The following is a 72,089-nucleotide window of genomic DNA, read 5'->3' as shown; positions in this document are numbered from 1 at the left end:
TCACTAGTTATAGATTCCGATGCTTCACTTCTGGTTAACTGTATCCATGTGACCTTCTTATTGACGACGAAACACAGAAATTGCATCGGAATTAAATAGAAAAGGCACTATGCCGATTTAAGTACAAGAAAACAGACTCTTCTTAATATCTATGTTTTGAACCATTCCTGTGACACTAGTTATAGATTCCGATGCTTCACTTCAGGTTTACTGTATCCCTCTGACCTTCTTATTGACGATGATACACTGAAATAGCATCGGAATTATATATAAAAGGCACAATGCCCACTTAAGTACAAGAAGACTGACTCCTCTTACTGTCTATGTTTTGAACCATTCCTGTGACACTAGTTATAGATTCCGATGCTTCACTTCAGGTTTACTGTATCCCTCTGACCGTCGTACTGACGATGAAACACAGAAATTGCATCGGAATTAAATACACAAGGCACAATGCTGCCTTAAGTACAAGAAGACTGGCTCTTCTTACTGTCTATGTTTTGAACCATTTCTGTGACACTCGTTATAGTTTCCGATGCTTCACTACAGGTTTACTGTATCCCTCTGAGCTTCTTATAGACGAAGAAACACAGAAATTGCATCGGAATTATATACAAAAGGCACAATGCCGACTTAAGTACAAGAAGACTGACTCTTCTTACTGTCTATGTTTTGAACCATTCCTGTGACACTAGTTATAGATTCCGATGCTTCACTTCAGGTTTACTGTATAGCTCTGAGCTTCTTATTGACGATGAAACACAGATATGGCTTCGGAATTATTTACAAAAGGCACAATGCCGACTTAAGTACAAGAAGACTGACTCTTCTTACTGTCTATGTTTTGAACCATTCCTGTGACACTAGTAATAGAATCCGATGCTTCGCTTCAGGGTTAATGTATTACTTTGACCTTCTTATTGACGATGAAACACAGAAATTGCATCTTAATTAAATCCAAAGGCACAATCCGACTTAACTACAAGAAGACTGGCTCTTCTTACTGTCTATGTTTTGAACCATTCCTGTGACACTAGTTATAGATTCCGATGCTTCACTTCAGGTTTACTGTATCCCTCTGACCTTCTTATTGACGATGATACACTGAAATAGCATCGGAATTATATATAAAAGGGACAATGCCCACTTAAGTACAAGAAGACTGACTCCTCTTACTGTCTATGTTTTGAACCATTCCTGTGACACTAGTTATAGATTCCGATGCTTCACTTCAGGTTTACTGTATCCCTCTGACCGTCGTACTGACGATGAAACACAGAAATTGCATCGGAATTAAATACAAAAGGCACAATGCTGCCTTAAGTACAAGAAGACTGGCTCTTCTTACTGTCTATGTTTTGACCCATTTCTGTGACACTCGTTATAGTTTCTGATGCTTCATAACAGGTTTACTGTATCCCTCTGACCTTCTTATAGACGAAGAAACACAGAAATTGCATCGGAATTATATACAAAAGGCACAATGCCGACTTAAGTACAAGAAGACTGACTCTTCTTACGGTCTATGTTTTGAACCATTCCTGTGACACTAGTTATAGATTCCGATGCTTCACTTCAGGTTTACTGTATCCCTCTGAGCTTCTTATTGACGATGAAACACAGAAATGGCTTCGGAATTATTTACAAAAGGCACAATGCCGACTTAAGTACAAGAAGACTGACTCTTCTTACTGTCTATGCTTTGAACCATTCCTGTGACACTAGTAATAGAATCCGATGCTTCACTTCAGGGTTAATGTATTACTTTGACCTTCTTATTGACGATGAAACACAGAAATTGCATCTTAATTAAATACAAAAGGCACAATGCCGACTTAACTACAAGAAGACTGGCTCTTCTTACTGTCTATGTTATGAACCTTTCGTGTGACACTAGTTATCGATTCCGATGCTTTACTTCAGGTTTACTGTATCCCTCTGACCTTATTGACGATGTAACACCGACATTGCATCGGAATTAAATACAAAAGGCACAATGCCGACTTAAGTACAAGAAAACTGACCCTTCTTACTGTCTATGTTTTGAACCATTCATGTGACACTACTTACAGATTCCGATGCTTCACCTTAGGTTAACTGTATCCCTCAGACCTTCTTATTGACGATGAAACACAGAAATTGCATCGGAATTAAATACAAAAGACACAATGCCGACTTAAGTATAAGAAAACATACTCTTCTTATTGTCTATGTTTTGAACTATTCCTGTGACACTAGTTATAGATTCCGATGCTTGACTTCTGGTTTACTGTATCCCTCTGACCTTCTTAGTGACGAAGAAACACAGAAATTGCATCGGAATCAAATACTAAAGGCAAATGCCGACTCAAGTACAAGAAGACTGGCTCTTCTTACTGTCTATGTTTTGAACCATTTCTGTGACAATAGTTATAGATTCCGATGCTTCACTTCAGGTTTACTGTATCCCTGTGACCTTCTTATTGACGATGAAACACAGAAATTGCATCGGAATTATATACAAAATGCACAATGCCGACTTAAGTACAAGAAGACTGACTCTTCTTACTGTTTATGTTTTGAACCATTCCATTGAGACTAGTTATAGATTCCGATGCTTCACTTCAGGTTTACTGTATCCCTTTGAGCTTCTTATTGACGATGAAACACAGAAATGGCATCGGAATAATATACAAAAGGCACAATGCCGACTTAAGTACAAGAAGACTGACTTTTCTTACTGTCTATGATTTGAACCATTCCTGTGACACTAGTTATCGATTCCGATGCTTCACTTCAGGTTTACTGTATCCCTCTGACCTTATTGACGATGAAACACCGACATTGCATCGGAATTAAATACAAAAGGCACAATGCCGACTTAAGTACAAGAAACTGACCCTTCTTACTGTCTATATTTTGAACCATTCCTGTAACACTAGTTATAGATTCCGATGCTTCACTTCAGGTTTACTGTATCCCTCTGAGCTTCTTATTGACGATGAAACACAGAAATTGCAACGGAATTATATACAAAAGGCACAATGCCGACTTAAGTACAAGAAGACTGACTCTTCTTACTGTCTATGATTTGAACCATTCCTGTGACACTAGTTATAGATTCCGATGCTTAACTTCAGGTTTACTGTATCCCTCTGACCGTCGCACTGACGATGAAACACAGAAATAGCATCGGAACTAAATACAAAAGGCACAGTGCCGGCTCAAGTACAAGAAGACTGGCTCTTCTTACTGTCTATGTTTTGAACCTTCCCTGTGTGACCGGTTTTAGATTCCGATCCTTCACTTCAGGTTTACTGTATCCCTTGGACCTTCTTATTGACGACGAAACACAGAAATTGCCTCGGAATTAAATAGAAAAAGCACAATGCCGACTTAAGTACAAGAAAACAGACTCTCCTTAATATCTATGTTTTGAACCATTCCTGTGACACTAGTTATAGATTCCGATTCTTCACTTCAGGTTTGCTGTATCCCTCTGACCTTCTTAATGACGATGAAACGCATAAATTGCATCGGAATTAAATGCAAAAGGCACAATGCCGACCTAAGTACAAGAAAACTGACTCTTCTTACTGTTTATGTTTTGAACCATTCCTGTGTCACTAGTTATAGATTCCGATGCTTCACTTCTGGTTAACTGTATCCATGTGACCTTCTTATTGACGATGAAACACAGAAATTGCATCGGAATTAAATACAAAAGGCACAATGCCGACTTAAGTACAAGAAAAATTGTTTCTTCTTACTGTCTATGATTTGAACCATTCCTGTGACACTAGTTATAGATTCCGATGCATCACTTCAGGTTTACTGTATCCCTCTGACCTTCTTATTGACGATGAAACACGTAAATTGCATCGGAATTAAATACAAAAGGCACAATGCCGACTTAAGTACAAGAAGACCGACTCTTCTTACTGTCTATGTTTTGAACCATTCCTGTGACACTAGTTATATATTCCGATGCTTCACTTCAGGTTTTCTGAATCCCTCTGACGTTCTTATTGTCGATGAAACACAGAAATAGCATCGGAATTAAATACAAAAGGCACAATGCTGACTTAAGTACAAGAAGACTGGCTCTTCTTACTGTCTATGTTTTGAACCATTTCTGTGACACTCGTTATAGTTTCCGATGCTTCACTACAGGTTTACTGTATCCCTCTGACCTTCTTATAGACGAAGAAACACAGAAATTGCATCGGAATTATATACAAAAGGCACAATGCCGACTTAAGTACAAGAAGACTGACTCTTCTTACTGTCTATGTTTTGAACCATTCCTGTGACACTAGTTATCGATTCCGATGCTTCACTTCAGGTTTACTGTATCCCTTTGACCTTATTGACGATGTAACACCGACATTGCATCGGAATTAAATACAAAAGGCACAATGCCGACTTAAGTACAAGAAAACTGACTCTTCTTACTGTCCATGTTTTGAACTATTCCTGTGACACTAGTTATAGATTCCGATGCTTCACTTCTGGTTTACTGTATCCCTCTGACATTCTTAGTGACGAAGAAACACAGAAATTGCATCGGAATCAAATACAAAAGGCAAATGCCGACTCAAGTACAAGAAGACTGGCTCTTCTTACTGTCTATGGTTTGAACCATTTCTGTGACAATAGTTATAGATTCCGATGCTTCACTTCAGGTTTCCTGTATCCCTCTGACCATCTTATTGACGATGAAACACAGAAATTGCATCGGAATTATATACAAAAGGCACAATGCCGACTTAAGTACAAGAAGACTGACTCTTCTTACTGTCTATGTTTTGAACCATTCCATTGACACTAGTTATAGATTCCGATGCTTCACTTCAGGTTTACTGTATCCCTCTGAGCTTCTTATTGACGATGAAACACAGAAATGGCATCGGAATTATATACAAAAGGCACAATGCCGAATTAAGTACAAGAAGACTGACTTTACTTACTGTCTATGTTTTGAACCATTCCTGTGACACTAGTTATAGACTCCGATGCTTCACTTCAGGGTTAATGTATTACTTTGACATTCTTATTGTCGATGAAACACAGAAATTGTATCTTAATTAAATACAAAAGGCACAATGCCGACTTAACTACAAGAAAACTGACCCTTCTTACTGTCTATGTTTTGAACCATTCCTGTAACACTAGTTATAGATTCCGATGCTTCACTTCAGGTTTACTGTATCCCTCTGAGCTTCTTATTGACGATGAAACACAGAAATTGCATCGGAATTATATACAAAAGGCACAATGCCGACTTAAGTACAAGAAGACTGACTCTTCTTACTGTCTATGTTTTGAACCATTCTTGTGACACTAGTTATAGATTCCGATGCTTAACTTCTGGTTTACTGTATCCCTCTGACCGTCGCCCTGACGATGAAACACAGAAATAGCATCGGAATTAAATACAAACGGCACAGTGCCGACTCAAGTACAAGAAGACTGGCTCTTCTTACTGTCTATGTTTTCAACCTTCCCTGTGTGACCGGTTTTAGATTCCGATGCTTCACTTCAGGTTTACTGTATGCCTTGGCCCATCTTATTGACGACGAAACACAGAAATTGTATCGGAATTAAATAGAAAAAGCACAATGCCGACTTAAGTACAAGAAAACAGACTCTTCTTATCATCTATGTTTTGAACCATTCCTGTGACACTAGTTATAGATTCCGATGCTTCACTTCAGGTTTACTGTATCCCTCTGACCTTCTTATTGACGATGATACACTGAAATAGCATCGGAATTATATACAAAAGGCACAATGCCGACTTATGTACAAGATGACTGACTCTTCTTACTGTCTATGTTTTGAACCATTTCTGTGACACTAGTTATAGATTCCGATGCTTCACTTCAGGTTTACTGTACCCCTCTGACCGTCGTACTGACTATGAAACACAGAAATTGCATCGGAATTAAATACAAAAGGCACAGTGCCGACTCAAGTACAAGAAGACTGGCTCTCCTTACTGTCTATGTTTTGAATCTTTCCTGTGGGACCGGTTTTAGATTCCGATGCTTCACTTCAGGTTTACTGTATCCCTTGGACTTTCTTATTGTCGACGAAACACAGTAATTGCATCGGAATTAAATAGAAAAGGCACAATGCCTACTTAAGTACAAGAAAACAGACTCTTCTTAATATCTATGTTTTGAAACACTCCTGGGACACTAGTTATAGTTTCCGATTCTTCAATTCAGGTTTGCTGTATCCCTCTGACCTTCTTATTGACGATGAAACACATAAATTGCAACGGAATTAAATTCAAAAGGCACAATGCCGACCTAAGTACAAGAAAACTGACTCTTCTTACTGTTTATGTTTTGAACCATTCCTGTGTCACTAGTTATAGATTCCGATGCTTCACTACAGGTTTACTGTATCCATGTGACCTTCTTATTGACGATGAAACACAGAAATTGCATCGGAATTAAATACAAAAGGCACAATGCCGACTTAAGTACAAGAAAATTTGTTACTTCTTTTTGTCTATGATTTGAACCATTCCTGTGACACTAGTTATAGATTCCGATGCTTCACCTCAGGTTTACTGTATCCCTCTGACCTTCTTATTGACGATGAAACACAGAAATTGCATTGGAATTAAATACAAAAGGCACAATGCCGACTTAAGTACAAGAAAACTGACTCTTCTTACTGTCTATGTTTTGAACCATTCCTGTGACACTAGTTATAGATTCCGATGCTTCACTTCAGATTTACTGTATCCCTCTGACATTCTAATTGACGATGAAAAACAGAAATTGCATCGGAATTAATACAAAAGGCACAATGCCGACTTAAGTACAAGAAGACTGACTCTACTTACTGTCTATGTTTTGAACCATTAATGTGACACTAGTTATAGATTTCGATGCTTCACTTCAGGTTTACTGTGTACCGCTGACCTTCTTATTGACGATGAAACACAGAAATTGCATCGGAATTACATACAAATGGCACAATTCCGACTTAAGTGCAAAAAGACTGACTCTTCCTACTGTCTATGATTTGAACCATTCCTGTGACACTAGTTATAGATTCTGATGCTTCACTTCAGGTTTCCTGTATCCCTCTGTCCTTCTTATTGACGATGAAACACAGAAATTGCATCCGAATTAAATACAAAAGGCTCAATGCCGACTCAAATACAAGAAGACTGGCTCTTCTTACTGTCTATGTTTTGAATCAATCCTGCGACACTAGTTATAGATTCCAATGCTTCACTTCAGGTTTACTGTATCCCTCTGACCTTCTTATTGACGAAGAAACACAGAAATTGCACCGGAATTAAATACAAAAGGCACAATGCCAACTCAAGTACAAGAAGACTGGCTCTTCTTACTGTCTATGTTTTGAACCATTCCTACGACACTAGTTATAGATTCCGATGCTTCACTTCAGGTTTACTGTATCCCTCTGACCTTCTTATTGACGAAGAAACACAGAAATTGCATCGGAATTAAATACAAAAAGCAAATGCCGACTCAAGTTCAAGAAGACTGGCTCTTCTTACTGTCTATGTTTTGAACCATTTCTGTGACAGTAGTTGTAGATTCTGATGCTTCACTTCAGATTTACTGTATCCCTCTGACCTTCTAATTGACGATGAAACACAGAAATTGCATCGGAATTAATACAAAAGGCACAATGCCGACTCAAGTACAAGGAGACTGGCTCTTCTTACTGTCTATGTTTTGAACCATTCCTGTGACACTAGTTATAGATTCCGATGCTTGACTTCAGGTTTACTGTATCCCTCTGACCTTCTTATTGACGAAGAAACACAGTTATTGCATCGGAATTAAATACTAAAGGCACAATGCCGACTTAAGTACAAGAAGACTGACCCTTCTTACTGTCTATGTTTTGAACCATTCCTGTGGTACTAGTTATAGATTCCGATGCTTCACTTCAGGTTTACTATATCCCTCTGACCTTCGTATTGACGATGAAAGACAGAAATTGCATCGGAAATTAAATACAAAAGGCACAATGGCGACTTAAGTACAAAGAGACTGACTCTTCTTACTGTCTACGTTTTAACCATTCCTGTGACACTAGTTATAGATTCCGATGCTTCACTTCGGGTTTACTGTATCCCTGTGATCTTCTTATTGACGATAAAACACAGAAATTGCATCGGAATTATATACAAAAGGCACAATGCCGACTTAAGTACAAGAGGACTTACTCTTCTTACTGTCTATGTTTTGAACCATTCCTGTGACACTAGTTATAGATTCCAATACTTCACTTTAGGTTTACAGTATCCGGCTGACCTTCTTATTGACGATGAAACACAGAAATTGCATCGGAATTATATACAAAAGGCACAATGCCGACTTAAGTACAAGAAGTCTGACTCTTCTTACTGACTATGTTTTGAACCATTCCTATGACACTAGTTATAGATTCCGATACTTCACTTAAGGTTTACTGTATCCCTCCGACCTTCTTATTGACGATGAAACACAGAAATTGCATCTTAATTAAATACAAAAGGCACAATGCCGACTTCAGTACAAGAACACTGACTCTTCTTACTGTCGATGGTTTGACCATTCCTGTGACACTAGTTATAGATTCTGATGCTTCACTTCACGTTTACTGTATCCCTCTGACCTTCTTATTGACGATCAAACACAGAAAATTCATCGGAATTAAATACAAAAGGCACAATGCCGACTCAAGTACAAGATGACTGGCTCTTCTTACTGTCTATATTTTGAACTACTCCTGTGACACTAGTTATTGATTCCGATGCTTCACTTCAGGTTTACTGTATCCAGCTGACTTTCTTATTGCCGATGAAGCACATAAATTGCATCGGAATTAAATACAAAAGGCACAATGCCGACTTAAGTACAAGAAGACTGACTCTACTTACTGTTTATGTTCTGAACCATTCCTGTAACACTAGTTATAGATTCCGATGCTTCACTTCAGGTTTACTGTATTCATCTGACCTTCATATTGACGATGAAACACAGAAATTGCATCAGAATTAAATAAATAAGGCACAATGCCGACTTAAGTAAAAGAAAACTGACTCTTCTTACTGTCTATGCTTTGAACCATTCCTGTGACACTAGTTACAGATTCCGATGCTTCACTTCAGGTTTACTGTATCCCTCTGACCTTCTTATTGACGATGAAACACAGAAATAGAATCCGAATTAAATACAAAAGGCGCAATGCAAACTCAGGTACAAGAAGACTGGCCCTTCTTACTGTCTTTGATTTGAACCATTCCTGCGACACTAGTTATAGATTCCGATGCTTCACTTCAGGTTTACTATATCCCTCTGACCTTCGTATTGACGATGAAACACAGAAATTGCATCGGAAATTAAATACAAAAGGCACAATGCCGACTTAAGTACAAAGAGACTGACTCCTCTTACTGTCTGTGTTTTGAACCATTCCTGTGGCACTAGTTATAGATTCCGATGCTTCACTTCGGGTTTACTGTATCCCTGTGAGCTTCTTATTGACGATAAAACACAGAAATTGCATCGGAATTATATACAAAAGGCACAATGCCGACTTAAGTCCAAGAGGACTTACTCTTGATACTGTCTATGTTTTGAACCATTCCTGTGACACTAGTTATAGATTCCAATACTTCACTTTAGGTTTACAGTATCCGGCTGACCTTCTTATTGACGATGAAACACAGAAATTGCATCGGAATTTTATACAAAAGGCACAATGCCGACTTAAGTACAAGAAGTCTGACTCTTCTTACTGACTATGTTTTGAACCATTCCTATGACACTAGTTATAGATTCCGATGCTTCACTTAAGGTTTACTGTACCCCTCCGACCTTCTTATTGACGATGAAACACAGAAATTGCATCTTAATTAAATACAAAAGGCACAATGCCGACTTCAGTACAAGAACACTGACTCTTCTTACTGCCGATGGTTTGACCATTCCTGTGACACTAGTTATAGATTCTGATGCTTCACTTCACGTTTACTGTATCCCTCTGACCTTCTTATTGACGATCAAACACAGAAAATTCATCGGAATTAAATACAAAAGGCACAATGCCGACTCAAGTACAAGATGACTGGCTCTTCTTACTGTCTATATTTTGAACTACTCCTGTGACACTAGTTATAGATTCCGATGCTTCAATTCAGGTTTCCTGTATCCCTCTGTACTTCTTATTGACGATGAAACACAGAAATTGCATCCGAATTAAATACAAAAGGCTCAATGCCGACTCAAATACAAGAAGACTGGCTCTTCTTACTGTCTATGTTTTGAATCATTCCTGCGACACTAGTTATAGATTCCAATGCTTCACTTCAGGTTTACTGTATCCCTCTGACCTTCTTATTGACGAAGAAACACAGAAATTGCACCGGAATTAAACACAAAAGGCACAATGCCAACTCAAGTACAAGAAGACTGGCTCTTCTTACTGTCTATGTTTTGAACCATTCCTACGACACTAGTTATAGATTCCGATGCTTCACTTCAGGTTTACTGTATCCCTCTGACCTTCTTATTGACGAAGAAACACAGAAATTGCATCGGAATTAAATACAAAAAGCAAATGCCGACTCAAGTTCAAGAAGACTGGCTCTTCTTACTGTCTATGTTTTGAACCATTTCTGTGACAGTAGTTGTAGATTCCGATGCTTCACTTCAGATTTACTGTATCCCTCTGACCTTCTAATTGACGATGAAACACAGAAATTGCATCGGAATTAATACAAAAGGCACAATGCCGACTCAAGTACAAGGAGACTGGCTCTTCTTACTGTCTATGTTTTGAGCCATTCCTGTGACACTAGTTATAGATTCCGATGCTTGACTTCAGGTTTACTGTATCCCTCTGACCTTCTTATTGACGAAGAAACACAGTTATTGCATCGGAATTAAATACTAAAGGCACAATGCCGACTTAAGTACAAGAAGACTGACCCATCTTACTGTCTATGTTTTGAACCATTCCTGTGATACTAGTTATAGATTCCGATGCTTCACTTCAGGTTTACTATATCCCTCTGACCTTCGTATTGACGATGAAAGACAGAAATTGCATCGGAAATTAAATACAAAAGGCACAATGGCGACTTAAGTACAAAGAGACTGACTCTTCTTACTGTCTGTGTTTTGAACCATTCCTGTGACACTAGTTATAGATTCCGATGCTTCACTTCAGGTTTACTGTATCCCTCTGGCCTTCTTATTGATGATGAAACACAGAAATTGAATCGGAATTAAATACAAAAGGCACAATACCGACTTAAGTACAAGAAAACTGACTCTTCTTACTGTCTATGCTTTGAACCATTCCTGTGGCACTAGTTATAGATTCCGATGCTTCACTTCGGGTTTACTGTATCCCTGTGAGCTTCTTATTGACGATAAAACACAGAAATTGCATCGGAATTATATACAAAAGGCACAATGCCGACTTAAGTCCAAGAGGACTTACTCTTGATACTGTCTATGTTTTGAACCATTCCTGTGACACTAGTTATAGATTCCAATACTTCACTTTATGTTTACAGTATCCGGCTGACCTTCTTATTGACGATGAAACACAGAAATTGCATCGGAATTTTATACAAAAGGCACAATGCCGACTTAAGTACAAGAAGTCTGACTCTTCTTACTGACTATGTTTTGAACCATTCCTATGACACTAGTTATAGATTCCGATGCTTCACTTAAGGTTTACTGTACCCCTCCGACCTTCTTATTGACGATGAAACACAGATATTGCATCTTAATTAAATACAAAAGGCACAATGCCGACTTCAGTACAAGAACACTGACTCTTCTTACTGTCGATGGTTTGACCATTCCTGTGACACTAGTTATAGATTATGATGCTTCACTTCACGTTTACTGTATCCCTCTGACCTTCTTATTGACGATCAAACACAGAAAATTCATCGGAATTAAATACAAAAGGCACAATGCCGACTCAAGTACAAGATGACTGGCTCTTCTTACTGTCTATATTTTGAACTACTCCTGTGACACTAGTTATAGATTCCGATGCTTCACTTCAGGTTTACTGTATCCAGCTGACTTTCTTATTGACGATGAAGCACATAAATTGCATCGGAATTAAATACAAAAGGCACAATGCCGACTTAAGTACAAGAAGACTGACTCTACTTACTGTTTATGTTTTGAACCATTCCTGTAACACTAGTTATAGATTCCGATGCTTCACTTCAGGTTTACTGTATTCATCTGTCCTTCATATTGACGATGAAACACAGAAATTGCATCAGAATTAAATAAATAAGGCACAATGCCGACTTAAGTAAAAGAAAACTGACTCTTCTAACTGTCTATGCTTTGAACCATTCCTGTGACACTAGTTATAGATTCCGATGCTTCACTTCAGGTTTACTGTATCCCTCTGACCTTCTTATTGACGATGAAACACAGAAATAGAATCCGAATTAAATACAAAAGGCGCAATGCAAACTCAGGTACAAGAAGACTGGCTCTTCTTACTGTCTTTGATTTGAACCATTCCTGCGACACTAGTTATAGACTCCGATGCTTCACTTCAGGTTTACTATATCCCTCTGACCTTCGTATTGACGATGAAACACAGAAATTGCATCGGAAATTAAATACAAAAGGCACAATGCCGACTTAAGTACAAAGAGACTGACTCCTCTTACTGTCTGTGTTTTGAACCATTCCTGTGACACTAGTTATAGATTCCGATGCTTCACTTCAGGTTTCCTGTATCCCTCTGGCCTTCTTATTGATGATGAAACACAGAAATTGCATCGGAATTAAATACAAAAGGCACAATACCGACTTAAGTACAAGAAAACTGACTCTTCTTACTGTCTATGCTTTGAACCATTCCTGTGGCACTAGTTATAGATTCCGATGCTTCACGTCGGGTTTACTGTATCCCTGTGAGCTTCTTATTGACGATAAAACACAGAAATTGCATCGAAATTATATACAAAAGGCACAATGCCGACTTAAGTCGAAGAGGACTTACTCTTGATACTGTCTATGTTTTGAACCATTCCTGTGACACTAGTTATAGATTCCAATACTTCACTTTAGGTTTACAGTATCCGGCTGACCTTCTTATTGACGATGAAACACAGAAATTGCATCGGAATTTTATACAAAAGGCACAATGCCGACTTAAGTACAAGAAGTCTGACTCTTCTTACTGTCTATGTTTTGAACCATTCCTGCGACACTACTTATAGATTCCGATGCTTCACTTCAGGTTTACTGTATCTATCTGACCTTCATATTGACGATAAAACACTGAAATTGCATCGGAATTAAATACAAAAGGCACAATGCCGACTTAAGTACAAGAAGACTGACTCTTCCTACTCTCTATGTTTTGAACCATTCCTGTGACACTAGTTATAGATTCCGATGCTTCACTTCAGGTATACTGTATCGCTCTGACCTTATTATTGACGATGAAACACCGAAATAGAATCCGAATTAAATACAAAGGGCGCAATGCCGACTCAGGTACAAGAAGACTGGCTCTTCTTACTGTCTATGATTTGAACCACTCCTGCGACACTAGTTATACATTCCGATGCTTCACTTCAGGTTTACTGTATCCCTCTGACCTTCTTATTGACGATGAAACACTGAAATTGCATCGGAATTAAATACAAAAGGCACAATGCCGACTTAAGTACAAGAAGACTGACCCTTCCAACTCTCTATGTTTTGAACCATTTCTGCGACACTAGTTATAGATTAAGATGCTTCACATCAGGTATACTGTATCCCTCTGACCTTCTTATTGACGAAGAAACACAGAAACTGCATCGGAATTAAATACAAAAGGCAAATGCCCCTCAAGTACAAGAAGACTGGCTCTTCTTACTGTCTATGTTTTGAATCATTCCTGCGACACTAGTTATACATTCCGATGCTTCACTTCAGGTTTACTGTATCCCTCTGACCTTCTTATTGACGAAGAAACACAGAAATTGCATCGGAATTAAATAGAAAAGGCAAATGCCGACTCAAGTACAAGAAGACTGGTTCTTCTTACTGTTTATGCTTTGAACCATTTCTGTGACACTAGTTATAGATTCCGATGCTTCACTTCAGGCTTACTGTATCCCTCTGACCTTCTTATTGACGATGAAACACAGAAATTGCATCGGAATTAATACAAAAGGCACAATGCCGACATAAGTACAAGAAGACTGACTCTTCTTACTGTCTATGTTTTCAACCATTCCTTTGACACTAGTTATAGATTCCGATGCTTCACTTCAGGTTTACTGTATCTCGCTGACCTTCTTATTGACGATGAAACACAGAAATTGCATCGGAATTATATACAAAAGGCTCAATGCCGACTCAAGTACAAGAAGACTGGCTCTTCTTACTGTCTATGTTTTGAATCATTCCTGCGACACTAGTTATAGATTCCAAAGCTTCACTTTAGGTTTACTGTATCCCTCTGACCTTCTTAGTGACGAAGAAACACAGAAATTGCATCGGAATTAAATACAAAAGGCAAATGCCGACTCAAGTTCAAGAAGACTGGCTCTTCTTACTGTCTATGTTTTGAACCATTTCTGTGACACTATTTATAGATTCCGATGCTTCACTTCAGGTTTACTGTATCCCGCTGACCTTCTAATTGACGATCAAACACAGAAATTGCATCGGAATTAATACAAAAGCCGCAATGCCGACATAAGTACAAGAAGACTGACTCTTCTTACTGTCTATGTTTTGAACCATTCCTGTGACACTAGTTATAGATTCCGATGCTACACTTCAGTTTTACTGAATCCCTCTGACCTTCTTATTGACGATGAAACACAGGAATAACATCGGAATTAAATACAAAAGGCACAATGCCGACTCAAGTACAAGGAGACTGGCTCTTCTTACTGTCTATGTTTTGAACCATTCCTGTGACACTAGTTATAGATTCCGATGCTTGACTTCAGGTTTATTGTATCCCTCTGACCTTCTTATTGACGACGAAACACAGAAATTGCATCGGAAATTAAATACAAAAGGCACAATGCCGACTTAAGTAAAAGAAAACTGACTCTTCTTACTGTCTATGTTTTGAACCATTCCTGTGACACTAGTTATAGATTCCGATACTTCACTTCAGGTTTACTGTATCCATCTGACCTTCATATTGACGGTGAAACACTGAAATTGCATCGGAATTAAATACCAAAGGGAAAATGCCGACTTAAGTACAAGAAGACTGACTCTTCCTACTCTCTATGTTTTGAACCATTCCTGTGACACTAGTTATAGATTCCGATGCTTCACTTCATGTATACTGTATCCCTCTGACCTTCTTACTGACGATGAAACACTGAAGTAGAATCCGAATTAAATACAAAAGGCGCAATGCCGACTCAGGTACAAGAGGACTGGCTCTTCTTACTGTCTATGTTTTGAACCATTCCTGCGACACTAGTTATACATTCCGATGCTTCACTTCGGGTTTACTGTATCCCTCTGACCTTCTTATTGACGAAGAAACACAGATATTGCATCGGAATAAATACAAAAGGCAAATGCCGACTCAAGTACAAGATGACTGGCTCTTCTTACTGTCTATGTTTTGAACCATTTCTATGACACTAGTTATAGATTCCGATGCTTCACTTCAGGCTTACTGTATCCCTCTGACCTTCTTATTGACGATGAAACACAGAAATTGCATCGGAATTAATACAAAAGGCACAATGCCGACATAAGTACAAGAAGACTGACTCTTCTTACTGTCTATGTTTTGAACCATTCCTGTGACACTAGTTATAGATTCCGATGCTTCACTTCAGTTTTACTGAATCCCTCTGACCTTCTTATTGACGATGAAACACAGGAATAACATCGGAATTAAATACAAAAGGCACAATGCCGACTCAAGTACAAGAAGACTGGCTCTTCTTAATGTCTATGTTTTGAACCATTCCTGTGACACTAGTTATAGATTCCGATGCTTGACTTCAGGTTTACTGTATCCCTCTGACCTTTTTATTGACGATCAAACACAGAAAATTCATCGGAATTAAATACAAAAGGCACAATGCCGACATAAGTACAAGAAGACTGACTCTTCTTACTGTCTATGTTTTGAACCATTCCTGTGACACTAGTTATAGATTCCGATGCTTCACTTCAGTTTTACTGAATCCCTCTGACCTTCTTATTGACGATAAAACACAGAAATTGCATCGGAATTATATACAAAAGGCACAATGCCGATTTAAGTACAAGTAGTCTGACTCTCCTTCCTGACTATATTTTGAACCATTCCTATGACACTAGTTATAGATTCCGATACTTCACTTAAGGTTTACTGTATCCCTCTGACTTTCTTATTGACGATGAAACACAGAAATTGCATCTTAATTAAATACAAATGGCACAATGCCGACTTAAGTACAAGACCACTGACTCTTCTTACTGTCGATGGTTTGACCATTCCTGTGATACTAGTTATAGATTCCGATGCTTCACTTCAGGTTTACTGTATCCCTCTGACCTTTTTATTGACGATCAAACACAGAAAATTCATCGGAATTAAATACAAAAGGCACAATGCCGACTCAAGTACAAGATGACTGGCTCTTCTTACTGTCTATATTTTGAACCATTCCTGTGACACTAGTTATAGATTCCGATGCTTCACTTCAGGTTTACTGTGTCCCTCTGACCTTCTTATTGATGAAGAAACACAGAAATTGCATCGGAATTAAATACAAAAGGCAAATGCCGACTCAAGTACAAGATGACTGGCTCTTCTTACTGTCTATGTTTTGAACCATTTCTGTGACACTAGTTATAGATTCCGATGCTTCACTTCATGCTTACTGTATCCCTCTGACCTTCTTATTGACGATGAAACACAGAAATTGCATCGGAATTAATACAAAAGGCACAATGCCGACATAAGTACAAGAAGACTGACTCTTCTTACTGTCTATGTTTTGAACCATTCCTGTGACACTAGTTATAGATTCCGATGCTTCACTTCAGGTTTACTGTATCCCGCTGACCTTCTTATTGACGATGAAACACAGAAATTGCATCGAAATTACATACAAATGGCACAATGCCGAATTAAGTGCAAGAAGACTGACTCTTCCTACTGTCTATGATTTGAACCATTCCTGTGACACTAGTTATAGATTCTGATGCTTCACTTCAGGTTTCCTGTATCCCTCTGTCCTTCTTATTGACGATGAAACACAATAATTGCACCCGTATTAAATACAAAAGGCTCAATGCCGACTCAAGTACAAGAAGACTGGCTCTTCTTACTGCCTATGATTTGAATCATTCCTGCGACACTAGTTATAGATTCCAATGCTTCACTTCAGGTTTACTGTATCCCTCTGACCTTCTTATTGACGAAGAAACACAGAAATTGCTTCGGAATTAAATACAAAAGGCACAATGCCGACTCAAGTACAAGAAGACTGGCTCTTCTTACTGTCTATGTTTTGAACCATTCCTGCGACACTAGTTATAGATTTCGATGCTTCACTTCGGGTTTACTGTATCCCTCTGACCTTCTTATTGACGAAGAAACATAGAAATTGCATCAGAATTAAATACAAAAGGCAAATGCCGACTCAAATTCAAGAAGACTGGCTCTTCTTACTGTCTATGTTTTGAACCATTTCTGTGACACTATTTATAGATTCCGATGCTTCACTTCAGGTTTACTGTATCCCGCTGACCTTCTAATTGACGATGAAACACAGAAATTGCATCGGAATTAATACAAAAGGCGCAATGCCGACATAAGTACAAGAAGACTGACTCTTCTTACTGTCTATGTATTGAACCATTCCTGTAACACTAGTTATACATTCCGATGCTACACTTCAGTTTTACTGAATCCCTCTGACCTTCTTATTGACGATGAAACACAGGAATAACATCGGATTTAAATACAAAAGGCACAATGCCGACTCAAGTACAAGGAGACTGGCTCTTCTTAATGTCTATGTTTTGAACCATTCCTGTGACACTACTTATAGATTCCGATGCTTGACTTCAGGTTTACTGTATCCCTCTGACCTTCTTATTGACGAAGAAACACAGAAATTGCATCGGAAATTAAATACAAAAGGCACAATGCCGACTTAAGTACAAAGAGACTGACTCCTATTACTGTCTATGTTTTGAACCATTCCTGTGACACTAGTTATAGATTCAGATGCTTCACTTCAGGTTTACTGTATCCCTCTGACCTTCTTAATGACGATGAAACACAGAAATGGCATCGGTATTAAATACAAAAGGCACAATGCCGACTTAAGTACAAGACAACTGACTCTTCTTACTGTCTATGTTATGAACCATTCCTGTGACACTAGTTATAGATTCCGATGCTTCACTTCGGGTTTACTGTATCCCTATGAGCTTCTTATTGACGATAAAACACAGAAATTGCATCGGAATTATATACAAAAGGCACAATGCCGATTTAAGTACAAGAAGTCTGACTCTCCTTACTGACTATATTTTGAACCATTCCTATGACACTAGTTATAGATTCCGATACTTCACTTAAGGTTTACTGTATCCCTCTGACTTTCTTATTGACGATGAAACACAGAAATTGCATCTTAATTAAATACAAATGGCACAATGCCGACTTAAGTACAAGACCACTGACTCTTCTTACTGTCGATGGTTTGACCATTCCTGTGATACTAGTTATAGATTCCGATGCTTCACTTCAGGTTTACTGTATCCCTCTGACCTTTTTATTGACGATCAAACACAGAAAATTCATCGGAATTAAATACAAAAGGCACAATGCCGACTCAAGTACAAGATGACTGGCTCTTCTTACTGTCTATATTTTGAACCATTCCTGTGACACTAGTTATAGATTCCGATGCTTCACTTCAGGTTTACTGTATCCAGCTGACTTTCTTATTGACGATGAAGCACATAAATTGCATCGGAATTAAATATAAAAGGCACAATGCCGACTTAAGTACAAGAAGACTGACTCTACTTACTGTTTATGTTTTGAACCATTCCTGTGACACTAGTTATAGATTCCGATGCTTTACTTCAGGTTCACTGTATCCAGCAGACCTTCGTATTGACGATCAAACACAGAAATTGCATCAGAATTAAATACATAAGGCACAATACCGACTTAAGTAAAAGAAAACTGACTTTTCTTACTGTCTATGTTTTGATCCATTCCTGTGACACTATTTATAGATTCCGATGCTTCACTTCAGGTTTACTGTATCCCGCTGACCTTCTAATTGACGATGAAATACAGAAATTGCATCGGAATTAATACAAAAGGCACAATGCCGACCCCAGTACAAGTAGAGTGACTCTTCTTACTGAGTATGATTTGAATCATTCCTGTGACACTAGTTATAGATTCCGATGCTTCACTTCAGCTTTACTGTATTACTTTGACCTTCTTATTGACGATGAAACACAGAAATTGCATCTTAATTAAATACAAAAGGCACAATGCCGACTTAAGTAAAAGAAGACTGACACTTCTTATTGTCTATGTTTTGAACCATTCCTGTGACACTAGTTATAGATTCCGATGCTTCACTTCAGGTTTACTGTATCCCTCTGACCTTCATATTGACGATGAAACACAGAAATTGCATTGGAATTAAATACAAAAGGCACAATGCCAACATAAGTACAAGAAAACTGACTCTTCTTACTGTCGATGTTTTGAACCATTCCTGTGACACTAGTTATAGATTCCGATGGTTCACTTCAGGTTTACTGTATCCCTCTGAGCTTCTTATTGACGATAAAACACAGAAATTGCATCGGAATTATATACCAAAGGCACTATGCCGACTTAAGTACAAGCGGACTTACTCTTCTTACTGTCTATGATTTGAACCATTCCTGTGACACTAGTTATAGATTCCGATGCTTCACTTCAGGTTTACTGTATCCCTTTGACCTTCTTATTGACGATGAAACACAGAAATTGCATCTTAATTAAATACAAAAGGCACAATGCCGACCCAAGTACAAGAAGACTGGCTCTTCTTACTGTCTATATTTTGAACCATTCCTGTGACACTAGTTATAGATTCCGATGCTTCACTTCAGGTTTACTGTATCCCTCGGACCTTCCTATTGACGATGAAACACAGAAATTGCATCGGAATTAAATACAAAAGGCACAATGCCACTTAAGTACAAGACAACTGATGCTTCTTACTGTCTATGTTTTGAACCATTCCTGTGACACTAGTTATAGATTCCTATGATTAACTTCAGGTTTACTGTATCCCTCTGACCTTCTTATTGACGATGAAACACGTAAATTGCATCGGAATTAAGAAAAAAGGCACAATGCCGACATAAGTACAAGAAGATTGACTCTTCTTACTGTTTATGTATTGAACCATTCCTGTGACACTAGTTATAGGTTCCGATGCTTCACTTCAGGTTTACTGAATCCCTCTGATCTTCTTATTGACGATGAATCACAGAAATAACAATGGACTTAAATACAAAGGGCACAATGCCGACTCAAGTACAAGAAGACTCGCTCTTCTTACTGTCTATGTTTTGAACCATTCCTGTGATCCTAGTTATAGATTCCGATTCTTCACTTCAGGTTTACTGTATCCCTCTGACCTTCTTATTGACGAAGAAACACAGATATTGCATCGGAATTAAATACTAAAGGCAATATGCCGACTTAAGTACATGAAGACTGACCCTTCTTTCTATGTTTTGAACCATTCCTGTGACACCAGTTATAGATTCCGATGCTTCACTTCAGGTTTACTGTTTCCCTCTGACCTTCATATTGACGATGAAACACAGAAATTGCATCGGAATTAAATACAAAAGGCAAATGCCGACTCAAGTACAAGAAGACTGGCTCTTCTTACTGTCTATGCTTTGAACAATTTCTGTGACACTACTTATAGATTCCGATGTTTCACTTCATGTTTACTGTATCCCTCTGACATTCTTATTGACGATGAAACACAGAAATTGCATCGGAATTAAATACAAAATGCAAAATGCCGACTTAAGTACAAGAAGACTGACTCTTCTTACTGTCTATGTTTTGAACAATTCCTGTGACACTAGTTATAGATTCCGATGCTTCACTACGGGTTTACTGTACCCCTCTGAGCTTCTTATTGACGATGAAACACAGAAATTGCATAGGAATTATATACAAAAGGCACAATGCCGACTCCAGTACAAGTAGAGTGACTCTTCTTACTGTCTATGTTTTGAATCATTCCTGTGACACTAGTTATAGATTCCGATGCTTCACTTCAGGTTTACTGTATTACTTTGACTTCTTATTGACGATAAAACACAGAAATTGCATCGGAATTATATACCAAAGGCACTATGCCGACTTAAGTACAAGAGGACTTACTCTTCTTACTGTCTATGTTTTGAACCATTCCTGGGACACTAGTTATAGATTCCGATGCTTCACTTCAGGTTCACTGTATCCCTCTGACCTCTTATTGTCGATGAACCGCAGAAATTGCATCGGAATTAAATACAAAAGGCACAATGCCGACTTAAGTTCAAGAAAACTGACTCTTCTTACTGTCTATGTTTTGAACCATTCCTGTGACGCTAGTTATAGATTCAGATGCTTCACTTCAGGTTTACTGTATCCCTCTGAGCTTCTTACTGACGATAAAACACAGATATTGCATCGGAATTATATACCAAAGGCACTATGCCGACTTAAGTACAAGAGGACTTACTCTTCTTACTGTCTATGATTTGAACCATTCCTGTGACACTAGTTATAGATTCCGATGCTTCACTTCAAGTTTACTGTATCCCTTTGACCTTCTTATTGACGATGAATCACAGAAATTGCATCTTAATTAAATACAAAAGGCACAATGCCGACTCAAGTACAAGAAGACTGGCTCTTCTTAATGTCTATATTTTGAACCATTCCTGTGACACTAGTTATAGATTCCGATGCTTCACTTCAGGTTTACTGTATCCCTCGGACCTTCCTATTGACGATGAAACACAGAAATTGCATCGGAATTAAATACAAAAGGCACAATGCCACTTAAGTACAAGAAAACTGATGCTTCTTACTGTCTATATTTTGAACCATTCCTGTGACACTAGTTATAGATTCCGATGCTTCACTTCAGGTTTACTGTTTCCCTCTGACTTCTTATTGACGATAAAACACAGAAATTTCATCGGAATTATATACAAAAGGCTCAATGCCGACTTAAGTACAAGAGGACTTACCCTTCCTACTGTCTATGTTTTGAACCATTCCTGTGACACTAGTTATAGATTCCGATGCTTCTCTTCAGGTTTACTGTATCCCTTTGACCTTCTTATTGACGATGAAACACGTAAATTGCATCGGAATTAAGACAAAAGGCGCAATGCCGACATAAGTACAAGAAGATTGACTCTTCTTACTGTTTATGTATTGAACCATTCCTGTGACACTAGTTATAGGTTCCGATGCTTCACTTCAGGTTTACTGAATCCCTCTGATCTTCTTATTGACGATGAATCAAAGAAATAACATTGGACTTAAATACAAAGGGCACAATGCCGACTCAAGTACAAGAAGACTGGCTCTTCTTACTGACTATGCTTTGAACCATTTCTGTGACACTACTTATAGATTCCGATGCTTCACTTCAGGTTTACTGTATCCCTCTGACATTCTTATTGACGATGAAACACAGAAATTGCATCGGAATTAAATACAAAATGCAAAATGCCGACTTAAGTACATGAAGACTGACTCTTCTTACTGTCTATGTTTTGAACAATTCCTGTGACACTAGTTATAGATTCCGATGCTTCACTACGGGTTTACTGTACCCCTCTGAGCTTCTTATTGACGATGAAACACAGAAATTGCATAGGAATTATATACAAAAGGCACAATGCCGACTCCAGTACAAGTAGAGTGACTCTTCTTACTGTCTATGTTTTGAATCATTCCTGTGACACTAGTTATAGATTCCGATGCTTCACTTCAGGTTTACTGTATTACTTTGACTTCTTATTGACGATGAAACACAGAAATTGCATCTTAATTAAATACAAAAGGCACAATGCCGACTTAAGTAAAAGAAGACTGACTCTTCTTATTGTCTATGTTTCGAACCATTCCTGTGACACTAGTTATAGATTCCGATGCTTCACTTCAGGTTTACTGTATCCCTCTGACCTTCTTATTGACGATGAAAGACAGAAATTGCATCGGAATTAAATACAAAAGGCACAATGCCGACATAAGTACAAGAAAACTGACTCTTCTTACTGTCTATGTTTTGAACCATTCCTGTGACACTAGTTATAGATTCCGATGGTTCACTTCAGGTTTACTGTATCCCTCTGAGCTTCTTATTGACGATAAAACACAGAAATTGCATCGGAATTATATACCAAAGGCACTATGCCGACTTAAGTACAAGAGGACTTACTCTTCTTACTGTCTATGTTTTGAACCATTCCTGTGACACTAGTTATAGATTCCGATGCTTCACTTCAGGTTTACTGTATCCCTTTGACCTTCTTATTGACGATGAAACACAGAAATTGCATCTTAATTAAATACAAAAGGGACAATGCCGACATAAGTTCAAGAAAACTGACTCTTCTTACTGTCTATGTTTTGAACCATTCCTGTGACACTAGTTATAGATTCCGATGGTTCACTTCAGGTTTACTGTATCCCTCTGAGCTTCTTGTTGACGATAAAACACAGAAATTGCATCGGAATTATATACCAAAGGCACTATGCCGACTTAAGTACAAGAGGACTTACTCTTCTTACTGTCTATGTTTTGAACCATTCCTGGGACACTAGTTATAGATTCCGATGCTTCACTTCAGGTTTACTGTATCCCTCTGACCTCTTATTGTCGATGAACCGCAGAAATTGCATCGGAATTAAATACAAAAGGCACAATGCCGACATAAGTTCAAGAAAACTGACTCTTCTTACTGTCTATGTTTTGAACCATTCCTGTGACGCTAGTTATAGATTCCGATGCTTCACTTCAAGTTTACTGTATCCCTCGGACCTTCTCATTGACGATGAAACACAGAAATTGCATCGATATTAAATACAAAAGGCAAAATGCCGACTTAAGTACAAGAAAACTGATGCTTCTTACTGTCTATGTTTTGAACCATTCCTGTGACACTGGTTATAGATTCCTATGATTAACTTCAGGTTTACTGTATCCCTCTGACCTTCTTATTGACGATGAAACACGTAAATTGCATCGGAATTAAGACAAAAGGCACAATGCCGACATAAGTACAAGAAGATTGACTCTTCTTACTGTCTATGTATTGAACCATTCCTGTGACACTAGTTATAGGTTCCGATGCTTCACTTCAGGTTTACTGAATCCCTCTGATCTTCTTATTGACGATGAAACACAGAAATAACATCGGACTTAAATACAAAGGGCACAATGCCGACTCAAGTATAAGAAGACTGGCTCTTCTTACTGTCTATGCTTTGAACCATTTCTGTGACCCTAGTTATAGATTCCGATGCTTCACTTCTGGTTTACTGTATCACTCCGACCTTCTTATTGCCGAAGAAACACAGATATTGCATCGGAATTAAATACAAAAGGCATTATGCCGACTTAAGTACAAGAAGACTGACCCTTCTTACTGTCTATGTTTTGAACCATTCCTGTGACACTAGTTATAGATTCCGATGCTTCACTTCTGGTTTACTGTATCACTCTGACTTCTTATTGACGATAAAACACAGAAATTTCGTCGGAATTATATACAAAAGGCTCAATGCCGACTTAAGTACAAGAGGACTTACTCTTCCTACTGTCTATGTTTTGAACCATTCCTGTGACACTAGTTATAGATTCCGATGCTTCACTTCAGGTTTACTGTATCCCTTTGACCTTCTTATTGACGATGAAGCACAGAAATTGCATCTTAATTAAATACATAAGGCACAATGCCGACTCCAGTACAACAATAGTGACTCTTCTTACTGTCTATGATTTGAACCAATACTGTGACACTAGTTATAGATTCGAATGCTTCACTTCAGGTTTACTGTATCCGGCTGACCTTCTTATTGACGATGAAACACAGAAATTGCATCGGAAGTATATATAAAATGCAGAATGCCGACTTAAGTAGTTGAAGACTGACTCTACTTACTGACTAAGAATTAAACCATTCCTATGACACTAGTTATAGATTCCGATACTTCACTCCTGGTTTACTGTATCCCTCTGACCTTCTTATTGGCGATGAAACACAGAAATTTCATCTTAATTAAATACAAAAGGCACAATGCCGACTTAAGTACAAGAAGACTGACTCTTCTTACTGTCTATGAATTGAACCACTCCTGGGACACTAGTTATAGATTCCGATGCTTCACTTCAGGTTTACTGTAACCCTCTGACCTCTTATTGTCGATGAACCACAGAAATTGCATCGGAATTAAATACAAAAGGCACAATGCCGACTTTAGTTCAAGAAGACTGACTCTTCTTACTGTCTATGTTTTGAACCATTCCTGTGAAGGTAGTTAAAGATTCCGATGCTTCAGTTCCGGTTTACTGTATCCCTCTGACCTTCTTATTAACGATGAAACACAGAAATTGCATCGGAATTATATACAAAAGGCACAATGCCGACTTAAGTACAAGAAAACTGATTCTTCTTACTGTCTATGTTTTGAACCACTCCTGTGACACTAGTTATAGATTCCTATGATTGACTTCAGGTTTACTGCATCCCTCTGACCTTCTTATTGACGATGAAACACGTAAATTGCATCGGAATTAATACAAACGGCACAATGACGACATAAGTACAAGAAGATTGACTCTTCTTACTGTCTATGTATTGAACCATTCTTGTGACTGTGGTTCCGATGCTTCAGGTTTACTGAATCCCTCTGATCTTCTTATTGACGATGAAACACAGAAATAACTTTGGACTTAAGTACAAAGGGCACAATGCCGACTCAAGTACAAGAAGACTGGCTCTTCTTACTGTCTATGTTTTGAACCATTCCTGTGACCCTAGTTATAGATTCCGTTGCTTCACTTCAGGTTTACTGTATCCGGCTGACTTTCTTATTGACGATGAAGCACATAAATTGCATCGCAATTAAATATAAAAGGCACAATGCCGACTTAAGTACAAGAAGACTGACTCTACTTACTGTTTATGTTTTGAACCATTCCTGTGATACTAGTTATAGATTCCGATGCTTTACTTCAGGTTTACTGTATCCAGCAGACCTTCTTATTGACGATCAAACACAGAAATTGCATCAGAATTAAATACATAAGGCACAATGCCGACTTAAGTAAAAGAAAACTGACTTTTCTTACTGTCTATGTTTTGATCCATTCCTGTGACACTAGTTATAGATTCCGATGCTTCACTTCAGGTTTACTGTATCCCTCTGACCTTCATATTGACGATGAAACACAGACATTGCATCGGAATTAAATACAAAAGGTAAATGCCGACTCAAGTACAAGAAGACTGGCTCTTCTTACTGTCTATGGTTTGAACCATTTCTGTGACACTAGTTATAGAATCGGATGCTTCACTTCAGGTTTACTGTATCCCTCTGACATTCTTATTGACGATGAAACACAGAAATTGCGTCGGAATTAAATACAAAATGCAAAATGCCGACTTAAGTACAAGAAGACTGACTCTTCTTACTGTCTATGTTTTGAACCATTCCTGTGACACTAGTTATAGATTCCGATGCTTCACTACGGGTTTACTGTACCCCTCTGAGCTTCTTATTGACGATGAAACACAGAAATTGCATAGGAATTATTTACAAAAGGCACAATGCCGACTCCAGTACAAGTAGAGTGACTCTTCTTACTGTCTATGACTTGAATCATTCCGGTGACACTAGTTATAGATTCCGATGCTTCACTTCAGGTTTACTGTATTACTTTGACTTCTTATTGACGATGAAACACAGAAATTGCATCTTAATTAAATACAAAAGGCACAATGCCGACTTAAGTAAAAGAAGACTGACTCTTCTTATTGTCTATGTTTTGAACCATTCCTGTGACACTAGTTATAGATTCCGATGCTTCACTTCAGGTTTACTGTATCCCTCTGACCTTCTTATTGACGATGAAAGACAGAAATTGCATCGGAATTAAATACAAAAGGCACAATGCCGACATAAGTACAAGAAAACTGACTCTTCTTACTGTCTATGTTTTGAACCATTCCTGTGACACTAGTTATAGATTCCGATGGTTCACTTCAGGTTTACTGTATCCCTCTGAGCTTCTTATTGACGATAAAACACAGAAATTGCATCGGAATTATATACCAAAGGCACTATGCCGACTTAAGTACAAGAGGACTTACTCTTCTTACTGTCTATGTTTTGAACCATTCCAGTGACACTAGTTATAGATTCCGATGCTTCACTTCAGGTTTACTGTATTTCTTTGACCTTCTTATTGACGATGAAACACAGAAATTGCATCTTAATTAAATACAAAAGGCACAATGCCGACTCAAGTACAAGAAGACAGGCTCTTCTTACTGTCTCTATTTTGAACCATTCCTGTGACACTAGTTATAGATTCCGATGCTTCACTTCAGGTTTACTGTGTCCAGCTGACCTTCTTATTGACGATGAAACACAGAAATTGCATCATATTTAAATTCAAAAGGCACAATGCCGACTTTAGTACAAGATGACTGACTCTTCTTACTGTCTATGTATTGAACCATTCCTGGGACACTAGTTATAGATTCCGATGCTTCACTTCAGGTTTACTGTATCCCTCTGACCTCTTATTGTCGATGAACCACAGAAATTGCATCGAAATTAAATACAAAAGGCACAATGCCGACTTAAGTTCAAGAAAACTGACTCTTCTTAATGTCTATGTTTTGAACCATTCCTGTGACGATAGTTATAGATTCCGATGCTTCACTTCAGGTTTACTGTATCCTTCGGACCTTCTTATTGACGATGAAACACAGAAATTGCATCGGAATTAAATACAAAAGGCACAATGCCGACTTAAGTACAAGAAAACTGATGCTTCTTACTGTCTATATTTTGAACCATTCTTGTGACACTAGTTATAGATTCCTATGATTAACTTCAAGTTTACTGTATCCCTCTGTCCTTCTTATTGACGATGAAACACGTAAATTGCATCGGAATTAAGACAAAAGGCACAATGCCGACATAAGTACAAGAAGATTGACTCTTCTTACTGTCTATGTATTGAAACATTCCTGTGACACTAGTTATAGGTTCCGATGCTACACTTCAGGTTTACTGAATCCCTCTGATCTTCTTATTGACGATGAAACACAGAAATAACATCGGTCTTAAATACAAAGGGCACAATGCCGACTCAAGTACAAGAAAACTGGCTCTTCTTACTGTCTATGTTTTGAACCATTCCTGTGACCCTAGTTATGGATTCCGATGCTTCACTTCAGGTTTACTGTATCCCTCTGACCTTCTTATTGACGAAGAAACACAGATATTGCATCGGAATTAAATACAAAAGGCAATATGCCGACTTACGTACAAGAAGACTGATCCTTCTTACTGTCTATGTTTTGAACAATTCCTGTGACACTAGTTATAGATTCCGATGCTTCACTTCAGGTTTACTGTATCCCTCTGACTTCTTATTGACGATAAAACACAGAAATTTCATCGGAATTATATACAAAAGGCTCAATGCCGACTTAAGTACAAGAGGACTTACTCTTCCTACTGTCTATGTTTTGAACTATTCCTGTGTCACTAGTTATAGATTCCGATGCTTCACTTCAGGTTTACTGTATCCCTTTGACCTTCTTATTGACGATGAAGCACAGAAATTGCATCTTAATTAAATACAAAAGGCACAATGCCGTCTCCAGTACAACAATAGTGACTCTTCTTACTGTCTATGATTTGAACCATTCCTGTGACACTAGTTATAGATTCGAATGCTTCACTTCAGGTTTACTGTATCCGGCTGACCTTCTTATTGACGATGAAACACAGAAATTGCATCGGAAGTATATATAAAATGCAGAATGCCGACTTAAGTAGTTGAAGACTGACTCTACTTACTGACTAAGATTTGAACCATTCCTATGACACTAGTTATAGATTCCGATACTTCACTCCTGGTTTACTGTATCCCTCTGACCTTCTTATTGGCGATGAAACACAGAAATTGCATCTTAATTAAATACAAAAGGCACAATGCCGACTTAAGTACAAGAAGACTGACTCTTCTTACTGTCTATGTATTGAACCACTCCTGGGACACTAGTTATAGATTCCGATGCTTCACTTCAGGTTTACTGTATCCCTCTGACCTCTTATTGTCGATGAACCACAGAAATTGCATCGGAATTAAATACAAAAGGCACAATACCGACTTAAGTTCAAGAAAACTGACTCTTCTTACTGTCTATGTTTTGAACCATTCCTGTGATGCTAGTTAAAGATTCCGATGCTTCAGTTCCGGTTTAGTGTATCCCTCTGACCTTCTTATTAACGATGAAACACAGAAATTGCATCGGAATTAAATACAAAAGGCACAATGCCGACCTAAGTACAAGAAAACTGATTCTCCTTACTGTCTATGTTTTGAACCACTCCTGTGACACTAGTTATAGATTCCTATGATTGACTTCAGGTTTACTGCATCCCTCTGACCTTCATATTGACGATGAAACACGTAAATTGCATCGGAATTAATACAAAAGTCACAATGCCGACATAAGTACAAGAAGATTGACTCTTCTTACTGTCTATGTATTCAACCATTCCTGTGACTGCGGTTCCGATGCTTCACTTCAGGTTTACTGAATCCCTCTGATCTTCTTATTGACGATGAAAAACAGAAATAACTTTGGACATAAATAAAAAGGGCACAATGCCGACTCAAGTACAAGAAGACTGGCTCTTCTTACTGTGTATGTTTTGAACCATTCCTGTGACCCTAGTTATAGATTCCGATGCTTCACTTCAGGTTTACTGTATCCGGCTGACTTTCGTATTGACGATGAAACACAGAAATTGCATCGGAAGTATATACAAAATGCACAATGCCGACTTAAGTACAAGAAGACTGACTCTACTTACTGACTATGATTTGAACCATTCCTATGACACTAGTTATAGATTCCGATACTTCACACCTGGTTTACTGTATCCCTCTGACCTTCTTATTGGCGATGAAACACAGAAATTGCATCAGAATTAAACACAAAAGGCTCAAGGCCGACTTAAGTACAAGAGGACTTACTCTTCGTATTTTCTATGCTTTGAACCATTCCTGTGACACTAGTTATAGATTCCGATGCTTCACTTCAGGTTTACTGTATCCCTTTGACCTTCTTTTTGACGATTAAACACAGAAATTTCATCTTCATTAAATACAAAAGGCACAATGCCGACTTAAGTACAAGAAGACTGACTCTACTTACTGTCTATGATTTGAACCATTCCTGTGACACTAGTTATAGATTCGGATGCTTCACTTCAGGTTTGAAGAATCCCTCTGACCTTCTTATTGACGATGAAACACAGATATAACATCGGAATTAAATAAAAAAGGCACAATGCCGACACAAGTACAAGAAGACTGGCTCTTCTTACTGTCTATGTTTTCAACCATTTCTGTGACACTAGTTATAGATTCCGATGCTTCACTTCAGGTTTACTGTATCACACTGACCTTCTTATTGACGAAGAAACACAGATATTGCATCGGAATTAAATACAAAAGGCACAATGCCGACTTAAGTACAAGAAGACTGACCCTTCTTACTGTCTATGTTTTGAACCATTCCTGTGACACTAGTTATAGATTCCGATGCATCACTTCAGGTTTACTGTATCCCTCTGACCTTCTTATTGACGATGAAACACAGAAATTGCATCGGAATTAAATACAAAAGGCAAAATGCCGACTTAAGTACAAGAAGACTGACTCTTCCAACTGTCTATGTTTTGAACCATTCCTGTGACACTAGTTATAGATTCCGATGCTTCACTTCAGTTTTACTGTATCCCTCTGACCTTATTGACGATGAAACAAAGAAATTGCATCGGAATTATATACAAATGGCACAATGCCGACTTAAGTACAAGAAACCTGACTCTTCTTACTGTCTATGTTTTGAACTATTCCTGTGACACTAGTTATAGATTCCGATGCCTCACTTCAGGTTTACTGTATCCCTCTGACCTTCTTATTGACGATGAAATACAGAAATTGCAACGGAATTAAAAACAAAATGTACAATGCCGACTCATGTACAAGAAAACTGACTCTTCTTACTGTCTATGTTTGAACCATTCCTGTGACATTAGTTATAGAATCCGATGCTACACTTCAGGTTTACTGTATCCCTTTGACCTTCTTATTGACGATGAAGCACAGAAATTCCATCTTAATTAAATACAAAAGGCACAATGCCGACTCCAGTACAACAATAGTGACTCTTCTTACTGTCTATGATTTGAACCATGCCTGTGACACTAGTTATAGATTCGAATGCGTCACTTCAGGTTTACTGTATCCGGCTGACCTTCTTATTGACGATGATACACAGAAATTGCATCGGAAGTATATATAAAATGCAGAATGCCGACATAAGTAGTTGAAGACTGACTCTACTTACTGACTAAGATTTGAACCATTCCTATGACACTAGTTATAGATTCCGATACTTCACTCCTGGTTTACTATATCCCTCTGACCTTCTTATTGGCGATGAAACACAGAAATTGCATCTTAATTAAATACAAAAGGCCTAATGCCGACTTAAGTACAAGAAGACTGACTCTTCTTACTATCTATGTATTGAACCACTCCTGGGACACTAGTTATAGATTCCGATGCTTCACTTCAGGTTTACTGTATCCCTCTGACCTCTTATTGTCGATGAACCACAGAAATTGCATCGGAATTAAATACAAAAGGCACAATGCCGACTTAAGTTCAAGAAAACTGACTCTTCTTACTGTCTATGTTTTGAACCATTCCTGTGACGCTAGTTAAAGATTCCGATGCTTCAGTTCCGGTTTACTGTATCCCTCTGACCTTCTTATTAACGATGAAACACAGAAATTGCATCGGAATTAAATACAAAAGGCACAATGCCGACTTAAGTACAAGAAAACTGATTCTTCTTACTGTCTATGTTTTGAACCACTCCTGTGACACTAGTTATAGATTCCTATGATTGACTTCAGGTTTACTGCATCCCTCTGACCTTCTTATTGACGATGAACGACAGAAATTGCATCGGAATTAAATACAAAAGGCACAATGCCGACATAAGTACAAGAAGATTGACTCTTATTACTGTCTATGTATTGAACCATTCCTGTGACTGTGGTTCCGATGCTTCACTTCAGGTTTACTGAATCCCTCTGATCATTTTATTGACGATGAAACACAGAAATAACTTTGGACTTAAATACAAAGAGCACAATGCCGACTCAAGTACAAGAAGACTGGCTCTTCTTACTGTCTATGTTTTTAACCATTCCTGTGACCCTAGTTATAGATTCCGATGCTTCACTTCAGGTTTACTGTATCCGGCTGACCTTCGTATTGACGATGAAACACAGAAATTGCATCGGAAGTATATACAAAATGCACAATGCCGACTTAAGTACAAGAAGACTGACTCTACTTACTGACTATGATTTGAACCATTCCTATGACACTAGTTATAGATTCCGATGCTTCACTCCTGGTTTACTGTATCCCTCTGACCTTCTTATTGGCGATGAAACACAGAAATTGCATCAGAATTAAATACAAAAGGCTCAATGCCGACTTAAGTACAAGAGGACTTACTCTTCGTACTTTCTATGTTTTGAACCATTCCTGTGACACTAGTTATAGATTCCGATGCTTCACTTCAGGTTTACTGTATCCCTTTGACCTTCTTATTGACGATGAAACACAGAAATTTCATCTTAATTAAATACAAAAGGCACAATGCCGACTTAAGTACAAGAAGACTGACTCTTCTTACTGTCTATGATTTGAACCATTCCTGTGACACTAGTTATAGATTCCGATGCTTCACTTCAGGTTTGCTGAATCCCTCTGACCTTCTTATTGACGATGAAACACAGATATAACATCGGAATTAAATACAAAAGGCACAATGCCGACACAAGTACAAGAAGACTGGCTCTTCTTACTGTCTATGTTTTCAACCATTTCTGTGACACTAGTTATAGATTCCGATGCTTCACTTCAGGTTTACTGTATCACACTGACCTTCTTATTGACGAAGAAACACAGATATTGCATCGGAATTAAATACAAAAGGCACAATGCCGACTTAAGTACGAGAAGACTGACCCTTCTTACTGTCTATGTTTTGAACCATTCCTGTGACACTAGTTATAGATTCCGATGCTTCACTTCAGGTTTACTGTATCCCTCTGACCTTCTTATTGACGATGAAACACAGAAATTGCATCGGAATTAAATACAAAGGCACAATGCCAACTTAAGTACAAGAAGACTGACTCTTCCAACTGTCTATGTTTTGAACCATTCCTGTGACACTAGTTATAGATTCCGATGCTTCACTTCAGGTTTACTGAATCCCTCTGACCTTCTTATTGACGATGAAACACAGAACTTGCATCGGAATTAAGTTCAAAATTCACAATGCCGACTTAAGTTCAAGAAAACTGACTCTTCTTACTGTCTATGCTTTGAACCATTCCTGTGACACTAGTTATAGATTCCGATGCTTCACTTCAGGTTTACTGTATCCCTCTGACCTTCTTATTGACGATGAAACACAGAAATTGCTTCGGAATTAAATACAAAACGCACAATGTTGCCTTAAGTACAAGAAAACTGATCCTTCTTACTCTCTATGTTTTGAACCATTCATGTGACACTAATTATAGATTCCGATGCTTCACTTCAGGTTTACTGTATCCCTCTGACCTTCTTATTGACGAAGAAACACAGAAATTGCAACGGAATTAAATACAAAAGGCACAATGCCGACTTATGTACAAGAAAACTGACTCTTCTTACTGTCTATGTTTGAACCATTCATGTGACACTAGTTATAGAATCCGATGCTTCATTTCAGTTTTACTGTATCCCTCTGACCTTATTGACGATGAAACACAGAAATTGCATCGGAATTATATACAAATGGCACAATGCCGACTTAAGTACAAGAAACCTGACCCTTCTTACTGTCTATGTTTTGAACTATTCCTGTGACACTAGTTATAGATTCCGATGCTTCACTTCAGGTTTACTGTATCCCTCTGACCTTCTTATTGACGATGAAAAAATTAGAAATTGCAACGGAAATAAAAACAAAATGTACAATGCCGACTCATGTACAAGAAAACTGACTCTTCTTACTGTCTATGTTTGAACCATTCCTGTGACATTAGTTATAGAATCCGATGCTTCACTTCAGGTTTACTGTATCCCTCTGACCATCTTATTGACGATGAAACACAGAAATTGCAACGGAATTAAATACAAAAGGCACAATGCCGACTTATGTACAAGAAAAATGACTCTTCTTACTGTCTATGTTTGAACCATTCCTGTGACACTAGTTATAGATTCCAATGCTTCACTTCAGGTTTACTGTATCCGACTGACCTTCTTATTGACGAAGAAACACAGATATTGCATCGGAATAAATACAAAAGGCACAATGCCGACTTAAGTACAAGAAGACTGACCGTTCTTACTATCTATGTTTTGAACCATTCCTGTGACACTAGTTATAGATTCCGATGCTTCACTTCAGGTTTACTGTATCCCTCTGAGCTTCTTATTGACGATGAAACACAGAAATTGCATCGGAATTATATACAAAAGGCACAATGCCGACTTAAGTTCAAGATGACTTACTCTTCTTTCAGTCTATGTTTTGAACCATTCCTGTGCACTAGTTATAGATTCCGATGCTTCATTTCAGGTTTACTGTATCCCTTTGACCTTCTTATTGATGATGAAACACAGAAATTGCATCTTAATTAAATACAAAAGGCACAATGCCGACTTAAGTACAAGAAGACTGACTCTTCTTACTGTCTATGATTTGAACCATTCCTGTGACACTAGTTATAGATTCCGATGCTTCACTTCTGGTTTACTGTATCCCTCTGACCTTCTTATTGACGATCAAACACAGAAATTTCATCAGAATTAAATACAAAAGGCACAATGCCGACTCAAGTACAAGAAGACTGGCTCCTCTTACTGCCTATGTTTTGAACCACTCCTGTGACACTAGTTATAGAATCCGATGCTTCACTTCAGGTTTACTGTATCCAGCTGACCTTCTAATTGACGATGAAACACAGAAATTGCATCGGAATTAAATACAAATGGCACAATGCCGACTTAAGTGCAAGAAGACTGACTCTTCCTACTGTCTATGATTTGAACCATTCCTGTGACACTAGTTATAGGTTCTGATGCTTCACTTCAGGTTTCCTGTATCCCACTGACCTTCTTACTGACGATGAAACACAGAAATTGCATCCGAATTAAATACAAAAGGCACAATGCCGACTTAAGTACAAGAAGACTGGCTCTTCTTACTGTCTATGTTTTGAATCATTCCTGCGACACTAGTTATAGATTCCGATGCTTCACTTCAGGTTAACTGTATCCCTCTGACCTTCTTATTGACGAAGAAACAAAGAAATTGCATCGGAATTAAATACAAAAGGCAAATGCCGACTCAAGTACTAGAAGACTGGCTCTTCTTACTGTCTATGTTTGAACCATTTCTGTGACACTAGTTATAGATTCCGATGCTTCAGTTCAGGTTTACTGTATCCCTCTGACCTTCTTATTGACGATGATACACAGAAATTGCTTCGAAATTGATAGAAAAGGTACAATGCTGACATAAATACAAGAAGACTGACTCTTCTTACTGTGTATGTTTTGAACCATTCCTGTGACACTAGTTATAGATTCCGATGCTTCACTTCAGGTTTACTGAATCCCTCTGACCTTCTTATTGACGATGAAACACAGAAATTGCATCGGAATTAAATACAAAAGGCACAATGCCGACTCAAGTAAATGAAGACTGGCTCTTCTTACTCTCTATGTTTTGAACCATTCCTGTGACACTAGTTATAGATTCCGATGCTTCACTTAAGGTTTACTGTATCCCTCTGACCTTCTTATTGACGAAGAAACACAGATGTTGCATCGGAATTAAATACAAAAGGCACAATGCCGACTTAAGTACAAGAAGACTGACCCTTCTTACTGTCTATGTTATGAACCATTCCTGTGACACTAGTTATAGATTCCGATGCTTCACTTCAGGTTTACTGTATCCATCTGACTTTATTATTGACGATGAAACACAGAAATTACATCTTAATTAAATACAAAAGGCACAATGCCGACTTCAGTACAAGAACACTGAGTCTTCTTACTGTCTATGGTTTGAAACATTCCTGTGACACTAGTTATAGATTCCGATGTTTCACTTCAGGTTTACTGTATCCCTCTGACCTTCTTATTGACGATCCAACACAGAAAATTCATCGGAATTAAATACAAAAGGCACAATGCCGACTTAAGTACAAGAAGAGTGACTCTTCTTACTGACTACGTTTTGAACCATTCCTATGACACTAGTTATAGTTTCCGATACTTCACTTCAGGTTTACTGTATCCATCTGACTTTATTATTGACGATGAAACACAGAAATTACATCTTAATTAAATACAAAAGGCACAATGCCGACTTCAGTACAAGAACACTGAGTCTTCTTACTGTCTATGGTTTGAAACATTCCTGTGACACTAGTTATAGATTCCGATGTTTCACTTCAGGTTTACTGTATCCCACTGACCTTCTTATTGACGATCAAACACAGAAAATTCATCGGAATTAAATACAAAAGGCACAATGCCGACTCAAGTACAAGAAGACTGACTCTTCTTACTGTCTATATATTGAACCATTCCTGTGATACTAGTTATAGATTCCGATGCTTCACTTCAGGGTTACTGTATCCAGCCGACTTTTTTATTGACGATGAAGCACATAAATTGCATCGGAATTAAATACAAAATGCACAATTCCGACTTAAGTACAAGAAGACTGACTCTTCTTACTGACTACGTTTTGAACCATTCCTATGACACTAGTTATAGATTCCGATGCTTAACTTCAGGTTTACTGTATCCCTCTGACCTTCTTATTGACGAAGAAACACCGATATTGCATCGGAATTAAATACAAAAGGCACAATGCCGCCTTAAGTACAAGAAGACTGACCGTTCTTACTATCTATGTTTTGAACCATTCCTGTGACACTAGTTATAGATTCCGATGCTTCACTTCAGGTTTACTGTATCCCTCTGAGCTTCTTATTGACGATGAAACACAGAAATTGCATCGGAATTATAATCAAAAGGCACAATGCCGACTTAAGTTCAAAATGACTTACTCATCTTTCAGTCTATGTTTTGAACCATTCCTGTGCACTAGTTATAGATTCCGATGCTTCATTTCAGGTTTACTGTATCCCTTTGACCTTCTTATTGATGATGAAACACAGAAATTGCATCTTAATTAAATACAAAAGGCACAATGCCGACTTAAGTACAAGAAGACTGACTCTTCTTATTGTCTATGATTTGAACCATTCCTGTGACACTAGTTATAGATTCCGATGCTTCACTTCAGGTTTACTGTATCCCTCTGACCTTCTTAATGACGATCAAACACAGAAATTTCATCAGAATTAAATACAAAAGGCACAATGCCGACTCAAGTACAAGAAGACTGGCTCCTCTTACTGCCTATGTTTTGAACCACTCCTGTGACACTAGTTACAGAATCCGATGCTTCACTTCAGGTTTACTGTATCCAGCTGACCTTCTAATTGACGATGAAACACAGAAATTGCATCAGAATTAAATACAAATGGCACAATGCCGACTTAAGTGCAAGAGGTTGACTCTTCCTACTGTCTATGATTTGAACCATTCCTGTGACACTAGTTATAGGTTCTGATGCTTCACTTCAGGTTTCCTGTATCCCTCTGACCTTCTTACTGACGATGAAACACAGAAATTGCATCCGAATTAAATACAAAAGCCACAATGCCGACTTAAGTACAAGAAGACTGGCTCTTCTTACTGTCTATGTTTTGAATCATTCCTGCGACACTAGTTATAGATTCCGATGCTTCACTTCAGGTTAACTGTATCCCTCTGACCTTCTTATTGACGAAGAAACAAAGAAATTGCATCGGAATTAAATACAAAAGGCAAATGCCGACTCAAGTACTAGAAGACTGGCTCTTCTTACTGTCTATGTTTTGAACCATTTCTGTGACACTAGTTATAGATTCCGATGCTTCAGTTCAGGTTTACTGTATCCCTCTGACCTTCTTATTGACGATGATACACAGAAATTGCATCGGAATTGATAGAAAAAGGTACAATGCTGACATAAATACAAGAAGACTGACTCTTCTTACTGTGTATGTTTTGAACCATTCCTGTGACACTAGTTATAGATTCTGATGCTTCACTTCAGGTTTACTGAATCCCTCTGACCTTCTTATTGACGATGAAACACAGAAATTGCATCGGAATTAAATACAAAAGGCACAATGCCGACTCAAGTAAATGAAGACTGGCTCTTCTTACTCTCTATGTTTTGAACCATTCCTGTGACACTAGTTATAGATTCCGATGCTTCACTTAAGGTTTACTGTATCCCTCTGACCTTCTTATTGACGAAGAAACACAGATGTTGCATCGGAATTAAATACAAAAGGCACAATGCCGACTTAAGTACAAGAAGACTGACCCTTCTTACTGTCTATGTTATGAACCATTCCTGTGACACTAGTTATTGATTCCGATGCTTCACTTCAGGTTTACTGTATCCATCTGACTTTATTATTGACGATGAAACACAGAAATTACATCTTAATTAAATACAAAAGGCACAATGCCGACTTCAGTACAAGAACACTGAGTCTTCTTACTGTCTATGGTTTGAAACATTCCTGTGACACTAGTTATAGATTCCGATGTTTCACTTCAGGTTTACTGTATCCCTCTGACCTTCTTATTGACGATCCAACACAGAAAATTCATCGGAATTAAATACAAAAGGCACAATGCCGACTTAAGTACAAGAAGACTGACTCTTCTTACTGACTACGTTTTGAACCATTCCTATGACACTAGTTATAGTTTCCGATACTTCACTTCAGGTTTACTGTATCCATCTGACTTTATTATTGACGATGAAACACAGAAATTACATCTTAATTAAATACAAAAGGCACAATGCCGACTTCAGTACAAGAACACTGAGTCTTCTTACTGTCTATGGTTTGAAACATTCCTGTGACACTAGTTATAGATTCCGATGTTTCACTTCAGGTTTACTGTATCCCTCTGACCTTCTTATTGACGATCAAACACAGAAAGTTCATCGGAATTAAATACAAACGGCACAATGCCGACTCAAGTACAAGAAGACTGACTCTTCTTACTGTCTATATATTGAACCATTCCTGTGATACTAGTTATAGATTCCGATGCTTCACTTCAGGGTTACTGTATCCAGCTGACTTTTTTATTGACGATGAAGCACATAAATTGCATCGGAATTAAATACAAAATGCACAATGCCGACTTAAGTACAAGAAGACTGACTCTTCTTACTGACTACGTTTTGAACCATTCCTATGACACTAGTTATAGATTCCGATGCTTAACTTCAGGTTTACTGTATCCCTCTGACCTTCTTAAAGACGAAGAAACACCGATATTGCATCGGAATTAAATACAAAAGGCACAATGCCGACTTAAGTACAAGAAGACTGACCGTTCTTACTATCTATGTTTTGAACCATTCCTGTGACACTAGTTATAGATTCCGATGCTTCACTTCAGGTTTACTGTATCCCTCTGAGCTTCTTATTGACGATGAAACACAGAAATTGCATCGGAATTATATACAAAAGACACAATGCCGACTTAAGTTCAAGATGACTTACTCTTCTTTCAGTCTATGTTTTGAACGATTCCTGTGCACTAGTTATAGATTCCGATGCTTCATTTCAGGTTTACTGTATCCCTTTGACCTTCTTATTGATGATGAAACACAGAAATTGCATCTTAATTAAATACAAAAGGCACAATGCCGACTTAAGTACAAGAAGACTGACTCTTCTTACTGTCTATGATTTGAACCATTCCTGTGACACTAGTTATAGATTCCGATGCTTCAGTTCAGGTTTACTGTATCCCTCTGACCTTCTTATTGACGATGATACACAAAAATTGCATCGGAATTGATAGAAAAGGTACAATGCTGACATAAGTACAAGAAGACTGACTCTTCTTACTGTGTATGTTTTGAACCATTCCTGTGACACTAGTTATAGATTCCGATGCTTCACTTCAGGTTTACTGAATCCCTCTGACCTTCTTATTGACGATGAAACACAGAAATTGCATCGGAATTAAATACAAAAGGCACAATGCCGACTCAAGTAAATGAAGACTTGCTCTTCTTACACTCTATGTTTTGAACCATTCCTGTGACACTAGTTATAGATTCCGATGCTTCACTTAAGGTTTACTGTATCCCTCTGACCTTCTTATTGACGAAGAAACACAGATGTTGCATCGGAATTAAATACAAAAGGCACAATGCCGACATAAGTACAAGAAGACTGACCCTTCTTACTGTCTATGTTATGAACCATTCCTGTGACACTAGTTATAGATTCCGATGCTTCACTTCAGGTTTACTGTATCCCTCTGACCTTCTTATTGACGATGAAACTCAGAAATTGCATCGGAAGTAAATACAAAAGGCACAATGCCGACTTAAGTACAACAAAACTGACTCTTCTTACTGTCTATGTTTTGAACCATTCCTGTGACACTAGTTATAGATTCCGATGCTTCACTTTAGGTTTACAGTATCCGGCTGACCTTCTTATTGACGTTGAAAAAGAGAAATTGCATCGCAATTAAATACAAAAGGCACAATGCCGACTTAAGTACAAGAAGTCTGACTCTTCTTACTGACTATGTTTTGAACCATTCCTATGACACAAGTTATAGATTCTGATTCTTCACTTCAGGTTTACTGTATCCCTCTGACCTTTTTATTGACGATGAAACACAGAAATTGCATTTTAATTAAATACAAAAGGCACAATGCCAACTTCCTTACAAGAACACTTACACTTCTTACTGCCGATGGTTTGAACCATTCCCGTGACACTAGTTATAGATTCTGATGCTTCACTTCAGGTTTACTGTATCCCTCTGACCTTGTTACTGACGATCAAACACAGAAAATTTGTCGGAATTATATACGAAAGGCACAATGCCGACTCAAGTACAAGATGACTGGCCCTTCTTACTGTCTATATTTTAAACCATTCCTGTGACACTAGTTATAGATTCCGATGCTTCACTTCAGGTTTACTGTATCCAGCTGACTTTCTTATTGACGATGAAGCACATAAATTGCAACGGAATTAAATACAAAAGGCACAATGCCGACTTAAGTACAAGAAAACTGACTCTTCTTACTGTCTACGTTTTGAACCATTCCTGCGACACTTGTTATAGATTCCGATGCTTCACTTCAGGTTTACTGTATTTCTCTGAGCTTCTTATTGACGATAAAACACAGAAATTGCATCGGAATTATATACAAAAGGCACAATGCCGACTTAAGTACAAGAGGACTTTCTCTTCTTACTGTCTATGATTTGAACCATTCCTGTGACACTAGTTATAGATTCCGATGCTTCACTTCAGGTTTACTGTATCCCTTTGACCTTCTTATTGACGATGAAACACAGAAATTGCATCTTAAATAAATACAAAAGGCACAATGCCGACTTAAGTAAAAGAAAACTGACCCTTCTTACTGTCTATGTTTTGAACCATTCATGTGACACTAGTTATAGATTCCGATGCTTCACTTCAGGTTTACTGTATCCCTCTGACCTTCTTATTGACGATAAAACACAGATATTGCATCGGAATTAAATACAAAAGGCACAATGCCGACTTAAGTACAAGAAGACTGACTCTACCTACACCCTATGTTTTGATCCATTACTGTGACACTAGTTATCGATTCCGATGCTTCACTTCAGGTTTACTGTGTCCAGCTGACCTTCTTATTGACGATGAAACACAGAAATTGCATCATATTTAAATTCAAAAGGCACAATGCCGACTTTAGTACAAGAAGACTGACTCTTCTTACTGTCTATGTATTGAACCATTCCTGGGACACTAATTATAGATTCCGATGCTTCACTTCAGGTTTACTGTATCCCTCTGACCTCTTATTGTCGATGAACCGCAGAAATTGCATCGGAATTAAATACAAAAGGCACAATGCCGACTTAAGTTCAAGAAAACTGACTCTTCTTACTGTCTATGTTTTGAACCATTCCTGTGACGCTAGTTATAGTTTCCGATGCTTCACTTCAGGTTTACTGTATCCCTCGGACCTTCTTATTGACGATGAAACACAGAAATTGCATCGGAATTAAATACAAAAGGCAAAATGCCGACTTAAGTACAAGAAAACTGATGCTTCTTACTGTCTATGTTTTGAATCATTCCTGTGACACTAGTTATAGATTCCTATGATTAACTTCAGGTTTTCTGTATCCCTCTGACCTTCTTATTGACGATGAAACACGTAAATTGCATCGGAATTAAGACAAAAGGCACAATGCCGACATAAGTACAAGAAGATTGACTCTTCTTACTGTCTATGTATTGAACCATTCCTGTGACACTAGTTATAGGTTCCGATGCTTCACTTCAGGTTTACTGAATCCCTCTGATCTTCTTATTGACGATGAAACACAGATATAACATCGGACTTAAATACAAAGGGTACAATGCCGACTCAAGTACAAGAAGACTGGCTCTTCTTACTGTCTATGTTTTGAACCATTCCTGTGACCCTAGTTATAGATTCCGATGCTTCACTTCAGGTTTACTGTATCCCTCCGACCTTCTTATTGACGAAGAAACACAGATATTGCATCGGAATTAAATACAAAAGGCATTATGCCGACTTAAGTACAAGAAGACTGACCCTTCTTACTGTCTATGTTTTGAACCATTCCTGTGACACTAGTTATAGATTCCGATGCTACACTTCAGGTTTACTGTATCCCTCTGACTTCTTATTGACGATAAAACACAGAAATTTCATCGGAATTATATACAAAAGGCTCAATGCCGACTTAAGTACAAGAGGACTTACTCTTCCTACTGTCTATGTTTTGAACCATTCCTGTGACACTAGTTATAGATTCCGATGCTTCACTTCAGGTTTACTGTATCCCTTTGACCTTCTTATTGACTATGAAGCACAGAAATTGCATCTTAATTAAATACATGAGGCACAATGCCGACTCCAGTACAACAATAGTGACTCTTCTTACTGTCTATGATTTGAACCATTCCTGTGACACTAGTTATAGATTCGAATGCTTCACTTCAGGTTTACTGTATCCGGCTGACCTTCTTATTGACGATGAAACACAGAAATTGCATCGGAAGTATATATAAAATGCAGAATGCCGACTTAAGCAGTTGAAGACTGACTCTACTTACTGACTAAGAATTGAACCATTCCTATGACACTAGTTATAGATTCCGATACTTCACTCCTGGTTTACTGTATCCCTCTGACCTTCTTATTGGCGATGAAACACAGAAATTTCATCTTAATTAAATACAGAAGGCACAATGCCGACTTAAGTACAAGAACACTGACTCTTCTTACTGTCTATGTATTGAACCACTCCTGGGACACTAGTTATAGATTCCGATGCTTCACTTCAGGTTTACTGTATCCCTCTGACCTCTTATTGTCGATGAACCACAGAAATTGCATCGGAATTAAATACAAAAGGTACAATGCCGACTTAAGTTCAAGAAAACTGACTCTTCTTACTGTCTATGTTTTGAACCATTCCTGTGAAGCTAGTTAAAGATTCCGATGCTTCAGTTCCGGTTTACTGTATCCCTCTGACCTTCTTATTAACGATGAAACACAGAAATTGCATCGGTATTAAATACAAAAGGCACAATGCCGACTTAAGTACAAGAAAACTGATTCTTCTTACTGTCTATGTTTTGAACCACTCCTGTGACACTAGTTATAGATTCCTATGATTGACTTCAGGTTTACTGCATCCCTCTGACCTTCTTATTGACGATGAAACACGTAAATTGCATCGGAATTAATACAAACGGCACAATGCCGACATAAGTACAAGAAGATTGACTCTTTTTACTGTCTATGTATTGAACCATTCCTGTGACTGTGGTTCCGATGCTTCACTTCAGGTTTACTGAATCCCTCTGATCTTCTTATTGACGATGAAACACAGAAATAACTTTGGACTTAAATACAAAGGGCACAATGCCGACTCAAGTACAAGAAGACTGGCTCTTCTTACTGTCTATGTTTTGAACCATTCCTGTGACCCTAGTTATAGATTCCGATGCTTCACTTCAGGTTTACTGTATCCAGCTGACTTTCTTATTGACGATGAAGCACACAAATTGCATCGGAATTAAATATAAAAGGCACAATGCCGACTTAAGTACAAGAAGACTGACTCTACTTACTGTTTATGTTTTGAACCATTCCTGTGACACTAGTTATAGATTCCGATGCTTTACTTCAGGTTTACTGTATCCAGCAGACCTTCTTATTGACGATCAAACACAGAAATTGCATCAGAATTAAATACATAAGGCACAATGCCGACTTAAGTAAAAGAAAACTGACTTTTCTTACTGTCTATGTTTTGATCCATTCCTGTGACACTAGTTATAGATTCCGATGCTTCACTTCAGGTTTACTGTATCCCTCTGACCTTCATATTGACGATGAAACACAGAAATTGCATCGGAATTAAATACAAAAGTAAATGCCGACTCAAGTACAAGAAGACTGGCTCTTCTTACTGTCTATGCTTTGAACCATTTCTGTGACACTAGTTATAGAATCCGATGCTTCACTTCAGGTTTCCTGTATCCCTCTGACTTTCTTATTGACGATGAAACACAGAAATTGCATCGGAATTAAATACAAAATGCAAAATGCCGACCTAAGTACAAGAAGACTGACTCTTCTTACTGTCTATGTTTTGAACCATTCCTGTGACACTAGTTATAGATTCCGATGCTTCACTACGGGTATACTGTACCCCTCTGAGCTTCTTATTGACGATGAAACACAGAAATTGCATAGGAATTATATACAAAAGGCACAATGCCGACTCCAGTACAAGTAGAGTGACTCTTCTTACTGTCTATGTTTTGAATCATTCCGGTGACACTAGTTATAGATTCCGATGCTTCACTTCAGGTTTACTGTATTACTTTGACTTCTTATTGACGATGAAACACAGAAATTGCATCTTAATTAAATACAAAAGGCACAATGCCGACTTAAGTAAAAGAAGACTGACTCTTCTTATTGTCTATGTTTTGAACCATTCCTGTGACACTAGTTATAGATTCCAATGCTTCACTTCAGGTTTACTGTATCCCTCTGACCTTCTTATTGACGATGAAACAAAGAAATTGCATCGGAATTAAATACAAAAGGCACAATGCCGACATAAGTACAAGAAAACTGACTCTTCTTACTGTCTATGTTTTGAACCATTCCTGTGACACTAGTTATAGATTCCGATGGTTCACTTCAGGTTTACTGTATCCCTCTGAGCTTCTTATTGACGATAAAACACAGAAATTGCATCGGAATTATATACCAAAGGCACTATGCCGACTTAAGTACAAGAGGACTTACTCTTCTTACGGTCTATGTATTGAACCATTCCTGGGAAACTAGTTATAGATTCCGATGCTTCACTTCAGGTTTACTGTATCCCTTTGACCTTCTTATTGACGATGAAGCACAGAAATTGCATCTTAATTAAATACAAAAGGCACAATGCCGTCTCGAGTACAACAATAGTGACTCTTCTTACTGTCTATGATTTGAACCATTCCTGTGACACTAGTTATAGATTCGAATGCTTCACTTCAGGTTTACTGTATCCGGCTGACCTTCTTATTGACGATGAAACACAGAAATTGCATCGGAAGTATATATAAAATGCAGAATGCCGGCCTAAGTAGTTGAAGACTGACTCTACTTACTGACTAAGATTTGAACCATTCCTATGACACTAGTTATAGATTCCGATACTTCACTCCTGGTTTACTGTATCCCTCTGACCTTCTTATTGGCGATGAAACACAGAAATTGCATCTTAATTAAATACAAAAGGCACAATGCCGACTTAAGTACAAGAAGACTGACTCTTCTTACTGTCTATGTATTGAACCACTCCTGGGACCCTAGTTATAGATTCCGATGCTTCACTTTAGGTTTACTGTATCCCTCTGACCTTCTTATTGACGATGAAACACAGAAATTGAATCCTAAATAAATACAAAAGGCACAATGCCGACTCAGGTACAAGAAGACTGGTTCTTCTTACTGTCTATGTTTTGAACCATTCCTGTGACACTAGTTATAGATTCCGATGCTTCACATCATGTATACTGTATCCCTCTGACCTTCGTATTGACGAAGAAACACAGAAATTGCATCGGAATTAAATACAAAAGGCAAATGCCGACTAAAGTACAGAAGACTGGCTCTTCTTACTGTCTATGTTTTGAACCATTCCTGTGACAACTAGTTATAGATTCCGATGGTTTACTTAGGGTTTACTGTATCCCTCTGAGCTTCTTCTTCACGATGTAACACAGAAATTGCATCGGAAATATATACAAAAGGCACAATGCCGACTTATGTACAAGAAAACTGACTCTTCTTACTGTCTATGTTTGAACCATTCATAAGACACTAGTTATAGAATCCGATGCTTCACTTCAGTTTTACTGTATCCCTCTGACCTTATTGAAGATGAAACACAGAAATTGCATCGGAATTATATACAAATGGCACAATGCCGACTTAAGTACAAGAAACCTGACTCTTCTTACTGTCTATGTTTTGAACTATTCCTGTGACACTAGTTATAGATTCCGATGCTTCACTTCAGGTTTACTGTATCCCTCTGACCTTCTTATTGACGATGAAATACAGAAATTGCAACGGAATTAAAAACAAAATGTACAATGCCGACTCATGTACATGAAAACTGACTCTTCTTACTGTCTATGTTTGAACCATTCCTGTGACATTAGTTATAGAATCCGATGCTACACTTCAGGTTTGCTGTATCCCTTTGCCTTCTTATTGACGATGAAGCACAGAAATTCCATCTTAATTAAATACAAAAGGCACAATGCCGACTCCAGTACAACAATAGTGACTCTTCTCACTGTCTATGATTTGAACCATTCCTGTGACACTAGTTATAGATTCGAATGCTTCACTTCAGGTTTACTGTATCCGGCTGACCTTCTTATTGACGATGAAACACAGAAATTGCATCGGAAGTATATATAAAATGCAGAATGCCGACATAAGTAGTTGAAGACTGACTCTACTTACTGACTAAGATTTGAACCATTCCTATGGCACTAGTTATAGATTCCGATACTTCACTCCTGGTTTACTGTATCCCTCTGACCTTCTTATTGGCGATGAAACACAGAAATTGCATCTTAATTAAATACAAAAGGCCCAATGCCGACTTAAGTACAAGAAGACTGACTCTTCTTACTGTCTATGTATTGAACCACTCCTGGGACACTAGTTATAGATTCCGATGCTTCACTTCAGGTTTACTGTATCCCTCTGACCTCTTATTGTCGATGAACCACAGAAATTGCATCGGAATTAAATACAAAAGGCACAATGCCGATTTAAGTTCAAGAAAACTGACTCTTCTTACTGTCTACGTTTTGAACTATTCCTGTGACGCTAGTTAAAGATTCCGATGCTTCAGTTCCGGTTTACTGTATCCCTCTGACCTTCTTATTAACGATGAAACACAGAAATTGCATCGGAATTAAATGCAAAAGGCACAATGCCGACTTAAGTACAAGAAAACTAATTCTTCTTACTGTCTATGTTTTGAACCACTCCTGTGGCACTAGTTATAGATTCCTATGATTGACTTCAGGTTTACTGCATCCCTCTGACCTTCTTATTGACGATGAAACATGTAAATTGCATCGGAATTAATACAAAAGGCACAATGCCGACATAAGTACAAGAAGATTGACTCTTCTTACTGTCTATGTATTGAACCAATCCTGTGACTGTGGTTCCGATGCTTCACTTCAGGTTTACTGAATCCCTCTGATCTTCTTATTGACGATGAAACACAGAAATAACTTTGGACTTAAATACAAAGGGCACAATGCCGACTCAAGTACAAGAAGACTGGCTCTTCTTACTGTCTATGTTTTTAACCATTCCTGTGACCCTAGTTATAGATTCCGATGCTTCACTTCAGGTTTACTTAATCCGGCTGACCTTCGTATTGACGATGAAACACAGAAATTGCATCGGAAGTATATACAAAATGCACAATGCCGACTTAAGTACAAGAAGACTGACTCTACTTACTGACTATGATTTGAACCATTCCTATGACACTAGTTATAGATTCCGATACTTCACTCCTGGTTTACTGTATCCCTCTGACCTTCTTATTGGCGATGAAACACAGAAATTGCATCAGAATTAAATACAAAAGGCTCAATGCCGACTTAAGTACAAGAGGACTTACTCTTCGTACTTTCTATGCTTTGAACCATTCCTGTGACACTAGTTATAGATTCCGATGCTTCACTTCAGGTTTACTGTATCCCTTTGACCTTCTTATTGACGATGAAACACAGAAATTTCATCTTAATTAAATACAAAAGGCACAATGCCGACTTAAGTACAAGAAGACTGACTCTTCTTACTGTCTATGATTTGAACCATACCTGTGACACTAGTTATAGATTCCGGTGCTTCACTTCAGGTTTGCTGAATCCCTCTGACCTTCTTATTGACGATGAAACACAGATATAACATCGGATTTAAATACAAAAGGCACAATGCCGACACAAGTACAAGAAGACTGGCTCTTCTTACTGTCTATGTTTTCAACCATTTCTGTGACACTAGTTATAGATTCCGATGCTTCACTTCAGGTTTACTGTATCACACTGACCTTCTTATTGACGAAGAGACACAGATATTGCATCGGAATTAAATACAAAAGGCACAATGCCGACTTAAGTACAAGAAGACTGACCCTTCTTACTGTCTATGTTTTGAACCATTCCTGTGACACTAGTTATAGATTCCGATGCTTCACTTCAGGTTTACTGTATCCCTCTGACCTTCTTATTGACGATGAAACACAGAAATTGCATCGGAATTAAATACAAAAGGCACAATGCCGACTTAAGTACAAGAAGACTGACTCTTCCAACTGTCTATGTTTTGAACCATTCCTGTGACACTAGTTATAGATTCCGATGCTTCACTTCAGGTTTACTGTATCCCTCTGACCTTCTTATTGACGATGAAACACAGACATTGAATCCTGAATAAATACAAAAGGCACAATGCCGACTCAGGTACAAGAAGACTGGCTCATCTTACTGTCTATGTTTTCAACCATTCCTGCGACACTAGTTATAGATTCCGATGCTTCACATCAGGTATACTGTATCCCTCTGACCTTCTTATTGACGAAGAAACACAGAAATTGCATCGGAATTAAATACAAAAGGCAAATGCCGACTCAAGTACAGAAGACTGGCTCTTCTTACTGTCTATGTTTTGAACCATTCCTTGTGACAACTAGTTATAGATTCCGATGGTTTACTTCGGGTTTACTGTATCCCTCTGAGCTTCTCATTGACGATGAAACACAGAAATTGCATCGGAATTATATACAAAAGGCACAATGCCGACTTAAGTACAAGAAGAGTGACTCTTCTTACGGTCTATGTTTTGAACCATTCCTGTGACACTAGTTATAGATTCCGATGCTTCACTTCAGGTTTACTGTATTACTTTGTTATTCTTATTGACGATAAAACACAGATATTGCATCTTAACTAAATACAAAAGGCACAATGCCGACTTAAGTACAAGAAGACTGACTCTTCTTACTCTCTATGTTTTGAACCATTCATGTGACACTAATTATAGATTCCGATGCTTCACTTCAGGTTTACTGTATCCCTCTGACCTTCTTATTGACGAAGAAACACAGAAATTGCAACGGAATTAAATACAAAAGGTACAATGCCGACTTATGTACAAGAAAACTGACTCTTCTTACTGTCTATGTTTGAACCATTCATGTGACAATAGTTATAGAATCCGATGCTTCACTTCAGTTTTTCTGTATCCCTCTGACCTTATTGACGATGAAACACAGAAATTGCATCGGAATTATATACAAATGGCACAATGCCGACTTAAGTACAAGAAACCTGACCCTTCTTACTGTCTATGTTTTGAACTATTCCTGTGACACTAGTTATAGATTCCGATGCTTCACTTCAGGTTTACTGTATCCCTCTGACCTTCTTATTGACGATGAAAAATTAGAAATTGCAACGGAATTAAAAACAAAATGTACAATGCCGACTCATGTACAAGAAAACTGACACTTCTTACTGTCTATGTTTGAACCATTCCTGTGACATTAGTTATAGAATCCGATGCTTCACTTCAGGTTTACTGTATCCCTCTGACCTTCTTATTGACGATGAGACACAGAAATTGCAACGGAATTAAATACAAAAGGCACAATGCCGACTTATGTACAAGAAAAATGACTCTTCTTACTGTCTATGTTTGAACCATTCCTGTGACACTAGTTATAGATTCCAATGTTTCGCTTCAGATTTACTGTATCCGACTGACCTTCTTATTGACGATGAAACACAGAAATTGCATCGGAATTAAATACAAAACGCACAATGTCGAATTAAGTACTAGAAAACTGACTCTTTTACTCTCTATGTTTTGAACCATTCATGTGACACTAATTATAGATTCCGATGCTTCACTTCAGGTTTATTGTATCCATCTCACCTTCTTATTGACGATGAAACACAGAAATTGCAACGGAATTAAATACAAAAGGCACAATGCCGACTTATGTACAAGAAGACTGACTCTTCTTACTGTCTATGTTTGAACCATTCCTGTGACACTAGTTATAGATTCCAATGCTTCACTTCAGGTTTACTGTATCCGGCTGACCTTCTTATTGACGATGAAACACCGAAATTGCATCGGAAGTATATACAAAGTGCACAATGCCGACTTAAGTACAAGAAGACTGACTCTTCTTACTGACTACCTTTTGAACCATTCCTATGACACTAATTATAGATTCCAATACTTCACTTCAGGTTTACTGTATCCATCTGACTTTATTATTGACGATGAAACACAGAAATTACATCTTAATTAAATACAAAAGGCACAATGCCGACTTCAGTACAAGAACACTGAGTCTTCTTACTGTCTATGGTTTGAAACATTCCTGTGACACTAGTTATAGATTCCGATGCTTCACTTCAGGTTTACTGTATCCCTCTGACCTTCTTATTGACGATCAAACACAGAAAATTCATCGGAATTAAATACAAAAGGCACAATGCCGACTCAAGTAAATGAAGACTGGCTCTTCTTACTCTCTATGTTTTGAACCATTCCTGTGACACTAGTTATAGATTCCGATGCTTCACTTAAGGTTTACTGTATCCCTCTGACCTTCTTATTGACGAAGAAACACAGATGTTGCATCGGAATTAAATACAAAAGGCACAATGCCGACTTAAGTACAAGAAGACTGACCCTTCTTACTGTCTATGTTATGAACCATTCCTGTGACACTAGTTATAGATTCCGATGCTTCACTTCAGGTTTACTGTATCCCTCTGACCTTCTTATTGACGATGAAACTCAGAAATTGCATCGGAATTAAATACAAAAGGCACAATGCCGACTTAAGTACAACAAAACTGACTCTTCTTACTGTCTATGTTTTGAACCATTCCTGTGACACTAGTTATAGATTCCGATGCTTCACTTTAGGTTTACTGTATCTCTCTGACCTTCTTATTGACGATGAAACACAGATATTGAATCCGAATTAAATACAAAAGGCACAATGCCGACTCAGGTACAAGAAGACTGGCTCTTCTTACTGTCTATGTTTTGAACCATTCTTGCGACACTAGTTATAGATTCCGATGCTTCACATCAGGTATACTGTATTCCTCTGACCTTCGTATTGACGAAGAAACACAGAAATTGCATCGGAATTAAATACAAACGGCAAATGCCGACTCAAGTACAAGAAGAGTGACTCTTCTTACTGTCTATGTTTTGAACCATTCCTGTGACACTAGTTATAGATTCCGATGCTTCACTTCAGGTTTACTGTATTACTTTGACCTTCTTATTGACAATGAAACACAGAAATTGCATCTTAATTAAATACAAAAGGCACAATGCCGCCTTAAGTACAAGAAAACTGACTCTTCTTACTGTCTATGTTTTGAACCATTCCTGTGACACTAGTTATAGATTCCGATGCTTCACTTCTGGTTTATTGTATCCCTCTGACCTTCTTATTGACGACGAAACACAGAACTTGCATCGGAATTAAGTTCAAAATTCACAATGCCGACTTAAGTTCAAGAAAACTGACTCTTCTTACTGTCTATGCTTTGAACCATTCCTGTGACACTAGTTATAGATTCCGATGCTTCACTTCAGGTTTCCTGTATCCCTCTGACCTTCTTATTGACGATGAAACACAGAAATTGCTTCGGAATTAAATACAAAACGCACAATGTCGCCTTAAGTACAAGAAAACTGACCCTTCTTACTCTCTATGTTTTGAATCATTCATGTGACACTAATTATAGATTCCGATGCTTCACTTCAGGTTTACTGTATCCCTCTGACCTTCTTATTGACGAAGAAACACAGAAATTGCAACGGAATTAAATACAAAAGGTACAATGCCGACTTATGTACAAGAAAACTGACTCTTCTTACTGTCTATGTTTGAACCATTCATGTGACACTAGTTATAGAATCCGATGCTTCACTTCAGTTTTACTGTATCCCTCTGACCTTATTGACGATGAAACACAGAAATTGCATCGGAATTATATACAAATGGCACAATGCCGACTTAAGTACAAGAAACCTGACCCTTCTTACTGTCTATGTTTTGAACTATTCCTGTGACACTAGTTACAGATTCCGATGCTTCACTTCAGGTTTACTGTATCCCTCTGACCTCCTTATTGACGATGAAAAAATTAGAAATTGCAACGGAATTAAAAACAAAATGTACAATGCCGACTCATGTACAAGTAAACTGACACTTCTTACTGTCTATGTTTGAACCATTCCTGTGACACTAGTTATAGAATCCGATGCTTCACTTCAGGTTTACTGTATCCCTCTGACCTTCTTATTGACGATGAGACACAGAAATTGCAACGGAATTAAATACAAAAGGCACAATGCCGACTTATGTACAAGAAAAATGACTCTTCTTACTGTCTATGTTTGAACCATTCCTGTGACACTAGTTATAGATTCCAATGCTTCGCTTCAGATTTACTGTATCCGACTGACCTTCTCATTGACGATGAAACACAGAAATTGCATCGGAATTAAATACAAAACGCACAATGTCGAATTAAGTACTAGAAAACTGACTCTTCTTACTCTCTATGTTTTGAACCATTCATGTGACACTAATTATAGATTCCGATGCTTCACTTCAGGTTTATTGTATCCATCTCACCTTCTTATTGACGATGAAACACAGAAATTGCAACGGAATTAAATACAAAATGCACAATGCCGACTTATGTACAAGAAGACTGACTCTTCTTACTGTCTATGTTTGAACCATTCCTGTGACACTAGTTATAGATTCCAATGCTTCACTTCAGGTTTACTGTATCCGGCTGACCTTCTTATTGACGATGAAACACCGAAATTGCATCGGAAGTATATACAAAGTGCACAATGCCGACTTAAGTACAAGAAGACTGACTCTTCTTACTGACTACTTTTTGAACCATTCCTATGACACTAATTATAGATTCCAATACTTCACTTCAGGTTTACTGTATCCATCTGACTTTATTATTGACGATGAAACGCAGAAATTACATCTTAATTAAATACAAAAGGCACAATGCCGACTTCAGTACAAGAACACTGAGTCTTCTTACTGTCTATGGTTTGAAACATTCCTGTGACACTAGTTATAGATTCCGATGCTTCACTTCAGGTTTACTGTATCCCTCTGACCTTCTTATTGACGATCAAACACAGAAAATTCATCGGAATTAAATACAAAAGGCACAATGCCGACTCAAGTAAATGAAGACTGGCTCTTCTTACTCTCTATGTTTTGAACCATTCCTGTGACACTAGTTATAGATTCCGATGCTTCACTTAAGGTTTACTGTATCCCTCTGACCTTCTTATTGACGAAGAAACACAGATGTTGCATCGGAATTAAATACAAAAGGCACAATGCCGACTTAAGTACAAGAAGACTGACCCTTCTTACTGTCTATGTTATGAACCATTCCTGTGACACTAGTTATAGATTCCGATGCTTCACTTCAGGTTTACTGTATCCCTCTGACCTTCTTATTGACGATGAAACTCAGAAATTGCATCGGAATTAAATACAAAAGGCACAATGCCGACTTAAGTACAACAAAACTGACTCTTCTTACTGTCTATGTTTTGAACCATTCCTGTGACACTAGTTATAGATTCCGATGCTTCACTTTAGGTTTACTGTATCTCTCTGACCTTCTTATTGACGATGAAACACAGAAATTGAATCCGAATTAAATACAAAAGGCACAATGCCGACTCAGGTACAAGAAGACTGGCTCTTCTTACTGTCTATGTTTTGAACCATTCTAGCGACACTAGTTATAGATTCCGATGCTTCACATCAGGTATACTGTATTCCTCTGACCTTCGTATTGACGAAGAAACACAGAAATTGCATCGGAATTAAATACAAACGCAAATGCCGACTCAAGTACAAGAAGAGTGACTCTTCTTACTGTCTATGTTTTGAACCATTCCTGTGACACTAGTTATAGATTCCGATGCTTCACTTCAGGTTTACTGTATTACTTTGACCTTCTTATTGACAATGAAACACAGAAATTGCATCTTAATTAAATACAAAAGGCACAATGCCGCCTTAAGTACAAGAAAACTGACTCTTCTTACTGTCTATGTTTTGAACCATACCTGTGACACTAGTTATAGATTCCGATGCTTCACTTCTGGTTTACTGTATCCCTCTGACCTTCTTATTGACGATGAAACACAGAAATTGCATCGGAATTAAATACAAAAAGCCCAATGCCGACTTGAGTACACGAAAACTGACTCTTCTTACTGTCTATGTTTTGAACCATTCCTGTGTCACTAGTTATAGATTCCGATGCTTCACTTCAGGTTTACTGTATCCGGCTGACCTTCGTATTGACGATGAAACACAGAAATTGCATCGGAATTATATACAAAAGGCACAATGCCGACTTAAGTACAAGAGGACTTACTCTTCTTACTGTCTATGATTTGAACCATTCCTGTGACACTAGTGATAGATTCCCATGCTTCACTTCAGGTTTTCTGTATCCCTTTGACCTTGTTATTGACGATGAAACACAGAAATTGCATCTTAATTAAATACAAAAGGCACAATGCCGACTCAAGTACAAGAAGACTGGCTCTTCTTACTGTCTATATTTTGAACCATTCCTGTGACACTAGTTATAGATTCCGATGCTTCACTTCAGGTTTACTGTGTCCAGCTGACCTTCTCATTGAAGATGAAACACAGTAATTGCATCTTAATTAAATACAAAAGGCACAATGCCGACTCAGGTACAAGAAGACTGGCTCTTCTTACTGTCTATGTTCTGAACCATTCCTGCGACACTAGTTATAGATTCCGATGCTTCACATCAGGTATACTGTATTCCTCTGACCTTCTTATTGACGAAGAAACACAGAAATTGCATCGGAATTAAATACAAACGGCAAATGCCGACTCAAGTACAAGAAGAGTGACTCTTCTTACTGTCTATGTTTTGAATCATTCCTGTGACACTAGTTATAGATTCCGATGCTTCACTTCAGGTTTACTGTATTACTTTGACCTTCTTATTGACAATGAAACACAGAAATTGCATCTTAATTAAATACATAAGGCACAATACCGCCTTAAGTACAAGAAAACTGACTCTTCTTACTGTCTATGTTTTGAACCATTCCTGTGACACTAGTTATAGATTCCGATGCTTCACTTCAGGTTTGCTGTATCCCTCTGACCTTCTTATTGACGATGAAACACAGAAATTGCATCGGAATTAAATACAAAAAGCCCAATGCCGACTTAAGTACAAGAAAACTGACTCTTCTTACTGTCTATTTTGTGAACCATTCCTGTGACACTAGTTATAGATTCCGATGCTTCACTTCAGGTTTACTGTATCCCTCTGAGCTTCTTATAGACGATAAAACACAGAAATTGCATCGGAATTATATACAAAATGCACAATGCCGACTTAAGTACAAGAGGACCTACTCTTCTTCCTGTCTATGATTTGAACCATTCCTGTGACACTAGTTATAGATTCCGATGCTTCACTTCAGGTTTTCTGTATCCCTTTGACCTTCTTATTGACGATGAAACACAGAAATTGCATCTTAATTAAATACAAAAGGCACAATGCCGACTCAAGTACAAGAAGGCTGGCTCTTCTTACTGTCTATATTTTGAACCACTCCTGTGACACTAGTTATAGATTCCGATGCATCATTTCAGGCTTACTGTGTCCAGCTGACCTTCTCATTGAAGATGAAACACAGAAATTGCATCTTAATTAAATACAAAAGGCACGATGCCGACTTAATTACAAGAAGACCGACTCTTCTTGCTGTCTATGTTTTGAACCATTCCTGTGACGCTAGTTAAGGATTCCGAAGCTTCACTTCAGGTTTACTGTATCCCTCTGACCTTCCTAATGACGATGAAACACAGAAATTGCAACGGAATTAAATACAAAAGGCACAATGCCGACTTAAGTACAAGAAGAGTGATTCTTCTTACTGTCTATCTTTTGAACCATTCCTGTGACGCTAGTTATAGATTCCGATGCTTCACTTCAGGTTTACTGTATCCCTCTGAGCTTCGTATTGACGATAAAACACAGAAATTGCATCGGAATTATATACAAAAGGCACAATGCCGACTTAAGTACAAGAGGACTTACTCTTCTTACTGTCTATGATTTGAACCATTCCTGTGACACTAGTTATAGATTCCGATGCTTCACTTCGGATTTACTGTATCCCTCTGACCTTGTTATTGACGATCAAACACAGAAAATTCATCGGAATTAAATACAAAAGGCACAATGCCGACTCAAGTACCAGATGACTGGCTCTTCTTACTGTCTATATTTTGAACCATTCCTGTGACACTAGTTATAGATTCCGATGCTTCACTTCAGGATTACTGTATCCAGCTGACTTTCTTATTGACGATGAAGCACATAAATTGCATTGGAATTAAATACAAAAGGCACAATGCCGACTTAAGTATAAGAAGACTGACTCTACTTACTGTTTATGTTTTGAACCATTCCTGTGACACTAGTTATAGATTCCGATGCTTCACTTCAGGTTTACTGTATCCAACTGACCTTCTTATTGACGATGAAACACAGAAATTGCATCAGAATTGAATACATAAGGCACAATGCCGACTTCAGTAAAAGATAACTGACCCTTCTTACTCTCTATGATTTGAACCATTCCTGTGACACTAGGTATAGATTTCGATGCTTCACTTCGGGTTTACTGTACCCCTCTGAGCTTCTTATTGACGATGAAACACAGAAATTGCATCGGAATTATATACAAAAGGCACAATGCCGTCTCCAGTACAAGAAGAGTGACTCTTCTTTCTGTCTATGTTTTGAATCATTCCTGTGACACTAGTTATAGATTCCGATGCTTCACTTCAGGTTTACTGTATTACTTTGACCTTCTTATTGACGATGAAACACAGAAATTGCATCTTAATTAAATACAAAAGGCACAATGCCGACTTAAGTACAAGAAAACTGACTCTTCTTACTGTCTATGATTTGAACCATTCCTGTGACACTAGTTATACATTCCGATGCTTCACTTCAGGTTTAGTGTATCCCTCTGACCTTCTTATTGACGATGAAACACAGAAATTGCATCGGAATTAAATACAAAAGGCCCAAAGCCGACTTAAGTACTAGAAAACTGACTTTTCTTACTGTCTATGTTTTGAACCATTCCTGTGACACTAGTTATAGATTCCGATGCTTCACTTCAGGTTTACTGTATCACTCTGAGCTTCTTATTGACGAAGAAACACAGAAATTGCAACGGAATTAAATACAAAAGGTACAATGCCGACTTATGTACAAGAAAACTGACTCTTCTTACTGTCTATGTTTGAACCATTCATGTGACACTAGTTATAGAATCCGATGCTTCACTTCAGTTTTACTGTATCCCTCTGACCTTATTGACGATGAAACACAGAAATTGCATCGGAATTATATACAAATGGCACAATGCCGACTTAAGTACAAGAAACCTGACCCTTCTTACTGTCTATGTTTTGAACTATTCCTGTGACACTAGTTATAGATTCCGATGCTTCGCTTCAGGTTTACTGTATCCCTCTGACCTCCTTACTGACGATGAAAAAATTAGAAATTGCAACGGAATTAAAAACAAAATGTACAATGCCGACTCATGTACAAGAAAACTGACACTTCTTACTGTCTATGTTTGAACCATTCCTGTGACATTAGTTATAGAATCCGATGCTTCACTTCAGGTTTACTGTATCCCTCTGACCTTCTTATTGACGATGAGACACAGAAATTGCAACGGAATTAAATACAAAAGGCACAATGCCGACTTATGTACAAGAAAAATGACTCTTCTTACTGTCTATGTTTGAACCATTCCTGTGACACTAGTTATAGATTCCAATGCTTCGCTTCAGATTTACTGTATCCGACTGACCTTCTTATTGACGATGAAACACAGAAATTGCATCGGAATTAAATACAAAACGCACAATGTCGAATTAAGTACTAGAAAACTGACTCTTCTTACTCTCTATGTTTTGAACCATTCATGTGACACTAATTATAGATTCCGATGCTTCACTTCAGGTTTATTGTATCCATCTCACCTTCTTATTGACGATGAAACACAGAAATTGCAACGGAATTAAATACAAAATGCACAATGCCGACTTATGTACAAGAAGACTGACTCTTCTTACTGTCTATGTTTGAACCATTCCTGTGACACTAGTTATAGATTCCAATGCTTCACTTCAGGTTTACTGTATCCGGCTGACCTTCTTATTGACGATGAAACACCGAAATTGCATCGGAAGTATATACAAAGTGCACAATGCCGACTTAAGTACAAGAAGACTGACTCTTCTTACTGACTACTTTTTGAACCATTCCTATGACACTAATTATAGATTCCAATACTTCACTTCAGGTTTACTGTATCCATCTGACTTTATTATTGACGATGAAACACAGAAATTACATCTTAATTAAATACAAAAGGCACAATGCCGACTTCAGTACAAGAACACTGAGTCTTCTTACTGTCTATGGTTTGAAACATTCCTGTGACACTAGTTATAGATTCCGATGCTTCACTTCAGGTTTACTGTATCCCTCTGACCTTCTTATTGACGATCAAACACAGAAAATTCATCGGAATTAAATACAAAAGGCACAATGCCGACTCAAGTAAATGAAGACTGGCTCTTCTTACTCTCTATGTTTTGAACCATTCCTGTGACACTAGTTATAGATTCCGATGCTTCACTTAAGGTTTACTGTATCCCTCTGACCTTCTTATTGACGAAGAAACACAGATGTTGCATCGGAATTAAATACAAAAGGCACAATGCCGACTTAAGTACAAGAAGACTGACCCTTCTTACTGTCTATGTTATGAACCATTCCTGTGACACTAGTTATAGATTCCGATGCTTCACTTCAGGTTTACTGTATCCCTCTGACCTTCTTATTGACGATGAAACTCAGAAATTGCATCGGAATTAAATACAAAAGGCACAATGCCGACTTAAGTACAACAAAACTGACTCTTCTTACTGTCTATGTTTTGAACCATTCCTGTGACACTAGTTATAGATTCCGATGCTTCACTTTAGGTTTACTGTATCTCTCTGACCTACTTATTGACGATGAAACACAGAAATTGAATCCGAATTAAAGACAAAAGGCACAATGCCGACTCAGGTACAAGAAGACTGGCTCTTCTTACTGTCTATGTTTTGAACCATTCTAGCGACACTAGTTATAGATTCCGATGCTTCACATCAGGTATACTGTATTCCTCTGACCTTCGTATTGACGAAGAAACACAGAAATTGCATCGGAATTAAATACAAACGGCAAATGCCGACTCAAGTACAAGAAGAGTGACTCTTCTTACTGTCTATGTTTTGAACCATTCCTGTGACACTAGTTATAGATTCCGATGCTTCACTTCAGGTTTACTGTATTACTTTGACCTTCTTATTGACAATGAAACACAGAAATTGCATCTTAATTAAATACAAAAGGCACAATGCCGCCTTAAGTACAAGAAAACTGACTCTTCTTACTGTCTATGTTTTGAACCATTCCTGTGACACTAGTTATAGATTCCGATGCTTCACTTCTTGTTTACTGTATCCCTCTGACCTTCTTATTGACGATGAAACACAGAAATTGCATCGGAATTAAATACAAAAAGCCCAATGCCGACTTAAGTACACGAAAACTGACTCTTCTTACTGTCTATGTTTTGAACCATTCCTGTGTCACTAGTTATAGATTCCGATGCTTCACTTCAGGTTTACTGTATCCGGCTGACCTTCGTATTGACGATGAAACACAGAAATTGCATCGGAATTATATACAAAAGGCACAATGCCGACTTAAGTACAAGAGGACTTACTCTTCTTACTGTCTATGATTTGAACCATTCCTGTGACACTAGTGATAGATTCCCATGCTTCACTTCAGGTTTTCTGTATCCCTTTGACCTTCTTATTGACAATGAAACACAGAAATTGCATCTTAATTAAATACAAAAGGCACAATGCCGACTCAAGTACAAGAAGACTGGCTCTTCTTACTGTCTATATTTTGAACCATTCCTGTGACACTAGTTATAGATTCCGATGCTTCACTTCAGGTTTACTGTGTCCAGCTGACCTTCTCATTGAAGATGAAACACAGTAATTGCATCTTAATTAAATACAAAAGGCACAATGCCGACTCAGGTACAAGAAGACTGGCTCTTCTTACTGTCTATGTTCTGAACCATTCCTGCGACACTAGTTATAGATTCCGATGCTTCACATCAGGTATACTGTATTCCTCTGACCTTCTTATTGACGAAGAAACACAGAAATTGCATCGGAATTAAATACAAACGGCAAATGCCGACTCAAGTACAAGAAGAGTGACTCTTCTTACTGCCTATGTTTTGAATCATTCCTGTGACACTAGTTATAGATTCCGATGCTCCACTTCAGGTTTACTGTATTACTTTGACCTTCTTATTGACAATGAAACACAGAAATTGCATCTTAATTAAATACATAAGGCACAATACCGCCTTAAGTACAAGAAAACTGACTCTTCTTACTGTCTATGTTTTGAACCATTCCTGTGACACTAGTTATAGATTCCGATGCTTCACTTCAGGTTTACTGTATCCCTCTGACCTTCTTATTGACGATGAAACACAGAAATTGCATCGGAATTAAATACAAAAAGCCCAATGCCGACTTAAGTACAAGAAAACTGACTCTTCTTACTGTCTATTTTGTGAACCATTCCTGTGACACTAGTTATAGATTCCGATGCTTCACTTCAGGTTTACTGTATCCCTCTGAGCTTCTTATAGACGATAAAACACAGAAATTGCATCGGAATTATATACAAAATGCACAATGCCGACTTAAGTACAAGAGGACCTACTCTTCTTCCTGTCTATGATTTGAACCATTCCTGTGACACTAGTTATAGATTCCGATGCTTCACTTCAGGTTTTCTGTATCCCTTTGACCTTCTTATTGACGATGAAACACAGAAATTGCATCTTAATTAAATACAAAAGGCACAATGCCGACTCAAGTACAAGAAGGCTAGCTCTTCTTACTGTCTATATTTTGAACCACTCCTGTGACACTAGTTATAGATTCCGATGCATCATTTCAGGCTTACTGTGTCCAGCTGACCTTCTCATTGAAGATGAAACACAGAAATTGCATCTTAATTAAATACAAAAGGCACGATGCCGACTTAATTACAAGAAGACTGACTCTTCTTGCTGTCTATGTTTTGAACCATTCCTGTGACGCTAGTTAAGGATTCCGAAGCTTCACTTCAGGTTTACTGTATCCCTCTGACCTTCCTAATGACGATGAAACACAGAAATTGCAACGGAATTAAATACAAAAGGCACAATGCCGACTTAAGTACAAGAAGAGTGATTCTTCTTACTGTCTATCTTTTGAACCATTCCTGTGACGCTAGTTATAGATTCCGATGCTTCACTTCAGGTTTACTGTATCCCTCTGAGCTTCGTATTGACGATAAAACACAGAAATTGCATCGGAATTATATACAAAAGGCACAATGCCGACTTAAGTACAAGAGGACTTACTCTTCTTACTGTCTATGATTTGAACCATTCCTGTGACACTAGTTATAGATACCGATGCTTCACTTCGGATTTACTGTATCCCTCTGACCTTGTTATTGACGATCAAACACAGAAAATTCGTCGGAATTAAATACAAAAGGCACAATGCCGACTCAAGTACCAGATGACTGGCTCTTCTTACTGTCTATATTTTGAACCATTCCTGTGACACTAGTTATAGATTCCGATGCTTCACTTCAGGATTACTGTATCCAGCTGACTTTCTTATTGACGATGAAGCACATAAATTGCATTGGAATTAAATACAAAAGGCACAATGCCGACTTAAGTATAAGAAGACTGACTCTACTTACTGTTTATGTTTTGAACCATTCCTGTGACACTAGTTATAGATTCCGATGCTTCACTTCAGGTTTACTGTATCCAACTGACCTTCTTATTGACGATGAAACACAGAAATTGCATCAGAATTGAATACATAAGGCACAATGCCGACTTCAGTAAAAGATAACTGACCCTTCTTACTCTCTATGATTTGAACCATTCCTGTGACACTAGGTATAGATTTCGATGCTTCACTTCGGGTTTACTGTACCCCTCTGAGCTTCTTATTGACGATGAAACACAGAAATTGCAACGGAATTATATACAAAAGGCACAATGCCGTCTCCAGTACAAGAAGAGTGACTCTTCTTTCTGTCTATGTTTTGAATCATTCCTGTGACACTAGTTATAGATTCCGATGCTTCACTTCAGGTTTACTGTATTACTTTGACCTTCTTATTGACGATGAAACACAGAAATTGCATCTTAATTAAATACAAAATGCACAATGCCGACTTAAGTACAAGAAAACTGACTCTTCTTACTGTCTATGATTTGAACCATTCCTGTGACACTAGTTATACATTCCGATGCTTCACTTCAGGTTTACTGTATCCCTCTGACCTTCTTATTAACGATGAAACACTGAAATTGCATCGGAATTAAATACAAAAGGCCCAAAGCCGACTTAAGTACTAGAAAACTGACTTTTCTTACTGTCTATGTTTTGAACCATTCCTGTGACACTAGTTATAGATTCCGATGCTTCACTTCAGGTTTACTGTATCACTCTGAGCTTCTTATTGACGATAAAACACAGATATTGCATCGGAATTATATTCAAAAGGCACAGTGCCGACTTAAGTACAAGAGGACTTACTCTTCTTACTGTCTATGATTTGAACCATTCCTGTGACACTAGTTATAGATTCCGATGCTTCACTTCAGGTTTACTGTATCGCTTTGACCTTCTTATTGACGATGAAACACAGAAATTGCATCTTAATTAAATACAAAAGGCACAATGCCGACTCAAGTACAAGAAGACTGGCTCTTCTTACTGTCTATATTTTGAACCATTCCTGTGACACTAGTTATAGATTCCGATCCTTCACTTCAGGTTTACTGTGTCCAGCTGACCTTCTTATTGAAGATGAAACTCAGAAATTGCATCTTAATTAAATACAAAAATCACAATGCCGACTTAAGTACAAGAAGACTGACTCTTCTTACTGTCTTTTTTTTGAACCATTCCTGGGACACTAGTTATAGATTCCGATGCTTCACTTTAGGTTTACTGTATCTCTCTGACCTACTTATTGACGATGAAACACAGAAATTGAATCCGAATTAAAGACAAAAGGCACAATGCCGACTCAGGTACAAGAAGACTGGCTCTTCTTACTGTCTATGTTTTGAACCATTCTAGCGACACTAGTTATAGATTCCGATGCTTCACATCAGGTATACTGTATTCCTCTGACCTTCGTATTGACGAAGAAACACAGAAATTGCATCGGAATTAAATACAAACGGCAAATGCCGACTCAAGTACAAGAAGAGTGACTCTTCTTACTGTCTATGTTTTGAACCATTCCTGTGACACTAGTTATAGATTCCGATGCTTCACTTCAGGTTTACTGTATTACTTTGACCTTCTTATTGACAATGAAACACAGAAATTGCATCTTAATTAAATACAAAAGGCACAATGCCGCCTTAAGTACAAGAAAACTGACTCTTCTTACTGTCTATGTTTTGAACCATTCCTGTGACACTAGTTATAGATTCCGATGCTTCACTTCTTGTTTACTGTATCCCTCTGACCTTCTTATTGACGATGAAACACAGAAATTGCATCGGAATTAAATACAAAAAGCCCAATGCCGACTTAAGTACACGAAAACTGACTCTTCTTACTGTCTATGTTTTGAACCATTCCTGTGTCACTAGTTATAGATTCCGATGCTTCACTTCAGGTTTACTGTATCCGGCTGACCTTCGTATTGACGATGAAACACAGAAATTGCATCGGAATTATATACAAAAGGCACAATGCCGACTTAAGTACAAGAGGACTTACTCTTCTTACTGTCTATGATTTGAACCATTCCTGTGACACTAGTGATAGATTCCCATGCTTCACTTCAGGTTTTCTGTATCCCTTTGACCTTCTTATTGACAATGAAACACAGAAATTGCATCTTAATTAAATACAAAAGGCACAATGCCGACTCAAGTACAAGAAGACTGGCTCTTCTTACTGTCTATATTTTGAACCATTCCTGTGACACTAGTTATAGATTCCGATGCTTCACTTCAGGTTTACTGTGTCCAGCTGACCTTCTCATTGAAGATGAAACACAGTAATTGCATCTTAATTAAATACAAAAGGCACAATGCCGACTCAGGTACAAGAAGACTGGCTCTTCTTACTGTCTATGTTCTGAACCATTCCTGCGACACTAGTTATAGATTCCGATGCTTCACATCAGGTATACTGTATTCCTCTGACCTTCTTATTGACGAAGAAACACAGAAATTGCATCGGAATTAAATACAAACGGCAAATGCCGACTCAAGTACAAGAAGAGTGACTCTTCTTACTGCCTATGTTTTGAATCATTCCTGTGACACTAGTTATAGATTCCGATGCTCCACTTCAGGTTTACTGTATTACTTTGACCTTCTTATTGACAATGAAACACAGAAATTGCATCTTAATTAAATACATAAGGCACAATACCGCCTTAAGTACAAGAAAACTGACTCTTCTTACTGTCTATGTTTTGAACCATTCCTGTGACACTAGTTATAGATTCCGATGCTTCACTTCAGGTTTACTGTATCCCTCTGACCTTCTTATTGACGATGAAACACAGAAATTGCATCGGAATTAAATACAAAAAGCCCAATGCCGACTTAAGTACAAGAAAACTGACTCTTCTTACTGTCTATTTTGTGAACCATTCCTGTGACACTAGTTATAGATTCCGATGCTTCACTTCAGGTTTACTGTATCCCTCTGAGCTTCTTATAGACGATAAAACACAGAAATTGCATCGGAATTATATACAAAATGCACAATGCCGACTTAAGTACAAGAGGACCTACTCTTCTTCCTGTCTATGATTTGAACCATTCCTGTGACACTAGTTATAGATTCCGATGCTTCACTTCAGGTTTTCTGTATCCCTTTGACCTTCTTATTGACGATGAAACACAGAAATTGCATCTTAATTAAATACAAAAGGCACAATGCCGACTCAAGTACAAGAAGGCTAGCTCTTCTTACTGTCTATATTTTGAACCACTCCTGTGACACTAGTTATAGATTCCGATGCATCATTTCAGGCTTACTGTGTCCAGCTGACCTTCTCATTGAAGATGAAACACAGAAATTGCATCTTAATTAAATACAAAAGGCACGATGCCGACTTAATTACAAGAAGACTGACTCTTCTTGCTGTCTATGTTTTGAACCATTCCTGTGACGCTAGTTAAGGATTCCGAAGCTTCACTTCAGGTTTACTGTATCCCTCTGACCTTCCTAATGACGATGAAACACAGAAATTGCAACGGAATTAAATACAAAAGGCACAATGCCGACTTAAGTACAAGAAGAGTGATTCTTCTTACTGTCTATCTTTTGAACCATTCCTGTGACGCTAGTTATAGATTCCGATGCTTCACTTCAGGTTTACTGTATCCCTCTGAGCTTCGTATTGACGATAAAACACAGAAATTGCATCGGAATTATATACAAAAGGCACAATGCCGACTTAAGTACAAGAGGACTTACTCTTCTTACTGTCTATGATTTGAACCATTCCTGTGACACTAGTTATAGATACCGATGCTTCACTTCGGATTTACTGTATCCCTCTGACCTTGTTATTGACGATCAAACACAGAAAATTCGTCGGAATTAAATACAAAAGGCACAATGCCGACTCAAGTACCAGATGACTGGCTCTTCTTACTGTCTATATTTTGAACCATTCCTGTGACACTAGTTATAGATTCCGATGCTTCACTTCAGGATTACTGTATCCAGCTGACTTTCTTATTGACGATGAAGCACATAAATTGCATTGGAATTAAATACAAAAGGCACAATGCCGACTTAAGTATAAGAAGACTGACTCTACTTACTGTTTATGTTTTGAACCATTCCTGTGACACTAGTTATAGATTCCGATGCTTCACTTCAGGTTTACTGTATCCAACTGACCTTCTTATTGACGATGAAACACAGAAATTGCATCAGAATTGAATACATAAGGCACAATGCCGACTTCAGTAAAAGATAACTGACCCTTCTTACTCTCTATGATTTGAACCATTCCTGTGACACTAGGTATAGATTTCGATGCTTCACTTCGGGTTTACTGTACCCCTCTGAGCTTCTTATTGACGATAAAACACAGATATTGCATCGGAATTATATTCAAAAGGCACAGTGCCGACTTAAGTACAAGAGGACTTACTCTTCTTACTGTCTATGATTTGAACCATTCCTGTGACACTAGTTATAGATTCCGATGCTTCACTTCAGGTTTACTGTATCACTCTGAGCTTCTTATTGACGATAAAACACAGATATTGCATCGGAATTATATTCAAAAGGCACAGTGCCGACTTAAGTACAAGAGGACTTACTCTTCTTACTGTCTATGATTTGAACCATTCCTGTGACACTAGTTATAGATTCCGATGCTTCACTTCAGGTTTACTGTATCGCTTTGACCTTCTTATTGACGATGAAACACAGAAATTGCATCTTAATTAAATACAAAAGGCACAATGCCGACTCAAGTACAAGAAGACTGGCTCTTCTTACTGTCTATATTTTGAACCATTCCTGTGACACTAGTTATAGATTCCGATCCTTCACTTCAGGTTTACTGTGTCCAGCTGACCTTCTTATTGAAGATGAAACTCAGAAATTGCATCTTAATTAAATACAAAAATCACAATGCCGACTTAAGTACAAGAAGACTGACTCTTCTTACTGTCTTTTTTTTGAACCATTCCTGGGACACTAGTTATAGATTCCGATGCTTCACTTGAGGTTTACTGTATCCCTCTGACTTCTTATTGAGGATAAAACACAGAAATTGCATCGGAATTATATATAAAAGGCTCAAAGCCCACTTAAGTACAAGAGGACTTACTCTTCTTACTGTCTATGTTTTGAACCATTCCTGTGACACTAGTTATAGATTCCGATGCTTCACTTCAGGTTTACTGTATCCCTTTGATCTTCTTATTGACGATGAAACACAGAAATTGCATCTTAATTAAATACAAAAGGCACAATGCCGACTCCAGTACAAGAAGAATGACTCTTCTTACTGTCTATGATTTGAAACATTCCTGTGTCACTAATTATAGATTCCAATGCTTCACTTCAGGTTTACTGTATCCCTCTGACCTTCTTATTGACGATCAAACACAGAAATTTCATCAGAAATTAATACAAAATGCACAATGGCGGCTCAAGTACAAGAAGACGGGCTCTTCTTACTGCCTATTTTTTGAAACATTCCTGTGACACTAGTTATAGATTCCGATGCTTCACTTCAGGTTTACTCTATCCCTCTGACCCTCTTATTGTCGATGAAACACAGAAATTGCATCGGAATTAAATACAAGAGGCACAATGCCGACTTAAGTACAAAAAGAATGACTCTTATTACTGTCTATGTTTTGAACCATTCCTGTGACACTAGTTATAGATTCCGATGCTTCACTTCAGGTTTACTGTATCGCTTTGACCTTCTTATTGACGATGAAACACAGAAATTGCATCTTAATTAAATACAAAAGGCACAATGCCGACTCAAGTACAAGAAGACTGGCTCTTCTTACTGTCTATATTTTGAACCATTCCTGTGACACTAGTTATAGATTCCGATGCTTCACTTCAGGTTTACTGTATCGCTTTGACCTTCTTATTGACGATGAAACACAGAAATTGCATCTTAATTAAATACAAAAGGCACAATGCCGACTTAAGTACAAGAAAACTGATTCTTCTTACTGCCTATGTTTTTAACTCTCCTGTGACACTAGTTATAGATTCCGATGCTTCACTTCAGGTTTACTGTATCCCTCTGACGTTCGTATTGACGATCAAACACAGAAATTGCATCGGAAATTAAATACAAAAGGCACAATGCCGACTTAAGTACAAAAAGACTGACTCTTATTACTGTCTATGTTTTGAACCATTCCTGTGACACTAGTTATAGATTCCGATGCTTGACTTCAGGTTTACTGTATCCCTCTGACCTTCTTATTGACGATGAAACACAGAAATTGCATCGGAATTAAATACAAAAGGCACAATGCCGACTTAAGTACAAGAAAACTGATTCTTCTTACTGCCTATGTTTTGAACCATTCCTGTGACACTAGTTATAGATTCCTATGATTCACTTCAGGTTTACTGTATCCCTCTGACCTTCTTATTGACGATGAAATACGTAAATTGCATCGGAATTAATACAAAAGGCACAATGCCGACATAAGTACAAGAAAACTGACCCTTCTTACTGTCTATGTTTTGAACCATTCCTGTGACACTAGTTATAGATTCCGATGTTTCACTTCAGGTTTACTGTATCCCTTTGACCCTCTTATTGTCGATGAAACACAGAAATTGCATCTTAAATTAATACAAAAGGAACAATGCCGACTCCAGTACAAGAAGAGTGACTCTTCATACTGTCTATGATTTGAACCATTCCTGTGACACTAGTTATAGATTCCAATGGTTCACTTCAGGTTTACTGTATCCCTCTGACCTTCTTATTGGCGATCAAACACAGAAATTTCATCAGAATTAAATACAAAAGGCACAATGGCGACTCAAGTACAAGATGACGGGCTCTTCTTACTGCCTATGTTTTGAACCATTCCTGTGACACTAGTTATAGATTCCAATGCTTCACTTCATGTTTACTGTAATCGGCTGACCTTCTTATTGACGATGAAACACAGAAATTGCATCGGAAGTATATACAAAATGCACAATGCCGACTTAAGTACAAGAAGACTGACTCTTCTTACTGACTATGCTATGAGCCATTCCTATGACACTAGTTATAGATTCCGATACTTCACTTCAGGTTTACTGTATCCCTCTGACCTTATTATTGACGATGAAACACAGAAATTGCATCTTAATTAAATACGAAAGGCACAATGCCGACTTCAGTACAAGAACACTGAGTCGTCTTACTGTCTATGGTTTGAACCATTCCTGTGACACTAGTTATAGATTCCGATGCTTCACTTCAGGTTTACTGTATCACTCTGACCTTCTTATTGACGATCAAACACAGAAAATTCAACGGAATTAAATACAAAATGCACAATGCCGACTCAAGTACAAGAAGACTGACTCTTCTTACTGTCTATATTTTGAACAATTCCTGTGACACTAGTTATATATTCCGATGCTTTACTTCAGGTTTACTGTATCCAGCTGACCTTCTTATTGACGATGAAACATAGAAATTGTATCGGAATTAAATACATAAGCACAATGCCGACTTAAGTAAAAGAAAACTGACTCTTCTTACTGTCTATGATTTGAACCATTCCTGTGACACTAGTTATAGATTCCGATGCTTCACTTCAGGTTTACTGTATCCCTCTGATCTTCTTATTGACGATGAATCACAGAAATTCCATCGGAATTAAATATAAAAGGCACAATGCCGACTTAAGTACAAGAAGACTGACTCTTTCTACTGTCTATGTTTTGAACCATTCCTGTGACACTAGTTATAATTTCCGATGATTCACTTCAGGTTTACTGTATGCCTCTGACCTTCTTATTGACGATGAAACACAGAAATTGAATCCAAATTAAATACAAAAGGAACAATGCCGACTCAGGTACAAGAAGACTGGCTCTTCTTCCTGTCTATGTTTTGAACCATTCCTGCGACACTAGTTATAGATTCCGATGCTTCACATAAGGTATACTGTATCCCTCTGACCTTCTTATTGACGAAGAAACACAGAAATTGCATCGGAATTAAATACAAAATGCACAATGCCGACTCAAGTACAAGAAGACTGACTCTTCTTACTGTCTATATTTTGAACAATTCCTGTGACACTAGTTATAGATTCCGATGCTTCACTTCAGGTTTACTGTATCCAGCTGACCTTCTTATTGACGATGAAACACAGAAATTGAATCCAAATTAAATACAAAAGGCACAATGCCGACTCAGGTACAAGAAGACTGGTTCTTCTTACTGTCTATGTTTTGAACCATTCCTGTGACACTAGTTATAGATTCCTATGATTCACTTCAGGTTTACTGTATCCCTCTGACCTTCTTATTGACGATGAAACACGTAAATTGCATCGAAATTAATACAAAAGGCACAATGCTGACATAAGTACAAGAAGACTGACTCTTCTTACTGTCTAAGTTTTGAACCATTCCTGTGACACTAGTTATAGATTCCGATGCTTCACTTCAGGTTTACTGAATCCCTCTGACCTACTTATTGACAATGAAACACAGAAATAACATCGGAATTAAATACAAAGGGAACAATGCCGACTCAAGTGCAAGATGACTGGCTCTTCTTACTGTCTATGTTTTGAAGCATTCCTGTGACACTAGTTATAGATTTCGATGCTTCACTTCAGGTTTAGTGTATCCCTTTGACCTTCGTATTGACGATGAAACACAGAAATTGTATCTTAATTAAATACAAAAGGCACAATGCCGACTTAAGTACAAGAAGACTGACTCTACTTACTGTTTATGTTTTGAACCATTCCTGTGACACTAGTTAT

This window comes from Schistocerca serialis, unplaced genomic scaffold (genome assembly GCF_023864345.2).
Source record: "Schistocerca serialis cubense isolate TAMUIC-IGC-003099 unplaced genomic scaffold, iqSchSeri2.2 HiC_scaffold_1417, whole genome shotgun sequence".
In the NCBI taxonomy this organism is placed as follows: domain Eukaryota; kingdom Metazoa; phylum Arthropoda; class Insecta; order Orthoptera; family Acrididae; genus Schistocerca; species Schistocerca serialis.
This window is presented reverse-complemented; position numbering follows the sequence as displayed.